The sequence below is a fragment of the Nycticebus coucang genome, chromosome 20 (genome assembly GCF_027406575.1).
Source record: "Nycticebus coucang isolate mNycCou1 chromosome 20, mNycCou1.pri, whole genome shotgun sequence".
NCBI lineage: Eukaryota > Metazoa > Chordata > Mammalia > Primates > Lorisidae > Nycticebus > Nycticebus coucang.
This window is the reverse complement of record NC_069799.1, coordinates 22,196,770-22,268,858: the sequence shown is the minus strand read 5'-3', so window position 1 is coordinate 22,268,858 and position 72,089 is coordinate 22,196,770. Positions and strand designations below refer to the sequence as shown.

The window sequence follows — 72,089 nt, the reverse complement described above, 5'->3', positions numbered from 1 at the left end:
CTCAATTAATGTGAATGGTTTGAACTGTCCTCTAAAGAGGCACAGGTTTGCTGACTGCATACAAACGTTTATAAGAGAAACTCTAACAGACATGAGCAACTAAAAAATGGTTTCTTGTAGTATTCTTTAAGGATTTTTTGAATTTCTGAGGGGTCTGTTGTGATTTCATCTTTACCATTTCTGATTGATGAAATTAGAGATTTTACTCTTATTTTTGTGGTGAAGTTGGCCAATGGTTTATCTATTTTATTGATCTTTTCAAAAAACCAACTTTTGGATTCATTGATGTCTTGTATAAGTCTTTTGTTTTCGATTTCATTTAGTTCTGCTCTGATTTTGGTAATTTTTTTTCTTCTGCTGGTTTTGGGGTTGGAGTGTTCTTCCTTCTCCAGTTGCTTGATATGTCCCATTAAGTTATTAACTTCCTCTCTTTCCGTTTTTTTTTCTTTCTTTTTTTGGTTGCTGTTCAGCCGGGGCCGGTTTTGATCCCGCCACCCTTGGTATATGGGGCCGACGCCTTTCTGACTGAGCCACAGGCGCTGCCCTCTTTCCGTTTTCTTGAAGGCTTGCAGTGCAATAAATTTTCCTCTTAGGACGGCCTTTGCAGTATCCCAGAGGTTCTGATAATTCGTGTCTTGATTGTTGTTTTGTTCCAAAAATTTGGTGATTTCCTTCTTAATATCGTCTATAAATCATCTATCATTCAGCATAAGGTTGTTTAGCTTCCATGTTTTTGTATGGGTATGGAGATACCTGTTGTTATTGAGTTCAAATTTTATTCCATGATTGTCTGAGAGGGTTGAAGGAATAATTTCTATTTTTTCAAATTTGCTGAGGTTACATTTGTGGCCTAGGATCTGGTCGACTTTGGAGTATGTTCCGTGGGCTGTGTATTCAGTTTTGTTGGGATGAAATGTTCTGTAGATGTCTGTTATATCCAGATGTTTGATGGCTGAGTTTAAATATAAAATTTCTTTGCTTAGCTTATTTTTGGAGAATGTATCCAACACTGCTAAAGGGGTGTTAAAATCTACAACGACTATGGAACTGGAGGAAATCAAGTTGCTCCTGTCTGTTAGAGTTTCTCTTATAAATGGAGGTGCATTCTGGTTGGGTGCATAAATATTAATAATAGAGATCTCATCATATTGAGTATTACCTTCAACAAATATGAAGTGTGCATCCTTATCCTTGATTATTTTGGTTGGTTTAAAGCCTATTGAGTCTGAGAACCGGATTGCAATGATTGCTTTTTTTTGCTTTCCATTTGCCTGGAATATAGATGACCATCCCTTCACCTGGAGTCTATATTTGTCTTTTCATGTAAGATGCGTTTCTTGTATTTAGCAAATATCTGGCTTGAGTTTTTGTATGCAGTCAGCAAACCTGTGCCTCTTTAGAGGATAGTTTAAACCATTCACATTAATTGAGAATATTGATAAGCCTTTCGAGAGTCCAGTGGACATTTTTAATCCTTTTGCGACTGTGGAAGTTGGAATTTGATGAAAATTTTCTGGGTTAGTTTAGTTTTATGGTGGAGGATTACGCTGGTCTTTATGTAGGATAGTTCTGAGAATATCCTGGAAAGCTGGTTTATTATGGCATATTTCTTCAACATGTGAATGTTATTGAAGTATTTAATTTCTCCATCATAAATGAAACTCAGTTTAGCTGGGTATAGGATCCTGGGTTTAAAGTTATTTTGTTTTAGGAGATTAAAAGTCGATGACCATCCTCTTCTATGTTAAAGGTTTCAGCAGAGAGATCTGCAGTTATTTGAATACTCTTCCCCTTGTAGGTAACGGTTTTCTTTTGTCTAGCAGCTTTCAGAATTTTCTCCTTCATATTAACTTTAGTGAAATTGATTATGATGTGTCTGGGGATGTCTTATTTGGGTTGAGTCGTGCTGGAGTTCTGAAACTGTCTGCTATCAGAATTTCAGAGTCTCTTGGCTTGTCTGGAAAGTTCTCCTTCTTAATCTCATGGAGAAGAGACTCTGTGCCTTGTGAAGTCACTTCATCACTTTTGGGGATCCCTATAAGACGAATATTGATTTTCTTCAAATTATCCCAGAGCTCTCTGAGAGAGTGATCTGTTTTTGCCCTCCATTTCTCATCCTCTTTGAGAGTTTGGGAGCGTTTGAATACTTTGTCTTCAATGTCAGAAATCCTTTCTTCTGCTTGCTCCATTCTGTTACTGAGGGATTCTACTGTGTTTCTCAGATCTTTGAGGGATGCAACTTCTTGTCTCAATGTGTCAAAATCTTTGGTCATTTGGTCTTTGAATTTGTTGAATTCTTGAGATACTTTTGGGTTACTGCTTGGAGTTCTAATTCAATCTTATTTGCTATTTAGATTCTGAATTCAATTTCTGACATCTCAGTTATTTGTTTGTGCATGGGATCTTATGCTGTGTCTGACCCATTTATCCTTGGGGGAATTGATCTACTCTGATTATTCATATTGCCAGAATAATTTTTTCTGTTGATTTCGCCTCATGATTGTTTTTCACCATTGCCTCTGGCTGTCCTCAATGTTGGGGAGTTGTCTGTCCAAGATTGGACCCCAGCGGGATCACTCTATTGTTGTTTGATCTTTGTAGGGAGTGACCCTGTGTAGTTCATCTGGTGCTGCTCCAGGTAGTTAGTTCTGGTTGTGGAAGAGGATCCGGCATGTGACACACCCGGATCTAGCAACAGGTTGGAAGGTTGTGCGCACAGTTCTGGAGGCCCTGTCACCCATTGACTTTGGCACAGAGAGCTCAAGGCTCCAGCAGTCTCTGGCCTGGAGAACTGCTCTGTGCAGAGGCAGGGAGGGCTCCAGAGGGCACGCGGCTACCCCTGGCCAGATGAGTGGGCCAATGTGGAGTCTGGGAGGACACAGGAGGGAGAATGCAGTGTTGCACGGCTCCTGCAGTTCCTGGTCAGGGCATGCGGATGTCTTGTTGCTGCGGGGTCACAGCACAGATCTTATGGAGGTCTGAGCAACACCAAGCCCAGGAGTTTGAGGTTGCTATGAAGCTCCCAGGGCAACAGCCCGAGCATCTAGTGTGCCAAAACCGTCTCACTCTGCCCCTAAGAGTTAAGGCTGTAAGGAAGCTCTGTCCCCGCCTTTAGGCTGCTCAGTCACTAGGTCCCACCTGATTGTTACTCTGGGACCCTGAGGGTGGAGCTTGCTGGGGCAGCTTCCTGCAGCCCAGCTCAGTGGCTCTGTCTGGGGCCCCAGACAATGTCCAAAGTTCTCTGCACTCCTGCTCAAGCTCTCCCCAAGGCAGTTCAAATGAGTGCCAAGTCCAGAAACACCAAAACAGTTCACAGGTATGGCCTTTCCAGTTTGCAGTCTTACTGCTGGTTGTACTTAAGGTTGCTGGCGTGATTAGGTTGATCGAACACATGCAACCACTTCCTAGCTTCCCAATGCTTTTGTCCTCCTCTTGGGGTCCAGAAGTCCCTAGCTGACTCCTTGTATAATCAAATGGATGATTATAGGCAGATATCACCAGCCATAGATATCTGGAGTCTTATCTCCAGAGACTCACCGTGCCCAGTTGCAGGGAAGCTGTTACTTGGCTGCCATCTTTATTCCCCACCCAAGACTTTCTACCAAATGCTAGGGCTACATATTCAGTGCTTAATACTCCACTCTCCCCTCTGACTAAACAATCCGACTCTGTAGTAGGAGTGCCAGGACAGCTGGAGCACAAATTCTTTTTTAAACCTCTTACAAGTTTGATTGGAGAAAAAGAACTGGCTCATTGGTTCTTTAGATGCCTGATTTCCTCATTCTCTTGCTGGGGAGACACTTGTCTAAATTATATACTCAAATTACCTTTTCTCCAGAAAACAATAGCTTTCCAATGAAGGTACAGGAAGAACGTGACTAGTGGGTGTCACTCCAGCATCTGGAGGGTGACATCAAATGGCCAGAAGAAATCAACATCCAGGTAAACTCTATCTTGGAAGAGCGTACCTCTAGGAAAGCTCAGGACCAATCCAATTGAGGTCCACTTAGAATCAAGTCAACCAACACATGTATACTTTTAAACATGAAGCATTAATAGACATAGTCCCTTTGATTGACAATTTTATGAGATATGGGCCAACAAGGCCCTGCCAATCAATCTTCATATAGCACTCATATTCTTCTCATTGAAAGCCTGGAATAGATTTGTAATGAAGTAGTATTGGCATTCATATGATGGTACCTAATCCTTATATTCTTTTGATTATTGTACCTTTAATGGACAATTAATTTGTGTTGTACTCTGTGTCTCTCTGCCTGTATCCCCAGGGGTACATGTTCCATTTTAAGTCCATTTTCTACTTGATGACTGGAAACTTGGACAAATAAGAGGGTGGTGGAGGAGAAAAGTAGTTGTTGGCTTTCTCTGTCTTATGGTGTCCCAAGTGAAGTGGAGCAGTGGTGAGTTCTGACTAGTTTTCAGTAAGAATGTTACTTACCCTATAAAAATAATCACCTAACGTTTTGCAGCAGTGATTTCTTTGTGTTAAATTTTTCTCTTGGGTTTCAAAAGTTTGTGCTGTGAAATAATGAATGCTACAAATACAGATGAAATTCAATCTGTTTCCCAAATACTAAATGTTAACAACCTTTTTTTTTTTTGAGACCGAGTCTCAGTATGTCATTCTTTGTAGAGCGCTGTGGCATCACAGCTCACAGCAACCTCCAGCTTCTGGGCTTAAGCGATTCTCTTGTCTCAGCCTCCCAAGTAGCTTGGACTGCAGGCACCCACCACAATGCCTGGTAATTTTTTGTTATAGCAGGCCGTGACTGGGTTAGAACCATGACCACCGGTGCATATGTCTGGTGCCCTACCCACTGAGCTATGGGTGCTGAGCCTGATTTGAGGGTTTTTTAATTTATTTAATTATTTTATTTAATTTACTTTTTTGAGACAGAGCCTCAAGCTGTTGCCCTGAGTAGAGTGCTATGGCATCACAGCTCACAGGAACCTCCAACTCCTAGGCTCAAGCGAGCCTCCTGACTCTACTTCCCAAGTATCTGGGACTACAGAGCCTCCCACAATGCCTGGCTATTTTTTTGGTTGCAGCTATCATTGTTGTTTTGTGGGCCTGGGCTGGATTCAAACCCACCAGCTCAGATGTATGTGGCTGGCACCTTAGCTGCTTGAGCCAAAGGCACAGAGCCCTGATCTGAGGTTTTGCATAAAGAAAATGTAAAGTAAATGACAATAATAACATGATTTCACCATTGTTTCTTAAGACAGGAAAAAAATGTAAACATTTCTTTCTAGAAAGTACTATCTAAGGTTAGTGGATAATGGTCCTCCATGCACTGAGACCGGAAGAGTGAATATCTCCATTATTTTTTGAGTTAAAGAACAAGATTGATACCATGTATTCACATTGCTGCTTATAATATACAGAAGTGAATGATAATGAGACCTTCTTTTTTCTTTTTTTCTTTTTTTTTCTTTTTCTGCAGTTTTTGACTAGGGCTGGGTTTGAACCCACCACCTCTGGCATTTGGAGCCAGCGCCCTACTCCTTTGAGCCACAGGCGCTGGCCCATACTTAAACATAATTATAATGTTTTTAATTATAAAGAATGGCATGACAATAAAAAAAGGCCAAAAAACAGCAACTGTGTTACATGAATATAAAATTTTTCAGTCATCCTAGTCCTCAAGGAAACTCAGAGTTCAACTTTCTCATTATATTGTTCAAATCCTTTTATTAAGACCTCCATTACTCCTGTCACTTTTTAAGTGTGTCTCCAAAATTGTGAAGCTGGTCTTCTGGAAAAATGTGAGAAGAAGGTCTTTGACCTTGCAACCAGAGCTGCATCCTCTGCTGAGTAGGGTCTGGGAGCCTCCAACTCAAGTCTCATCTGATCCACTGACAGGCTGTGATCTCCTGTCCAGGGATGGGGTATGCCCATGTCCTTCCTAGGAGGTGCTGTGTGTTTCTCCACATAGGGCTTGTTCCCCAGGATAAGGTAGTGTTGAGGAACAGCACTTAGCAGAGAAGACAAAGGCCACCAGGGTGGCCATGACATAGGTCTGCACTGCTGTGCTCATGGACCCCTGCAGTGAGGAGAGCTCAGAGAGCTGCTCTCACATTAGGAGAAAATGCATATGTTATGATTACAACCAGGCTATATATTGATAAATGGCCTCAGACATAGCATTGAGGGAGGTTACCAGTGTTTTGACAGCACAGCAGGTGATCTTTTGGAAACTGCAATCTAGGGCATTTGGAACTGCAATCTGGACCATATGCCATGCCTAGTGTTTTCCCTTAGTGGACCCTACAACAGGCAGCATATGCCTTCTCCATATCATTTTGTGTACATTATTAGAGACCTTTGGTTTCTTTTCCAAAGTCAAGCTATGCTCATCTTATACACAGTACTCTGTGCAGGAATCATGTGAGTGAGAGATTCACCAGACCTGTTTCCAAGGTTGCTCAGTTGCTCATTCTCGAACCTTCCCATGCACCTTCAGATGAATCTCACTTATCTCTTCTCCCACTGCCTGACCCTGTCATTCTCCGCTAGGCAGATCCAACACCCCTAGGGCTGTCTGAGTGCAGGCTGCTAAAATCCTCTCACCACTGAGAAATATACTTTTTACCAAAGCCCTGTAAAAATCTATCTTTATCTGCTTGGGGGGCAAAGAAGCAAAATTCTACCTGCTGCTTTATCTTGGAAGCTGCTTATGGAAATGAGAGAAACTGAATGCTCCAGGCTTCCTGCTTTCTGTCTTGAACTTTGCACCCGGTAAATGAATTAAGGACATGGAGAAGTCCTGTCCTTTGCATCCATCATTGATGCCACATGGCCATGTGAAATTTAGAAGGACAAGGAAAAGCCAACAGAAAATGATACCTACATTGTGGTTTTAGAACAATTTTTATAACTTAAAACCTTAAAATCATGTTTCATAAAATGGTGGAGTAATTTGCAAAAATGTAATGATTTGGCTGTTTAGATTGTTTGGAAAACTGAATCTTTGTTAAAGAATAAGCTTTTGCCTTCCAATTTATCAATGTAGCCAAGTGAATAATTAACTTTTTAATAAAGTGTGATTCTGTATTGTAAACAGTGGTTTGGGGGAAGTAAGAAAGATTAAACAGAGGAGAGGCGGAGCAAGATGGCAGCCGAGTAACAGCTTCCTTGCATCTGGGCACCGTGAGTCTGGGGAGATAGGACTCCAGGCATCTCTGGCTGGTGGGAACTGCCTATCATCACTCCTATGAGGATACAGGGAGTCAGTGAGAGATTTCTGGACCCCAAGAGGAGGACTAAAACAGTGGAAAACCGGCAAGCCGTCACGTGAGTTCATTCCGTCTAAACCCGCCCACAACTTCCACAGGCACAATAACTTAAAGAGCAAGAGGAAGTGAAAGGAAAATTAGGGCAAGGAAACAGATAAAAGAAATCACCCATGAGGAAGAATCAGCAGAAAACTCCAGACAACATGAAGAACCAGTCCAGAACAACCCCGCCAAGGGACCATGAGGTAGCGGCTGCAGAGGATTCCACCTATACAGAAATGTTAGGAATGACAGAAAGGGAATTTAGAATACACATGTTGAAAACAATGAAAGAAATGATGGAGACAATGAAGGAAACTGCTAATAAAGTGGAAAATAACCAAAAGGAAATCCAAAAACAGAATCAAATCAGAGATGAATGATATGAAGAATATAAAAAGGATATAGCAGAGCTGAAGGAAATGAAAGAATCAATCAGGGAACTTAAAGATGCAATGGAAAGTATCAGCAACAGGTTAGACCATGGAGAAGAAAGAATTTCAGAGGTAGAAGACAAAGTTATTGAGATAACTCAGATAGTAAAAGAGGCAGAAAAGAAGAGAGAGAAAGCAGAATGTTCACTGTCAGAATTATGGGACTTTATGAAGCATTCCAAAATATGAGTTATAGTAATTCCAGAAGGGGAAGAAGAATGCCCCAGAGAAAGGGAAGCCATACTAGAGAATATTATAAAAGAAAATTTCCCAAACATCACCAAAGATTCTGACACACTGCTTTCAGAGGGCTATCGGACCCCAGGTCGCCTCAACTCTAACCGAGCTTCTCCAAGACACATGGTGATGAACCTGTCCAAAGTCAAGACAAAAGAAAAGATTCTGCAAGCTGCCAGGAGTAAGCACCAGTTGACCTACAGGGGCAAATCCATCAGATTGACCGCAGACTTCTCTAATGAAACTTTCCAAGCAAGAAGACAATGGTCATCTACCTTTAATCTACTTAAACAGAACAATTTTCAGCCCAGAATTCTATACCCTGCTAAGCTAAGCTTCAAAATTGATGGAGAAATCAAATCATTTACGGATATACAAACATTGAGGAAATTCGCCACAACAAGACCAGCTCTACAGGAAATACTTCAACCTGTTCTGCACACTGACCACCACAATGGATCAGCAGCAAAGTAAGAACTCAGAAATCAAAGGACAGAACCTAACCTCCACACTGATGCAAAAGATAAAACTAAGCAATGGACTCTCACCAAATAAGACGAATAGAATACTACCACACTTAACAATTATCTCAATAAATGTTAATGGCTTGAATTCCCCACTGAAAAGACATAGATTGGCTGACTGGATTAAAAAACACAAGCCATCAATTTGCTGTCTGCAAGAAACACACCTGGCTTCAAAAGACAAAATAAAGCTCCGAGTCAAGGGTTGGAAGACAATTTTTCAGGCAAATGGAATTCAGAAGAAAAGAGGAGTTGCAATCTTATTTTCAGATACATGTGGATTTAAAGCAACTAAAGTCAAAAAACACAAAGACGGTCACTTTATATTGGTCAAGGGAAAACTACAACAAGAAGACATTTCAATTCTAAATATTTATGCACCCAATTGAAATGCTCCCAGATTCTTGAAGCAGACCTTACTCAGTCTGAGCAATATGATATCTGATAATACCATAATAACAGGGGAATTTAAAACTCCTCTCTCAGAGCTGGAAAGATCCTCTAAACAGAAATTAAACAAGGATATGAGAGATTTAAATGAGACCCTAGAACAAATGTGCTTGATAGACGCATATAGAACACTCCACCCCAAAGATAAAGAATATACATTCTGCTCATCACCCTATGGAACATTCTCCAAAATTGATCATATTCTGGGACAGAAAACAAATATCAACAGAATCGAAAGAATTGAAATTTTCCCTTGTATCTTCTCAGTCCATAAGGCAATAAAGGTGGAACTCAACTCTAACAAAAATGCTCGACCCCACCCAAAAGCATGGAAATTAAACAATCTTCGATTGAATAACACATGGGTGCAGGAAGAAATAAAACAGGAAATCATTAACTTCCTTGAGGATAACAACAATGAAGACACAAGCTACCAAAACCTGTGGGATACTGCAAAAGCAGTTTTGAGAGGAAAATTCATCGCTTTAGATGCCTACGTTCGAAAAACAGACAGAGAGCACTTCAACAATCTCACAAGAGATCTTATGGAATTGGAAAAAGAAGAACAATCTAAGCCTAAACTCAGTAGAAGAAAAGAAATATCCAAAATCAAATCAGAGATCAATGAAATTGAAAACAAAAGAATCATTCATAAAATTAATGAAACAAGGAGTTGGTTTTTTGAAAAAATAAATAAAATAGATAAACCATTGGCCAGACTAACTAGAAATAGAAAAGTAAAATCTCTAGTAACCTCAATCAGAAATGATAAAGGGGAAACAACAACTGATCCCACAGAGATACAAGGGATCATCTCTGAATACTACCAGAAACTCTATGCCCAGAAATTTGACAACGTGAAGGAAATGGATCAATATTTGGAATCACACCCTCTCCCTAGACTTAGCCAGGAAGAAATAGACCTCCTGAACAGACCAATTTCAAGCACTGAGATCAAAGAAACAATAAAAAAGCTTCCAACTAAAAAATGCCCTGGTCCAGATGGCTTCACTCCAGAATTCTATCAAACCTTCAGGGAAGAGCTTATTCCTGTACTGCAGAAATTATTCCAAAAAACTGAGGAAGAAGGAATCTTCCCCAACACATTCTATGAAGCAAACATCACCCTGATACCAAAACCAGGAAAAGACACAAACAAAAAGGAGAATTTCAGACCAATCTCACTCATGAATATAGATGGAAAAATTCTCAACAAAATCCTAGCCAATAGATTACATCTTATCATCAAAAAAGTCATTCATCATGATCAAGTAGGCTTCATCCCAGGGATGCAAGGCTGGTTTAACATACGCAAGTCCATAAACGTTATCCACCATATTAACAGAGGCAAAAATAAAGACCACATGATCCTCTCAATAGATGCAGAAAAAGCATTTGATAAAATCCAGCATCCTTTTCTAATTAGAACACTGAAGAGTATAGGCATAGGTGGCACATTTCTAAAAGTGATTGAAGCTTCTATGACAAACCCACAGCCAACATTTAACTGAATGGAGTAAAACTGAAATCTTTTCCTCTTTGAACTGGAACCAGAGAAGGTTGTCCTCTGTCACCTTTACTATTCAACATAGTGCTGGAAGTTCTAGCCAATACAATTAGGCAAGACAAGGAAATAAAGGGAATCCAAATGGGAGCAGAGGAGGTCAAACTCTCCCTCTTTGCTGACGACATGATCTTATACTTAGAGAACCCCAAAGATTCAACCACAAGACTCCTAGAAGTCATCAACAAATGCAGTAATGCTTCAGGATATAAAATCAATGTCCACAAGTCAGTAGCCTTTGTATACACTAATAACAGTCAAGACGAGAAGCTAATTAAGGACACAACTCCCTTCACCATAGTTTCAAAGAAAATGAAATACCTAGGAATATACCTAACGAAGGAGGTGAAGGACCTCTATAAAGAAAACTATGAAATCCTCAGAAAGGAAATAGCAGAGGATATTAACAAATGGAAGAACATACCATGCTCATGGGTGGGAAGAATCAACATTGTAAAAATGTCTATACTTCCCAAAGCAATCTACCTATTCAATGCCATTCCTATCAAAGTACCTACATCGTACTTTCAAGATTTGGAAAAAATGATTCTGCGTTTTGTATGGAACCGGAAAAAGCCCCGTATAGTTAAGGCAGTTCTTAGTAACAAAAATAAAGCTGGGGGCATCAGCATACCAGATTTTAGTCTGTACTACAAAGCCATAGTGCTCAAGACAGCATGGTACTGGCACAAAAACAAAGACATAGACACTTGGAATCGAATTGAACACCAAGAAATGAAACTAACATCTTACAACCACCTAATCTTCGATAAACCAAACAAGAACTTACCTTGGGGGAATGACTCCCTATTCAATAAATGGTGTTGGGAGAATTGGATGTCTACATGTAAAAGACTGAAACTGGACCCACACCTTTCCCCACTCACAAAAATTGATTCAAGATGGAAAAAGGACTTAAAGTTAAGGCATGAAACAATAAAAATCCTCAAAGAAAGCATAGGAAAAACACTGGAAGATATTGGCCTGGGGAAAGACTTCATGAAGAAGACTGCCATGGCAATTGCAACAACAACAAAAATAAACAAATGGGACTTCATTAAACTGAAAAGCTTCTGTACAGCTAAGGAGACAATAACCAAAGCAAAGAGACAACCCACACAATGGGAAAGGATATTTGCATATTTTCAATCAGACAAAAGCTTGATAACCAGAATCTATAGAGAACTCAAATTAATCCACATGAAAAAAGCCAACAATCCCTTATATCAATGGGCAAGAGACATGAATAAAACTTTCTCTAAAGACAACAGATGAATGGCTAACAAACACATGAAAAAATGTTCATCATCTCTATATATTAGAGAAATGCAAATCAAAACAACCCTGAGATATCATCTAACCCCAGTGAGAATGGCCCACATCTCAAAATCTCAAAACTGCAGATGCTGGCGTGGATGTGGAGAGAAGGGAACACTTTTCCACTGCTGGTGGGACTGCAAACTAATACAACCTTTCTGGAAGGAAGTATGGAGAAACCTCAAAGCACTCAACCTAGACCTCCCATTCGATCCTGCAACCCCGTTACTGGGCATCTACCCAGAAGGAAAAAAATCCTTTTATCATAAGGACACTTGTACTAGACTGTTTCTTGCAGCTCAATTTACAATCGCCAAAATGTGGAAACAGCCTAAATGCCCACCAACCCAGGATTGATTTAACAAGCTGTGGTATATGTATACCATGGAATACTATTCAGCCATTAAAAAAAATATAGACTTTACATCCTTTGTATTAACCTGGATGGAAGTGGAAGTCATTATTCTTAGTAAAGCATGACAAGAATGGAGAAGCATGAATCCTATGTACTCAATCTTGATATGAGGACAATTAATGACAATTAAGGTTATGGGGGGGGAAGCAGAAAGAGGGATGGAGGGAGGGGGGTGGGGCCTTGGTGTGTGTCACACTTTATGGGGGCAAGACATGATTGCAAGAGGGACTTTACCTAACAATTGCAATCAGTGTGACTGGCTTATTGTACCCTCAATGAATCCCCAACAAAAAAAAAAAAAAAGAAAGAAAGGTTAAACAGAAAGGAAAATAGTTTGTGTAAGAAATAATTTTGTGTGGTAAATTTTATCCTGAAACAGAATGACTGCTTATTTTAAAAAAGTAAAAGTTGGGGCAAAAGAGAATGTTTAGCATTTTTGTAAATGGTCTCTACAGATTGTATAGAACTCATAAAAAGAAATTTGTTAAATAATTTGAATGTGATCCAGTTACATATATATTGCTTTTAAAATGTTTTTGCCCATGGTCCTATTTGAAGAAATGTTTTTAAAAAACCTTTGATATTTGATAAACCTTCCAAAATCAAAAGTCTAAATTTGGTCTTTTGAAATACTATGACAAATGAAATTCTTAGAAAGATATATTAGGCTTATTTGGTATGTTAAAACTGTATAGGAAATATTATCAAATTTGAAATGGTGATTAATTTTCTGTGGCTTATGTTTGTATATAGACACATGCTCTTTTTTTTTAGAGACAGAGTCTCACTTTATCCACCTTGTAGAGTGCTGTAGCATCACATCTCACGGCAACCTCCAACTCCTGGGCTTAGGAAATTCTCTTTCCTTAGACTCTCCAATAGCTGGGACTATAGGTGCTCATCAGAATACCCGGCTATTTTTTTGTTTCAGTTTGGCCAGGGCTGGGTTCAAAACCACCTCCTTTGGGGTATGGGTCTGGCGCCCTACCCACAAAGCCACAGGCACCACCCCACATGTTCTAATATTATAAAATATTAGTCTGTCTTAGTAAATGTTATTGGTAATAATTTTTTGATTCATCTCAGAAAATGTTTTTGGTACCTGGCTAAGTCCAAAGTTTATCCTTCAAGGAAAGTAATGGAAAGGTTAGGAAGTTCTGTTGAATACAAATTTCTCATAACCTTAGACATCATATGCCATCACGCTAAAAGCAGACTTCTAGAACTTTAATTAATAAGCTAAGACAGAACAGAAATTAATTACATAGGGCTAAACTAATTTCTTATGACTTTTTCTTTAAAACATTGGTGATTCTTCCTGTGTTTCTGTTTTCTAGTAGTCCAGAAAACACTTTTCTGTCTTTTGAGCTATTTATAGTGTTCAGCAAAATATGTACTTAAAAGCAAAATTTGAAACATTTATTTTTCTCTCTCCTTGATTACTCTGGAATTTTTTATTTTGTTTGTTTTTTTGTGCATTATTTTTTTTTTTTTAGACAGATCTTCACTTTGTCACCCTTAGTAGAGTGTTGTGGCATCATAGGTCACAGCAACCTCAGACTCTTGGGCTGAAGTGATTCTCTTTCCTTAACCTCCCAAGTAGCTGGGATTACAGGTGCCCAACATATGCCCAGCTATTTTTAGAGATGAGGTCTCAGTCTTGCTCAGGCTGGTCTCGAACGCGTGAGCTCAGGCAATCCACCCACCTCAGCCTTCTGGAATTTTAGAATTAGAGGCATGAACTATCATGGCCAACCTTGTTCATGTTATCTTATTACATGCCTTTTAGCTATTGATACTGTGTACAAGCATATACAAAGTACCAATCATAAAAAGAGACAGGATTAAGCATCATTCGATTTGCAATGTGATCATCTCACAAAATTCATCTATTTGAGAATTTGTTTAATCTAAACAGCATTGAAGTTGGATGCCTTTATGTGTAGGAAATGGCTATTCATAGTTTATTTACTGTGAAATAGTTTCATAGATCCTGCTTTTTTTTTTTTTTTTGAGACAGAGTCTCACTTTGTCACCCCTTGGTAGGGTGCTGTGGCATCATAGTTCACAGCAACCTCAAAGTCCTGGGTTTAAGCGATTCGCTTGCCGCAGCCTCCCAAGTAGCTGGAACTACAGACACCTGACGCAACACCCGGTTATTTTTAGAGATGGGGTCTTGCTCTGGCGCAGTCCACCCACTTTGGCCTCCAAAGTTTTGGGATTACAGGTGTGAGCCTCCGTGTCTGGTGCTGCTTTTTTTTTTTTTTTTTGCTTCTGTTTTTTCTATCCATCATCAAGAGTTACTAAAATATTTTATTTGAGTGTCGTGTCCCTTACATCATACTACCTTGCTGATGACTTTCCAAATATTCAAGAATAGATCTGTCCTGGGTCTGATCTCACAAATTACCAAAAACTCTCATGTGACTTGGTTGACTGATGAACTGATGCCCTAATGAGGAAAAGAGGTGAGAAATAGTCTGTGTCTGTTGAGACTCTGTTTCTCCAGCTGTAGTGCCTGTGCAAATGGGTGATCCTAAAATATACTAAAGTATACCCAGACACACCCTGATGAAACTGTAGTGCCCAGGAGTTCCACAAAGATCACACTGCCAAACAAGTCAAATTTACAGCAGAGTCCTTTTGAAGAACCGGCTGGCTTCTTCCTCAGTGCCTGAACATGAGGTTTCTGAGAGCAGCCACAAGTGCTTAAGGGGTCGGGTTTTTAAGGCCTGATCTGCATCCCGGTTTGCACTCAGGCTCTCCAGGTGCATTTGGGTGGGATAGCAAGCAAGCATTGTACAGAAGCAGAATTTTGCACTTAGCCATCATACATTTGTCATACATACATAGCCTCTATGTTGTCCACAGCCACTACAGAAAAATTTACAACAGGGACAGTTGTTACTTCCTGGTTTGTTTCCCAGGGAGCTAGCCAAGCAAGAAACTGGGAATGAACTAGAAGCAAGAAATCAATTAGTACTTTCTCATTTATCTTGGGGGTGAACTAGATTCATTACTTTTTTGAAAGTTTGCAGTCCTGAAACTTGCCAGGAGTTAACTGGTATTTTTCCATTATAGCCTAGGTCTAACAAAAGTACTTCACGTAAGCTGAAATTTAAATTATCCTAATTTTACAGAAAGAATTCTAAATTATGTAATATTAAAAAAACTGAGTTAAATTTTGTAAAGGTCTTGAAATACACATTTTATAGGAATTTATAGGAATTATTTGTCATTGTGTCAGGGACTGAATTTGCAGCAACTCTGTAAAGACCAACTATGGATGTGGGAAGTAGTCTGTTACTTATGAATAACATATCTAATTGGAAAACTTTGCTGTTTTCAAGCAGTGCCTTCTTATGATAGTAGAATTTTTAGACCGAAGGACCATTTCCATGGAAATGGAATAAGGATAATAAGGATTTGCTGATTTTCATTACAAACATATTTGAAAATTGTTTGGTGATTTTATGTGATTGTCAACAAGTTAGTACTACAGATAGAGTATGGAATGGGTGTTTTAATTGATCTTTTTGCTTAAAATGAATTTTTCATAATTTTATTCATCAAATTTTATTTACTCTAGATAACAGCAACCTAATATTTCCCACAAACTCCACAGGTTTATACTTTGTTTGGAGGCCTGCTCAGGGAGCTGGGGCTTCTGGTTTTGGAGGAGCTGAGAGATGTGCAGATGCAGATGAAGGACATCTTGGGATGTATGGGGCACAGTTACAAGTAAGGACTGGTGGTGAGAAGACGGAGACCTCTTAGGAGACCTGGCAAGAATTTCTAAGAAACCAGCCAGGAAGATGGAGCTGGAGGAACCCAGGGCAGCAGATCCCAAGGGTGGGTGGGAATGTTGGACTCAGCTACTTTTTTGTCCCTGCTTCCCATTCCTGATTCTGGTGCCTTCTCTCTATGTCCCTGTTTGCTCCTGCCCACCTGGATGTCTCCCTCAAGATTTGGATGCTTCTGACCTGTGTGGGGTCAGGCTGTGAGAGTCACTTGGGGGACCACTTTTAAGAATGCTCCATCTGGCAGTGGGCAGTGGTGAGTCCTTGATCCTGGGAAGCAGCTCCTGCCACAGTAAGCTGGTTTCCCTCTCTCTGTGTAGATTATGAAATCTAAACAATTCCTGGAATCTAAAAGCAGCTGATGAATTTAAAAAAAAATTCTGTTTCATTGAACCGCCACTCAGTGGACATATCTTATTATAGATCTTAGTTATGTCTCACTCATTCCTGTGTTTCTCTTGGATCTTCTTTTTCTTATAAAATGTTTTTATAGTCAGGTTTTCGTTTGAAGAAAAAGTCCCTGAAAGAGTCCTTTCTTAGATCTGAGAATACATTTTTCTCTGTGTTTACACTCTTTGATAGATGCCCTGTACCATCCTGTAGTTGTTCAGCTATTCTTTTTTTTTTTTTTTTGTAGAGACAGAGTCTCACTTTATGGTCCTCGGTAGAGTGCGGTGGCCTCACACAGCTCACAGCAACCTCCAACTCCCGGGCTTAAGCGATTCTCTTGCCTCAGCCTCCCGAGTAGCTGGGACTACAGGTGCACACCACAACGCCCGGCTATTTTTCGGTTGCAGTTTGGCCAGGGCTGGGTTTGAACCCGTCACCCTCGGTATATGGGGCCGGCGCCTTACCGACTGAGCCACAGGAGCCACCCGTTGTTCAGCTATTCTACCAAATTGTATATTCTATGGTGGTGGGATCCAAATTTTTTACTACTAGTGTGTCTTCATCACTTAGTACAACACTGTCCCTTCATAAGTTTTCCGTAAATATTTTAATGAAAGAATGATCATTGAACATTGAATCACCACTTGAATCCCTGTAATGCTAGGAATAGGTGTGTTGATGTAATACAAGGAAAATATTAATATCAATGAAAATTTAGAACTATGCCCCAATCTCCATCTTTATTAGTTATAATATAAAATGAAATGAAGTCTGTACCAGTGCAACAATTATAGATACCACACGTATGTGGACATGTAAAAATGAGAGCCTCTATGTTGTCCACAGCCACTACAGAAAAATTTACAAAAATGTATTTAAAGAAAGTTAAATCATTAGGAGGAAATAATTATGTAGATTTTTTTTTGTATTTTCAAACTACATTGAGGTTTGGATGCCTTTCTCAGAATAGAACGATTTTGTGTGTGTGTGTGTGTGTTTTTTGTCTTGTACAACACGTTTCTTATAAAATTGTAATACACCATGTCAAGTAGAATTATTTTTTTTTTGGGGCAGTGTCTCCCAAGCGTGGGAATTTTTGTGTTATAATGAGCTAGGGCTTCATAATAATCATTCTTTTAACCTTGTGTGCACCTATAGTCCCAGCTACTTGGGAGGCTGAGGCAAAAATATTGCTTAAGCCCAGGAATTGTAGGTTGCTGTGAGCTGTGATGCCATGGCACTGTACCCAGGGCGACAGAGTGATACTCTGTCTGAACAACAAAAAAACAAACAAAAAAACCTTGTGTGCATGCTCAGGAGGTTTTCAGCACAATCTGCCCTGATGTACCATTCATCTTGTCTTTCTCTGGATAATCAGGTAGAGTAAAGCTCTGCAGTTATCTCAGGGCTGCAAGGAGTTTCTGATGTTCATGTGAAAAAACTCAAAAAATTTGCATCAGTGGATAGAAAGTTACAAAGTTCTGCTCAGCAATGTGTCCTGACAGCTCTCTGTCTCTACTGTACTTTTTAATGAAGCTGTAGTTGCTGGGCTACTGGGGCTGAGATAACACTATTTCAGTCCTGTCAAGTCCAGGCTGCCGCACCCTCGGCACCATGCCGCAGCGAGGTGGCGCTGTCCGCGTTGTAAAACGACGGAAAGGAGGTCTGTGCTCCCCGGAGCGAAGCCCCCAGCACCCCCAGTGTGCACAGCAACAGAAATGTTGCCTAGCATGCTGTTTTTGTCGCAAAAACTCAAAGGGTATGGCTTTTTCGTTAAGAAAGACTTTCATGTTGTGCTGAATGTCTGTTTGTCCTGATAAAGTAATCAATAAGGAACACAATGGTTTACTGATCCAGATATAGCACAGAAAGTATGACTGTGCCAGACCCAATGGCTCCAAGAAAACCTGCACAACAGAACTTTCCTACCGTAAATGTCAGTAGACTGATACAATACAGACTCAGAAAACAAGATGTTTCAACACAACATGCACCATTACCACCTGCAATAAAACTTTACTTAGAAAAACATCTTACTTCACTAATTTTCATATGTAATACAAATCAATAGAGTAGTTTAGTGTTTAACAAACAATTAATTATGAATTAAAGTATAGTTACTAATAGAAGTAAAAATATATATATAGAAAAAAATATATAAAAGTAGTCAAGCATTATACATAAAAGAATATGTCCAACTGTTTTAAACAAGATTATAAGAAACTAAAAAGAGTTGCAGAACTGAGAGGAGTTGTAAGCCTTGACATTCCTAAGATGAAAAGAGTAACCAGGTGCTACTGATAAACCATCCTCCAAAGCAAAAACCTTGAAAACATGTAATGCATGATAAACCGCATATGTAAACACAAAGATAATTAACAAGCATAAGGAGAATAAAAATTACATTGTTTGAACCTTGGAAAGAAAATGTATAAATACCAACCTCTAAACTCAGTAAAATGCAGCTGCATACTTTAACCCGTAGTGTGCCAGACTGTCATTCCTGCGTCGACCTTTCAACCTTCCTCGCTCCTTCTCCCTGCTTTCCCTCGGACTGAAACCCACCGACAGGGCGGTCCGTGGCACCAGGCAACTTAGCTGCCTGCTTCAGTCTTTTTTTTTTGAGACAGTCTCACTTTGTTGTCCATAGTAGAGTGCCATGGTGTCCTAACTCATAGCAATTTCCAACTCTTGGGCTCACGTGATTCTCTTGCCTCAGCTTCCTGAGTAGCTGGGACTACAGACACCCACCACAACACCCAGCTATTTTTAGAGACAAGCTCTGGCTCTTACTCAGGGTAGTCTTGAACATGGGAATTCAGGCAATTCACTGGCCTCAGCCTCCCCAGAGTGCTACAATTACAGCTGTGAGCCACTGCACCTGGCCCATCTGCTTCAGGTGTAATGTCAGCACTGAAAACTCCTTTGGAATATGAGGGAACAAAGACACTTCAGAATCATAACATGTTGGTTATAAAGCCATTTACCCTAAGAAGTACTTCAGAATGTGGCCACTTCTAACAAATACTCCTGTGTCCTCCCTGGTCTGGCCGTCCATATTTCCCACAGTGATAACCACATCAGTCTCCTGGCTGGGTTTCTACTAGTTTGCCTTTCTAAAGTTACTTTGTTTACTACTCATTGATACCATAATCCCAAGTTTGAAGATTGTTTTCAGCCACACATGGTGATTCACACTTGTAAACCTAGTGCTCTGGGAGACCAACTAGAGTGTATTGCTTGAGCTCAGGAGTTTGAGACCAGCCTGAGCAAAAGGGAGACATTATTTCTACTAAATAAGAAAATTAGCCACAGTCCACATGTGATGGGTCACACCTGTAATCCCAGAACTCAGGGAGGCTGAGCCAGGTGTATCACCTCAGGTCAAGAGTTTGAGACCAGCATGAGTGAGAGTGAGATCCCGTCTCTAAAAATAGCCAGGCATTGAGGTGTACATCTGTAGTCCCAGCTACTTGGGAAGCTGAAGTGAGAGAATCGCTTGAGCCCAGTAATATGAAGTTGCTGTGAGTTATGACACCATGGCACTCTACCAGGGGAACAAAGAGACTATCGCAAAAAATAAAAAAAAGAAAAAGAAAATTAGTCAGGCATTGTTTTGGGCCTGGGTAAAGGTAAAATAGTTTCTGGAGGCTGTTCCTGAAAGTAGGTGTATGAAGGAGAAAAAGAGTTAGGCAGAGACAGGGGAGAAAGGGAGTCAGGTGGAGAGGCTGGGATGTAGGAGTTGTGAACGAGCAGGAGAGGAATGCTCAGGAGGTGGAGAGGTGTAAGATGTGGGGACGAGTGATCAACTGTATCTAAGTCCAAGTCAGAGGTGGAAGGTTGAGGTGGCAGCTGCTTGTTGAGAAGGAGGATATAAGAAGGTGGTACAAGTTTGGCAGAGAAGGGCATCCCTGAAAGAGAAAAAAAGCTTGGAGGTAGCGGACGTCAGACCCACTTGCCATTGTGGCTTATAAAATTTTCAAGACCTCTGGGAATGTTTAGATCAAAATTGCCATGTTCAGGCCATTGGTTTCCATTGTATAATTTATATGGGGGGCAGACAGTATAGCAGAGCAATGTTAATCACTCGTTTTTTTGTCTCTCTTTTTTTTTTTTTTTGAAATAGAGTCTGACATTGTTGCCCTTGGTAGAGTGCCGTGGAGTCATATCTCACAGCACCCTCAAACTCTTGGGCTCAAGAGAATCTCTTGCCTTGGCCTTCCAAGGAAGTTCCTGGGACTACAAGCACCTGCCATAATGCCTGGCTATTTTTAGAAATGGGGTCTCGTTCTTGCTCACGATGGTCTCAAAACTGTGAGCTAGGGCAATCCATACTCCTTAGCTTCCAAGAGTGCTGGGGCATATCTGTATTTCAGTCATCAAGGACACTCCCATAATTTTGGACTTTGAAAATATTTGTTTATTTCAGCTTCAATTTTTCATTAACTGTAAAATGCAATATCAATAGAACTTATAGAATAAGAAAATTTTCCTGAAAATGCAAGACAGAACTAGATTTCAGAAAAGGAAATGAAATATGTAGGTTTGTAGCTCTGCAGCTAGGGCACCAGCCATGTACACCAGAGCCGGCAAGTTTGAATCCACCCCGGGTCTGCCAAACTACAATGACAACTACAACAACAATGACAAAAATAGCTGGGCATTGTGGCGGGTGCCTGTAATCCCTGCTACATAGGAGTCTGAGGCAAGAGAATTGATTAAGCCCAAGAGTTTGAGGTTGCTGTGAGCTGTGACGTCACAACACTCTACCTAGTTCGACATAGTGAAACTCTGTCTCAAAAGAAAAAAAGAAAGAAAATAACTAAATAAATATGTAGTGATATATTCCATTTTAATAAAATAATTGTTTTTACCTTTTTTCTTTGAGTGAGGGTAGTAAGGTTTTGAGATGTGTAATTATTTGAGGGTAATTTCAAATGGAAACCCATGGCTTAGCTTTGTAATGATACCATGAGGAAGAAAGAGACAAAGTGTGAATTGCTTATGGATGCATAAAAACGAATACATATCCACATGAAAATGTGGTAGATCAAATGGTGAATTGTAAATATTTACAAAGCATTAGTTCTTCTCTTACACAGAGTGGAGAAACTGTGACAGTACGCAACTATTCTGAGTTTCTAGCATCTAGAAGTTGAAGTTTATTGCTAAAAGCTATGGAAGAGGACATGTAAACTTGCAGAGATAATCTTAGATTATTGTTTACTAAGTGATTTGTTTTCATGAAATTCATAATTAAATGATGTCAGTATTGTTTCACAATATATATCATTTTGCTTTTCATGTTGACATAGGAAATGTAAATTGTCTTACAATTTCCTTCTATCATATGAGCATCAATACTGAGTTTGCAGAATTTTGCTGGATTTCTAATACACTTGATATTTTCTCTTTTCTTTTGTTTTGAGACAGAATCTCAAGCTGTTACCCTGGGTCGAGTGTTGTGGCATCATAGCTCTCACAGTAACCTCCAAGTGTTGGGCTCAAGTGATCCTCTTGCTTCAGTTTTTCTATTTTTAGTAGGGATAGAGGTCTCACTTTTTGCTCAGGCTAGGCTTGAATTCATGAGCTCAAGCTATTCACCTGCCATGGCCCCACAGACTGCTAAAATTACAGGCGTGAGCAACCATGCCTGGTGATATTTTCTCATCTAAAAGCAAATGAATAACCTTGACTGGAAACCAAATGTCTGAGTCTAGTTACTAAGACCAAGTCAACCTCGCTTCTTCAAAAAATGGTCATCTGGGGCGGCGCTCCGGTTCAAGGAGTAGAGTGCCAGCTCCATATACTGGGAGTGGTGGGTTTAAATTGGTCCCAGCCAAAAATTAAAAAAAAAAAATGGTCAGCAGGGCCCAGGATCCCTCCCTACAGGTTTCTAGCCAATTTATATCAGCTATGGAAAATGCTCTTTATGTGGACTGAAGGTGCAAAGTTCTGGAAAGCTGGAAACCCACAAGCTGGGGACCCATGTGGTTGATAGAAGTGGAGTGTGATGACAGGCCCTTCCTGAAGGTGTAATTGGTATTGTTCTGCGGCTGTTTCTGGACATTGTCCATTTAAATAAATTTGAAAGGATACCTTATTGTCCAATAAAATGAATTTCTCATTATTGTAGGAAGTATTGCTTGGGGATAGCATGAAGTACAAGATCTGTAGGCATCACACAGAAGGGCTTTCTTTGATAGAGAGGAGCACACAAGCGTAGAAACCAGACTTGGCGTCTGTGGCTCAGTGGTTAGGGAGTCAACCACATACCCTGGGGCTATGAACCTGGTCCAGGCCTGCCAAACAAGTGTAGAAACTAGGTGGGAGATAAGGACCGAATGGAGGGTGGAGAAATAATCTGCCAGGTCAGGCTATGTTTCATCCTATACTCAGACAGTTCTAAGGAAGGGCATAAAAAGGGGTTAGACGTTGAAATTACAGTTAGAATTTGCCAGAGGTCAGGGGCCTGGGGAAAGAAGAATAACTTCAGCAAAATGTGATGAAGAAGTATTGTGTTCTGACTGCTGAAGAAATAACTGTAATCGGAACTACTTCCCAGGATGAATGATGGTCCTGAACATATCCCACCACTATCTCCTTGCCTTACATGTGTCTTCTGTCTTTTTCTTTTATTCTTTTTTTTTTTTTTGAGACAGAGTCTCACTCTGTCACCCTGTGTTTTACTATTTTAAATTGCATAAAAACTTTATTGATATCCTGTATACACGAAGGTGCTGTCAAGTCTTCTTACTGAGGACTAATTATGGTGACTTAATTCATCTTTGCCATTTTTTAAGTTGTCTGAGATGAACATCCCATTCTGGTTAAATTGTCTAATTTGACACTTCTCTTTCTGTATACCATCGTGGTGGGTTATTCTGGATTTGGAAATGACTCTGTTTTTAGTTATAAAGTATTTTTACACATTTTGAACATAGATGATGCCCACCAAGTGTAACTGCAGAGGGCAATTTCTATCTCCACTTCACAGTCACAACACCCAGTTGTACAGCAAAGTGCATTCTGTCCCAAGTAAGGAAGCTACGATGATCTCTCTGCCAGTTCTCAATCTTCCTTCTTGAGTAGTTACAGTACATAGTGTCCCAAAAGTTGCCCCTACAGTCATCAAACATAGGCAAAGAGGGAAATTGCAGCTATGTGTACTTTTATTTACATCAAAATTTTATAAAACATTTAAAAACTATTCTCTATGTGTTGCTACCTCGTAAAAATTTGTAATGAGTATTTCGTAAAGTTATATTTTAGCTACAATTTTCAATTTTCTGTATGTATGTTGATTTCAGGATAACCTGTAGATTTTTACAAACTACCTTTATAGGGCAGCAGTCAGCCATTCTGTCTCTGTCTTTCAATTATCTTGATCACTTTAGATCTAAAACTGATACAGAGACTAGGAGGCCAGAAACTCAGCCTGGATCACAGATGTGCATTGAGTACACCTGAGAATGTCCCCATTCGCATTTTTCTGTTTCTCTAATTCTCATGAATGTACACTGGGCACTAGCTGCATCCCCACGTCTGCCAGTCAGAAATCTGCAGGTTCAAATTCTAAGTCCTGATATTTCCTTAGACACTACTGTTTTCTTCAGAATCTGGAAACTTTAAAGTGCCAGCAAACTATGTCATGTTTCATGATTGTGATCGTTGCTCTTCCTTGAACCAAAGGTATTTATTTGTGTTTTTTGCGAAGTGTTGGACTGAGGGAATTCTGTGCTGTGTTTGCTTTCTCTAACTGGGTGCTGCTATAGTCTAGAACGGTGGTTCTCAACCTTCCTAAAGCCATGATCTTCTAATAAAGTTAAAAGAGGTCGTGACCCACAGGTTGAGAACTGCTGGTCTAGAAGGAGTAACAGCAGCAATAGGGGGAATTGTTAAAGAGCCACTCCCTAGACTCACTCAACACCTGTAAAATTTTAAACAAACCCAAGATTGACTGTTCCCTCCTGAAAAGTGAAAGTCACAATGCAAGAGTTGATGGAAGAGCAAGCAATGAATTCAAGAACATCATGAGGAGATTGCTGACTAATGTTGCAAAGACCACCTCATGTTTTTAGGGTGACCAGATGGCGTTGAAAGGGGACAGGAGCTTGGGAAACTGTGTGGAAGCTTTCTGTGTGTAGGTCTCCATGTCTCATTGAAATGGTTTCTTGCCTTCTGGCTGTCTGGCTGATACCAGCTAGACCAAAACAGAAATGGGGGTTAACAGTTCACTATTTTACTTCACAGGAAGTTCTATAATCTTGGTTCTATAGTTAATGGCTCAAAACACTTCATGAAATTCTTTTTTTTTTTTAATGAGACATAGTCTCACTTTGTCACCCTCATTGGACCCATGGCATCACAGCTAACAGCAACCTTAAACTCCTGGGCTGAAGCCATCCTCTTGCCTCAGCCTCCCGAGTAGCTGGGACTACAGGCACCCACCACAACACCCTGCTATTTTTACAGAGGGTGTCTTGCTCTAGCTCAGGCTAGTCTGGAACTCCTGAGCTCAGAAAAGCCACCTGCCTTGGGCCTCCAAGAGTGCTGGGCCTACAGGCTTGAACCATCGGGCTGGCTTTCTTTCTGAAATTCTTAAGGAAGGACATAGGCATTGTAAGAAAACTGATTATTTGCTTGAAGATAGAGTAACTGCTGCTGTTGCAGAATCAGATGCTTAGAGTGGGCATACTGTGAAATGCCTTGTATGTATATTAAACCCTGAGAGATTATGTTTAGCTAAGTGTTTCTCAGCCCAGGCTTGTAGTTAGGATTCTATGGCTAGGTTGAAGAGATACCATCATCTGTGATTCTGCCTGCCCACAGATTGAATTAATGTGGGTTGTGTCATCCATGTGTTTTTAATTAAGTGCTCCCCATGATGCTAAGGGAATGCCAATGTCTAGCAGTAGGGTTTATGGATACATTTAAGACACTCAAGTTTTTTTTTCTTTTTCTCACAGAAATTTATTGTACACTCATAAATTCTTTTTTTTTTTTATTGTTAGGGATTCATTGAGGGTACAATAAGACAGGTTACACTGATTGCAATTGTTAGGTAAAGTCCCTCTTGCAATTATGTCTTGCCCTGAGAAGATGTGGCACACACCAAGGCATCACCCCCCTCCCTCCTTCTCTCTCTGCTTTTTCTTCCAGCCATAACCTTAATTGCTGTTACTTGTCCTCATATCAAAATTGAGTACATAGGATTTATGCTTCTGCATTCTTGTGATGCTTTACTAAGAATAATGTCTTCCACTTCCATGCAGGTTAATACGAAGGATGTAAAGTCTCCATTTTTTTTTTTAATAGATGAATAGTATTCCATGGTATACATATGCCACAGTTTGTTAATCCATTCCTGGGTTGGTGGGCATTTAGGCTGTTTCCACATTTTGGCAATTGTAAATTGAGCTGCAATAAACAGTCTAGTACAAGTGTCCTTATGATAAAAGGATTTTTTTCCTTCTGGGTAGATGCCCAGTAATGGGATTGCAGGATCAAATGGGAGGTCTAGCTTGAGTGCTTTGAGGTTTCTCCATACTTCCTTCCAGAAAGGTTGTACTAGTTTGCAGTCCCACCAGCAGTGTAAAAGTGTTCCCTTCTCTCCACATCCACGCCAGCATCTGCAGTTTTGAGATTTTGTGATGTGGGCCATTCTCACTGGGGTTAGATGGTATCTCAGGGTTGTTTTGATTTGCATTTCTCTAATACATAGGGATGATGAGCATTTTTTCATGTTTGTTAGCCATTTGTATGTCTTCCTTAGAGAATGTTCTATTGATGTCTCTTGCCCACTGATATATGGGATTGTTGGCTTTTTTCATGCGCACTAATTTGAATTCTCTATAGATCCTAGTTATCGAGCTTTTGTCTGATTGAAAATATACAAATATCCTTTCCCATTGTGTACGTTGTCTCTTTGCTTTGGTTGTCTCCTAAGCTGTACAGAAGCTTTTCAGTTTAATGAAGTCCCATTTGTTTATTTTTGTTGTTGTTGCAATTGCCATGGCAGTCTTCTTCATGAAGTCTTTCCCAAGGCCAATATCTTCCAGTGTTATTCCCATGCTTTCTTTGAGAATTTTTATTATTTCATGTCTTAAATTTAAGTCCTTTATCCATCTTGAATCAATTTTTGTGAGTGGGGAAAAGTGTGGGTCCAGTTTCAGTCTTTTACATGTGGATACCCAGTTCTCCCAACACCATTTATTGAATAGGGAGTCTTTCCCTGAAGGTATGTTCTTGTTTGGTTTATCAAGGATTAGGTGGTTGTAAGATGTTAGTTTCATTCCTTGGTTTTCTTTTCGATTCCAAGTGTCTATGTCTCTATTTTTGTGCCAGTACCATGCTGTCTTGAGCACTATGGCTTTGTAGTACAGACTAAAATCTGGTATGCTGATGCCCCCAGCTTTATTTTTATTACTAAGAACTGCCTTAGGTATATGGTTTTTTTTCTTGTTCCATAGAAAATGCAGAATCATTTTTTCAAACCTTGAAAGTACGATGTTGGTATTTTGATAGAAATGGCATTGAATAGGTAGATTGCTTTGGGAAGTATAGACATTTTTTAACAATGTTGATTTTTCCCATCCATGAGTATGGTGTGTTCTTCCATTTGTTAAAATCCTCTGCTACTTCTTTTCTGAGGATTTCTTTCTTTTTTTTGTAGAGACAGAGTTTCACTTTATCACCCTCAGTAGAGTGCCGTGTCATTACACAGCTCACAGCAACCTCCAACTCCTGGGCTTAGGCAGTTCTCCTGCCTCAGCCTCCCGAGTAGCTGGGACTACAGGCAGCTGCCACAATGCCCGGCTATTTTATTTTTGTTTTTGATGTTTGGCGGGGGCCCAGTTTTAACCCGCCACCCTCGGTATATGGGGCCTGCGCCCTGCTCACTGAGCCACATATGCCGCCTTTTCTGAGGATTTCATAATTTTCTTTATAGAGATCCTTCACCTTCTTCATTAGGTATATTCCTAGGTATTTCATTTTCTTTGAAACTATGGTAAAGGGAGTTTAATTAGCTTCTCATCTTGACTGTTATTGGTGCATACAAAGGCTACTGACTTGTGGACATTGATTTTATATCCTGAAACATTACTGTATTTTTGATGACTTCTAGGATTCTTGTGGTTGAGTCTTTGGGATTCTCTAAGTGTAAGATCATTTCATCAGCAAAGAGGGAGAGTTTGACCTCCTCTGCTCTTGTTTGGATTCCCTTTATTTACTTGTCTTGCCTAATTGTATTGGCTTGAACTTCCAGAACTATGTTGAATAGTAAAGGTGACAGAGGACAACGTTGTCTGGTTCCAGTACTAAGAGGAAAAGATTTCGGTTTTACTCCATTCAGTAAAATATTGGCTGTGGGTTTGTCATAGATAGCTTCAATCAGTTTTAGAAATGTGCCACCTATGCCTATACTCTTCAGTGTTCTAATTAGAAAACGATGCTGGATTTTATTGAATTCTTTTTCTGCATCTATTGAGAGGATCGTATAATCTTTATTTTTGCCTCTGTTAATATGGTGGATAACATTTATGGACTTGCGTATGTTCAACCAGCCTTGCATTCCTTGGATGAAACCTACTTGATCATGATGTATGACGTTTTTGATGACAAGCTGTAATCTGTTGGCTCGGATTTTTTGAGAATTTTTTCATCTATATTCATGAGTGAGATTGTTCTGAAATTCTCCTTTTTGTTTGGTTCTTTTCCTTGTTTTGGTATTAGGATGATGTTTGCTTCATAGAATGTATTGGGGAAGATTCCTTCTTTCTCAGTATTTTGGAATAATTGCTGCAGTACAGTAATAAGCTCTTTCTTGAAGGTTTGATAGAATTCTGGTGTGATGCCATCTGGACCAGGGCATTTTTGGGTTGGAAGGTTTTTTGTTTCTTTCATCTCAGTACTTGAAATTGGTCTGTTCAGGAGCTTTATTTCTTCCTGGCTAAGTCTAGGGAGAGGGTGAGATTCCAAATATTGATCCATTTCCTTCACCTTGTAAAGTTTCTGGGGACAGAGTTTCTGGTAGTATTCAGAGATGATTTCTTGTATCTCTGTGGGATCAGTTGTTATTTCCCCTTTATCATTTCTGATTGAGGTTACTAGAGATTTTACTTTTGTATTTCTTGTTAGTCTGGCCAATGGTTTAACTATTTTATTCATTTTTTTTTTAAAAAAAACTCCTTGTTTCATTAATTTTCTGAATAATTATTTTATTTTCAATTTCATTCATCTCTGATTTTATTTTGGATATTTCTTTTCTTCTACTGAAATTAGGCTTAGATTTTTCTTCTTTTTCCAACACCGTAAGATGGCTTGTAAGTTTTTTGATGTTCTCTCTTTCTGTTTTTTGACAGTAGGTATCTAAAGTAATAAGTTTTCCTCTCAAAACTGCTTTTGAAGTATCCCAAAGGTTTTGGTAGCTTGTGTCTTCATTGTTGTTATGCTCAAGGAAGTTAATGATTTATTTTTTCATTTCTTCCTTCACCCATCTGCTATTCAACAGAAGCTTGTTTAATTTCCATGTCTTTGTGTGGGGTCGAATGTTTTTGTTAGAGTTGAGTTCCAACCTTAGTGCCTTATGGTATGAGAAGATACAAGGTAAAATTTCAATTCTTTTGATTCTTTTGATATTTGTTTTGGGTCCCAGGATATGGTCAATTTTGGAGAATGTTCCATGGGGTGATGAGAAGAATGTGTATTCTTTACCTTTGGGATGGAGTGTTCTATATGCGTCTATCAAGCACAGTTGTTCTAGGGTCTCATTTAAATCTCTTCTATCTTTGTTTAATTTCTGTTTAGAGGATCTGTCCAGCTCTGTAAGAGGAGTGTTAAAGTCCCCTGTTATTATGGAAATATTGCTCAGACTGAGTAAGGTATGTTTCAAGAATCTGGGAGCATTTCAATTGGGTGCATAAATATTTAGAATTGAAATGTCTTCTTGTTGTATTTTTCCCTGGACCAATATGAAGTGACCATCTTCGTCTTTTTTGAGTTTAGATGCTTTAAATCCACATTTATCTGAAAATAAGATTGCAACTCCTCTTTTCTACTGAATTCCATTTGCCTGAAAAATTGTCTTCCAATCCTTGACTCGGAGTTTTAATTTGTCTTTTTAAGCCAGGTGTTTCTTGCAACAGCAAATTGATGGCTTGTGTTTTTTAATCCAGTTATCCAATCTATGACTGTTCAGTGGGGAATTCTAGCCATTAACATTTATTGAGATAATTGATATGTGTGGTAGTGCTCTATTCATCTTATTTTGTGAGAGTCCATTGCTTAGTTTTATCTTTTGAATCAGTGTGGAGGTTAGGTTCTGCCTTTAATTTCTGAATTTTTACTTTGCTCATATGGTCAGTGTGTGGAACAGGTTGAAGTATTTCCTGTAGAGCTGGTCTTGTGGTGAATTTCCTCAATGTTTGTATATCCGTAAATGATTTGATTTTTCCGTCGATTTTGAAGCTTAGCATAGCATAGTGTACAGAATTCTGGGCTGGAAATGGTTCTGTTTAAGTAGATTAGAGGTAGATGACCATTGTCTTCATGCTTGGAAAGTTTCATTAGAGAAGTGTGCAATCACTCTGATGGATTTGCCCCTGTAGGGGCTTACTCCTGGCAGCTAGCAGAATCTTTTCTTTTGTCTTGACTTTGGACAGGTTCGTCACAATGTGTCTTGGAGTAGCTCATTAAGAGTTGAAGTGAGTTGGGGTCTGATATCTCTCTGAAAGCAGTGTGTCAGAATCTTTGGTGTTATTTGGGAAATTTTTATTTATAATATGTCTAGTATGGCTTCTATTCCTCTGGGGTATTCTTCTTCCCCTTCTGAGATTTTTATAACTCGTATATTGGAACGCTTCATAGGGTCCCATAATTCTGACAGTGAATGTTCTGATTTCTCTCTCTTCTTTTCTGCCTCTTTTACTATCTGAGTTATCTCAAGAACTTTGTCTTCTACCTCTGAAATTCTCTCTTCTGCATGGTCTAACCTGTTGCTGATACTTTCCATTGCATCTTTAAGTCCCTAATTGACTGCTTCAGTTCCTTCAGATCTGAGATATCCTTTCTATATTCTTCATATCATTCATCTCTTATTTGATTCAGTTTTTGGATTTCCTTTTGGTTATTTTCCACTTTATGAGCATTTTCCATCATTGTTTCCATCATTTCCTTCATTTTTTTTCTCATGTGTATTCTAAATTCCCTTTCTGTCCTTCCTAACATTTCTTTATTGGTGGAATCCTCTGCAGTAGCTACCTCATGGTCCTTGGAGGGGTTTTTCTGGACTGGTTCTTCATGTTGCCTGGAGTTTTCTGCTGGTTTTTCCTCATGAGTGATTTCTTTTATCTGTTTCCTTGTCCTAATTTTCCTTTTACTTCCTCTTGCTCTTTAAGTTCCTGTGCCACAAAGCTGCTTCTCTCGCTCGTCACTGCATGACTGTCTCGGCGTGAGCCTCAGGCTCAGCAAGGAGGCCCCAAGAATGGCATGGGTCACAGCGCTGCTGAAGAGGACTGGTAGCTACCTTTCCACTAACAAAGTGGTCACAGACCCCCTTGCCCAGACTGGGATGGAGGGAGGGAGGGAAATTCCAAGGGGGGGGACAGTCAAGTTTATTTATATTTTTCTATAAAGCTGTCTCAGGCTCTATTTTCCATTTCCACAGCAGAAATTGCTGGCAGGGGAGGGCACTGGATGCTATGATATTAGAAACTCACACTAAGCCATAACCCAGTTACATCCCATATCTTCTGAATGAAAATGTACATTTTATCAAGATCTCCTGTTCTTTGTTGTTGTTGTTGTTTGTTTGTTTGAGGGAGAGTTTTAAGCTGTCGTCCTGGGTAGAGTGCTATGCCGTCATAACTCACAGCACCCTCCTACAAGGGCTGAAGTGATCCTCTTGCCTAATTTTTCTATTTTTGGTAGAGATGGGGTCTCGCTATTGCTCTGGCTTTTTTTGAACTGGTGAGCTCAAGCAATCCACCTCCTTTTCTTCCCAGAGTGCTAGGATTATAGAAGTGAGCCACCGCTGTGCCTGGTCTATCTCCTGTTCTTTCTTGTACATGTTAAAATTTAAGAGGTACTATTTACCTCACCGTGACATTGTCATAAAAAAAAATACACACAGCTTACATTAAATGATATAGATAAATACAGAAATATACATGCCTGTATTTGTGGCCTGTTATTTTTACTGTGCAAACCAAAAAACTATAGTATCTACACTGGTTCTGTGGACAGTATGCCATCCCCTTCAGTGTTAGAGAACACATGAGGGAATTTATCTCTTCTGTACTGATTAGATAATTCCAGTCACTCATATACGTTAGCAACAGTTCTCTTCTCTCATTTAACTAAAAGTGAAATTTAATCTCCTCTTATTTCTTGGCAAACATGTTTGTTTTTCAGGGAGTGTTGACATTCAAGGACGTGTCTATAGAATTCTCTATGAATGAGTGGGCCTGCCTGGACCCTGCTAAGCAGCATTTTTGTTGGGATGTCATGTTAGAAAACTATAGCAAACTGGTCTTCCTCGGTGAGGATAACTTAAATACACAGTTCTGGATCTACACTAAGCATTTTATATTCTTTTTTTGTAGAATGTTTTTTATTCAGTCTCTTCTTTGCATGAATGTCAGGTTCTTGTTTCTAAGGAAAACTTAAGGATATCTTGGTATAGTTGAGGAAATTTTGGAGATATTTTATTTTGTCATTAATCTTACCATTTTTTTGAGCCAATTTATATCCTTCATTAGATTAATGGTAATTTCATAATTTAGTGGCATAAATTGTTACCCATACTTTTAAGTCTGATTTCTAGCACCATTTTATTTCAATAGTTTTGGGGAGTGGAATCAAGAGTTCTCGAACTTTAAATATCTTTTTTCTTTTTTTTAATTCTTGAGGATTCATTGAGGGTACAAGAAACTGGGTTTCACGGATTGCATTTGTTAGGTATAGGCCCTCTTACAATTGTGCCTTGCCCCCAAAAGTTGTATAACAGAAGACCCCACCCACCTCCCTCCTGCCCTCTCTATGCTCTTTCTTTCCCCATCCCCTCCTCCTTTTCTTTCCTCTTCCCCCACCCTCACCATGTCATTAGTTGTCATTAATTGTCCTCATATCAAAATTGAATACATAGGATTCATCTTCTCCATTCTTGTGATGCTTTCCTAAGAATGTGTTCCATTTCTATCCAGATTAATACAAAGACTGTAAAGTCTCCATTTTTTAAATGGCTGAATAGTATTCCATGGTATACATATACCACAGCTTGTTAATCCATTCCTGGGTTGGGGGGCATTTAGGCTGTTTTCCCATTTGGGTGATTGTAAATTGAGGTGTGATAAACAGTCTAGTGCAAGTGTTGTTATGACAAAAGGGGATTGTATTAGTTTGCAGTCCCACCAACAGTATAAAAGTGTTCCTTTCTCTCCACTTCTATGCCAGCATCTGCAGTTTTGAGATTTTGTGATGTGGGCCATTCTTACTGGGGTTAAATGATATCTCAGGGTAGTTTTGATTTGCATTTTTCTAATAATTAGTGCCATTCGTCTGTCTCCTTTAGAGAAGGTTCTATTCATGTCTCTTCCCCATTGATTATGGAATTCTTGGCTTTCTTCATGTGGATTAATTTGAGTTCTCTATAGATCCTACTTATCAAGATTTTGTCTGATTCAAAATATGCAAATATCCTTTCCCGTTGTGTAGATTGTCTATTTGCTTTGGTTGTTGTCTCCTCAGGTGTTCAGAAGCTTTTCAGTTTAATGAAGTCCCATTTGTTTATTTTTGTTGTTGTTGCAATTGCCATGGCAGTCTTCTTTATAAAGTGTTTCCCCAGGCTGATATCTTCCAGTGTTTTTTCTCTGCTTTCTTTGAGGATTTATATTGTTTTGTGCCTGAAATTTAAGTCCTTTATCCATCTTGAATCAATTTTCGTAAGTGGAGAAAGGTGTGGGTCCAGTTTTTGTCTTTTACATGTGGATATCCAGTTCTACCAGCACCATATATTGAATAGGGATTCTTTCCCCCAGTGCATGTTCTTGTTTGGTATATTGAAGATTAGATGTCAGTTTCATTTCCTGGTTTTCTATTCTATTTCTAATGTCTATGTCTCTATTTTTGTGTCAGTAACATGCTGTCTTGACCACTATGTCCTTGTAGTACAGCCTAAAATCTGGCATGCTGATGCCCCTGGCTTTGTTTTTATTATTATTATTTTTTTTTCTTTTGGCCGGGGCTGGGTTTGAACTCACCACCTCCGGCATATGGTACCGGCACCCTACTCCTTGAGCCACAGGTGCCGCCCTTTGTTTTTATTATTAAGAACTGCCTTGAGAACTCAAATTAATCCACATGAAAAAAGCCAACAATCCCATATATCAATGGGCAAGAGACATGAATAGAACTTTCTCTAAAGACGACAGACAAATGGCTAACAAACACATGAAAAAGTGTTCATCATCTCTATATATTAGAGAAATGCAAATCAAAACAACTCTGAGATACCATCTAACCCCAGTGAGAATGGCCCACATCACAAAATCTCTAAACTGCAGATGCTGGCGTGCATGTGGAGAGAAGGGAACACTTTTACACTGCTGGTGGGACTGCAAACTAGTACAACCTTTCTGGAGGGAAGTATGGAGAAACCTGAAAGCACTCAACCTGGACCTCCCATTTGATCCTGCAATCCCATTACTGGCCATCTACCCAGAAGGAAAAAAATCTTTTTATCATAAGGACACTTGTACTAGACTGTTTATTGAAGCTCAATTTACAATCGCCAAAATGTGGAAACAGCCTAAATGCCCACCAACCCAGGAATGGATTAACAAACTGTGGCATATGTATACCATGGAATACTATTCATCTATTAAAAAAAAAATGGAGACTTTACGTCCTTCGTATTAACCTGGATGGAAGTGGAAGACATTATTCTTAGTAAAGCATCACAAGAATGCAGAAGCATAAATCCTATGTACTCAATTTTGATATGAGGACAATTAACAACAATTAAAGTTATGGCTGGGAGGAAAAGCAGAGAGAGAAGGAGGGAGGGGGGTGATGCCTTGGTGTGTGTCACACTTTATGGCGTCAAGACATGATTGCAAGAGAGACTTTACCTAACAATTGCAATCAGTGTAACCTGGCTTATTGTACCCTCAATGAATCCCCAACAATAGAAAGAATAAAAAGGCATAACCCATATGCCTTAGCTATATGGGTTTTTTCCTTGTTCCATACAGAACACAGAATCATCTTTTCTAAGTCTTGAAAGTATGATGGTCAGTATTTTAATATTGATGGCATTGAATCAGTAGATTGCTTTGGGAAGTATAGACATTTTAACAAATGTTGATTCTTCCCAGCCATGAGCATGGTATGTTCTTCCATTTGTTAATATCCTCTGCTATTTCTTTTCTTAGGGTCTCATACTTTTCTTTATAGAGGTCCTTCACTTCTTTTGTTAGGTATATTCCTAGGTGTTTCATTTTCATTGAAGCTATGGTGAATGGAGTTGTGTCCTTAAATAGCTGCTCATCTTTACTGTTACTGGTGTATACAAAGGCTGGTGACTTGTGAAGATTGATTTTATATCCTGAGACATTACTGTATTTCTTTTTATTAAATCATAGCTGTGTACATTAATGGAAGTATGGGGTACAATGTGCTGGTTTTATATACAATTTGAAATACTTACATCAAACTGGTTAACATAGCCTTCACTGCATTTTCTTAGTTATTGTGTTAAAACATTTATATTCTACACTTAGTATATTTAATGTGTACTGCATTTTTTGATGACTTCCAAGAGTCTTGTGATTGAGTATTTGGAGTTTTCTAAGTATAAGATCATATCGTCAGCAAAGAGGGAGCGTTTGACTTCCTCTGCTCCCATTTGGATGTCCTTTATTTTTTTGTCTTGCCTAATTGTATTGGCTAGAACTTCCAGTTTTATGTTAAATAGTAATGGTGACAGAGGACCAATTTGGCTGGTTCCAGTTCTAAGTGGAAAAGCTTTCAGTTTTGCTAAATTCAGTAAAATATTAGCTATGGGTTTGTCATTGATAGCTTCGATCAGTTTAAGTAATGTGCCACCTATGGCTATACTCTTCAGTGTTCTAATTAGAAAAAGATGCTGGATTTTATCAAATAGTTTTTGTGCATTTATTGAGAGAATCTTATGGTTTTTGTTTTTGCTTCTGTTGACATGGTGAATAATGTTCATGGACTTGCATATATTAAACTATCCTTGCATCCCTGGGATGAAACCTAATTGATCATGATGTATGCCTTTTTTTGATGATATCCTGTAATTTGTTGGCTAGGATTTTTTTAAGATGTTTTGCATCTATATTCATTAGTTAAATTTGTCTGAAGTTCTCCTTTTTAGTTGTTTCTTTTTCTGGTTCTGGTATCAGGGCGATGTTTACTTTGTAGAACGTGTTTGGGAAGATTCCTTACTCCTTAATTTTTTGGAATAATTTCTGCAGTATGGGAATAAGCTCTTCTTTGAATGTTTGATAGAATTCTGGTGTGAAGCCATCCTGACCAGGGCATTTTTTTGTTGGGAGACTTTTTATTGTATTTTTGATCTCTGTGCTTGAAATTCATCTGTTCAGGAGATTTATTTCTTCTTGGGTATGTCTAGGGAGAGGGTGTGATTCCAAATATTGATCCATTTCCTTCACATTGTCAAATTTATGGGCATAGAGTTTCTTGGAGTAGTCGGTAATAATACAAGAGTATCTCTGTGGCATCAGTTATTATTTCCCCTTTATCAATTTTCTTTTTTTTTTTTTTTTGGAGATAGAGTGTTACTATATCACCATGGGTAGAATGCTGTGGCATCTCAGCAAACTCAAAGTCTTGGGCTTAAGTCATTCTTTTGCCTGAGCTGCCCAAGTAGGTGGGACTTCAGGCACTGCCACAACACCCAGATATGTTTTGTTGTTGTTGTTGCAGTTGTAATTTGTGTGTAGCGGGCCCTGGCGGGTTCTAACCCCCCACCCTCCATGTATGTGGCTGACACTGTAACCACTGTTTATGGGTGCAGAGCCTCCCCTTTATCATTTTTGATTGTGGTTACTAGAGATTTTACTTTTCTGTTTCTAATTAGTCTGGCCAAAGTTTTATCTATTTTACTTGTTTTTTTAAAAAACAATTTTTTGTTTCATTAATTTTCTGAATGATTGTTTTGTTTCTGATTTCATTAATCTCTGATTTCATTTTGTATATTTCTTTTCTTCTGGTATGTTTAGGCTTAGATTGTTCTTCTTCTTCCAATTCCATAAAATGGTTTGTGAGTTTGTTGATGGCCTCTCTGTTTTTGATTGTAGGCATCTAAAGTGATCAGTTTTCCTCTTAGGACTGCTTTTGCTGTATCCCACATGTTTTGGTAGCTTGTGTCTTCATTGTTGTTATGTTCAAGGCAGTTAATGATTTTCTTTTTTATTTCTTCATGCAACCAATTGTCATTCAGCATAAGGTTGTTAAATTGCTCTGCCTTTGTTTGGGGTTGGATGTTTTTGTTGGAGTTGAGTTCCACCTTTAGTGCCTTGTGGTCTGAGAAAATACAAGGTAATATTTCAATTCTTTTTATTCTGTTGAGATTTGTTTTTGTCCTAGGATATGGTAAATTTTGGAGAATGTTCCATGGGGTGATGAGAAGAATGTATATTCTTTATCTTTGGGATGGAGTGTTCTATATACGTTTATCAGGCACAGTTGTTCTAGGGTCTCATTTAAGACCCTTATATCTTTGTTTAATTTATATTTAGAGGATCTCCCCACCTCTGTGAGAGGAGTTTTAAAGACCCCTGTTATTTTGGTGTTATGGATATCATATTCCTCAGATTAAGTAAGGTCTGTTTCAAGAATCTGGGAGCATTTAAGTTGGGTGCATAAATATTTAGAATTGAAATGGCTTCTTGTTGTATTCTTCCCTTGACCAATATGAAGTGACCATCTTTGACTTTTTTTACTTTAGTTGCTTTAAATCTATATGTAGCTGAAAATTGCAATCCCTCTTTTCTTCTGGATTCCTTTTTCCTGAAAAATTGTCTTCCAATCTTTAACTCTGAATTTTACTTTGTCTTTGAGTTTAGGTGTGTTTCCTGCAAAAGGCAAAGGATAGCTTGTGTTTTTTAATTTAGTCAGCCAATCTGTGCCTCTTCAGTGGGGAATTCAAGCCATTAACATTTATTGAGATAATTGATAAGTATGGTAGTGTTCTATTCATCTTATTTTGTGAAAGTCCATTTAGTTTTGTCTTTTGGTTCATTGTGGAAGCTAGGTTCTGTTCTTAAATTTCTGGGTGTTTACTTTGCTGGTGGTCCATTGTGATGGTCAGTGTGTAGAACAAGTTGAAGTATTTCCTGTAGAGCTGGTCTTCTTGTGGCAAATTTCCTCAATGTTTACATCACAGTAAAAGATTTGATTTGTCTATCAATTTTAAAGCTTACCTTAGTGGGATATAGCATTCTAGGGTGGTAATTGTTCTGTTTAATTAGATTAAAGGTAGACAATCATTGTCTTCTGGCTTGAAATGTTTCATTAGAGAAGTCTATGGTCACCCTGATGGATTTGCTCCTGTAGGTCAATTGGCACTTAGTCCCGGAAGCTTGCTATATCTTTTCTTTTCTCTTGACTTTGGACAACTTCATTCACAATGTGTTTTGGAGGAGCTCTATTAGAGTTGAGGCAACCTGGTATCTGATATCCCTCTGAAAAGAGTGTGTCAGAATCTTTGGTGATATTTTGGAAATTTTTGTTGATAATATTCTCTAGTATGGCTTCCATTCCTCTGGGTCATTCTTCTTTCCCTTCTGGGATACCAATAACGCGTATGTTTGAACTCCTAGTCCCATAATTCTGTCAGTGAATGATCTGCTTCCTTCTCTTTTCTGCCTCATTAACTATCTGAGTTATCTCAAGAGCTTTGTCCTCTACCTCTGAGATTTTTTTCTTCTGCACGATCTAATATGTTGGTGATACTTTTATTGCATCTTCAAGTTCCCTAATTGACTGCTTCAATTCCTTTAGCTCTGCTGTACACTCTCTATATTCTTTATATCATTCATGTCTTATTTGATTCCGTTTTTTGATTTCCTTTTGGTCATTTTCCACTTTATGAGCAGTTTCCTTCATTGTTTCCTTCATTTCCTTCATTGTTTTTATCATCTGTATTCTAAATTCCCTTTATGTCATTTCTAACATTTCTTTATAGGTTGAATCCTCTGCAGTTGCTATCTCATAGTTTCTTGGGGAGGTTCCTCTAAAATTTTTTTATGTTGCCAGGATTTTTCTTCTGATTCTTCCTCATGAATGTTTCTTTTACCTGTTTCCTTGCCCTAATTTTCCTTTCACTTCCTCTTGCTCTTTATGTTACTGTGCCTCTGGCCTATGGTTTTGATGAGTCCTTTTGTTACAGGAGAAGAAGGGTGAGAAGATTGAAGAGCAAGAAAGGAAAAACGATTAAAAATATATATAGAAAGAGAAATAAAAAAGAGAAAGGAGAGGGGGTAAGTAAAAGGGAATATTTCAAAAAAAAAAAAAAAAAGACAAGCACAGAAAGATGGAGACAGGATTAATAAAGGTGTACAGTGGGTACTTTGACTCAACCTTAAAAATCCCCAACCTCTTGGGTTGCTAGGTTTGGTGATTCCCTTGAGGTCAGTTGGTCTTTTTCAGCCTGTTGAGACACAGCATTCCACCTGCAGTAAGTAGACAGGAAAGGAAAATATACTATAAATGAAACTCAAACAGACAAAAAAAAATGTATGGGATAAAATTGTGGAAAAAATCCAAATAATAGGGGCAGATGCTCTAGCAAAAATGAAGTTCTAATTGTTAATTAAGGCTACAATAGAAAATTATATTTAAACTAGAAAAATGAAGAAAGAAAGAAAGAAAAAGAAATAAAAATATCTAGAGGGAAAATGTTATAATAAAAAAATAAAAATATATATAAAATAAAAACCAAAAACAAACACAAAGCAGTATACATATATATCATGCTGAATATTGTCCAGGCAGCGGTGAACTTCTGGGGTATGAGATGTTAATCACAATGCTGATACAGCTGTATGAGATGGAGACTCGTGGCCTCTGCTGATTTCTCATACCTGGAGGAGTTGAGAGCCTAAATCTCTCCTGAGCCCACTTAATAGACACTTTAAACTCTTAACCTTGGCTAAGCAGAAGCCTTCCCAGGAAAGCACATGTTGCTGCAGTCTCTCCTGAAGTGGCTTCCCGATTATCCAGTGCTCCAAAACTGGTCTCACACAATTCCCCTGAGGGCCAAGGCTATAAGGCAGCACTGTTAGTGCCAAATAAAAATCTCCACTTTTCCCTATCGTCTCAGTCGCCGCCTTTGTGCTGCTTAGTCACTAGAATACTTGACCAAGGTTTCCCAGCCCCATCCTCCCTCTTCAACCCTGAGGGCAGAGCCTGCAGGGGCAGTTCTCCTATAATGGTTGCACAGGCTCTATCTCCCTGAGGGAGAAGCCTGCAAAGGTAGTTCTTTCACAATGTCTGTGCCAGCGGCCCACAGCTGAACAATATTAGCTCCTTTCAGGCTCAGCGGCTCTGTTCAGTGCTCTAGAGAATGCTTAAAGTCATCTACACTCTCACCCAAGTTCTCCCAAGGTAATTCAACCAAGTGCCCAAGTCCAAACAATAAAACAGCACACAGGTAAGGCCTTTCCTGTTTGCAGTCTCTCTGCTGCTATAGTTGCACTACTTGCCAGTTGTCCACTGCTTTTGTCCTCCTCATGGAGTCCAGACATCTCTCGCTGTCTCCCTGTGACCCCAAAGGGATGTTTCTGGGCAGATCCCACCAGCCAGAGATGCCTAGATTCTTCTCTTCCCCATTTCACTGTGTACGGTTGCAAAGAAGCTGTTACTCAGCCACCATCTTGCTCCTCCCTTAACTTTAAATATTTTTTTTTAGAGACCGAGTCTCACTTTATGGCCCTCGGTAGAGTGCCGTGGCCTCACACAGCTCACAGCAATCTCCAACTCCTGGGCTTAAGTGATTCTCTTGCCTCAGCCTCCCGAGTAGCTGGGACTACAGGCTCCCGCCACAACGCCCGGCTATTTTTTGGTTGCAGTTTGGCCGGGGCCGGGTTTGAACCCGTCACCCTCGGTATATGGGGCCGGCGCCTTATCGACTGAGCCACAGGCGCCGCCCAACTTTAAATATTTTTTAAAGATTCTGAAGTTTCTATAAGGGTCCTCTATGTGGGGATTATTATTTCAGTATCTGCTGTATGACTGAAGGAAAGGCTCTTCCAAGGTGCATATGCAAATCCAATTTAATAATTGATTGGTTGCAGTTATGCACTGAAATTTGTTTGACTTTTCAGTTGAAATTTTCCTGGTTTTGTAATCAGAAGATAATTAGTAGTTTGTGATTGGTAAAGTCTATATTTGTTTTCCTTCTAAGTTGATGCTAGGGTGCAGAAAATGATTCTTAAAATACTGTAGCTCAGGTATGCTGAGTGCTTTTTAAAATTGGAAAGCTTTTCAGAAATAATCCTGAATGTCAAGTCCTTAAAATTTAGCCTTGCTTCACTCACCACCAGGGTAGAGATAGACTTTCTAACACGTCCTTATGTAACAAAGTTTCTAACCAAAATAAAAACAGTTGCCTTTATTGCTTTCCTGTTACCTCCTTATTTAGTGCAGATAGAAAATACAAACACTCCTGGAAGGTTTTTTCCCTCAACATGATTTCTGCCTCTCTGGTGCATCCAGATTCCTAAAAAAGGCGCCTGTGGCTCAGTGAGTAGGGTGTCGTCCCCATATACTGAGGGTGGCAGGTTCAAACCCAGCCCCTGCCGAACTGCAACAAAAAAATAGCCCGCGTTGTGGCAGGCACCTGTAGTCCCAGCTGCTCAGGAGGCTGAGGCAGGAGAATCGCGGAAGCCCAAGAGCTGGAGGTTGCTCTGAGTCCTGTGACGTCATGGCACTCTACTGAGGGTGGTAAAGTAAGACTCTTTCTCTACAAAAAAAAAAAAAGCATTAACAAGTTAGTTTCTTTCTTCCCAGTCAGTTCATCCTCTCTAATAACTTTTTGCCTCTCAAAAAAATTCCCATCTCTTTCTTCTTTTATGAAAAAGGGAATTTAACCTTCTGTTCCCCAGTGGGACATTGAGGTAAATCTCTCCATGATTTCCTCACATATGTAGTACATGAGTAAATTCATATGCCTTTTATTACTCTTCCATTTGTGAGTTGGTATTTGGGGAAACTTCGAAGAATTAATGGGAAGGTTTTCCCTTGGCTCCTGTATTAGCACATAATAAGAAATAAATTGGAGCTGGATTTTGGTTTCCTTAGGTAGAAATGCAGAGAAGTAGAGTCTTTTTGGCCATATTGCCTCATATATATTTTAACACTCTACAGGGGGACTTGTTTTCCCCAGCATTTTCCAAAAGTTTGGGAACCTTAGTCTAAATTTACCACTCTCATTTCTTTGGCCTAATTCTTCTAGGTCTTGGAGTAAAATACTCAATTTTCAGTTTCTTTTTCATTTTTTCAAACGCCGACTTCCCATCCAATCCACATTATCACTTTTTTTTTATTGCCCATTTCAAACACTTGCAGTATGTTTGTGTTTATTACTTGTTTACATAAGGATGGGTGATTTATTTTAACTTTTTTTACATTTCACATAAGAAAAAAAAGCAGACAATAGTCATGTGATACTCAGTGGTAAAAACTTTGTGACTTACTCTTGTTATCTTTCCTAGGAATACACGGCTTACCAGAATGTCTTGGAATTAATATTCCCTATTGGTAACTGTACAGGATGACAGATCCTCATTCACACCCCTGTCTTTTCCTGGTCCTGAGCTTCATACTTATCTGAGGATGACCCAAGATGCCCATAGCATTCATATTTTCTTTAGTATTCCATAAATATCAGTCCCTGGGACATTTCGTTCTAGAAGACAGCCTGAAGAATGCGAGTAGAACCTCTCAGAGGAGCAAATGAGTGTCCTTGAGGTTGAGAGAAGTCTTCTGGTATACTCTTCACGTAAAAAACTAACCCATTGGGACTTTAAGTTTTTTGGTACTAGCAGTTTTCATTTCTTAGAGAGACATTCCCAGTCAGCCCATCAGATGCGGGTATTCAGGGGAAAATGCACAAATTATTTCTCAAATATTTCAAGGGAGAAAATACAAAAGGATAAGAGTAACCCACCCCCAGCAAAGTCTTTTAAAAATCTGCAACACAATACACACTGCATTGAAAGCTAGGGTGCAGTTACTCTGGGGAGGGTGGCCACTGAGCAATTCTGTGATCAGAATAAGGGTGGGAGGTATAGGATAGGGATCCAAGGTATAGGGTGACCTTACTTGACATTTGAGTGGGGTATGTCTGTATTCCAGTCACCAGTTTCATTCCCTGAATTTTGTGTCTTCAAAGGCTTTGCTCATTTATTTTAACTTCAGTTTTCCATTAAGTATAAAATGTAATTCACCCATAGCACTTGAAGAATATGAAAATATTCCTAAAGGCAAGACAGAAGTGAACATTAAATATGGAGTCATATATTTCATTTCAATAAAAGAATGGTTTTACCTTGTTTCCACAGAGTAAATGTTGTAAGGTTCTGTGATTTATAATTTTTTAGGGTGATTTCAAATGGGAACCCTGAGCTTAGCTTTGGAAAGATACCATGAAAATAAAAGACCAGTGGGAGGCTAAGGGTGGGAGGATCACTTGAGTCCAAGAGTTTGAGACCTCTCCAGGCACTGTGGCTCACACCTCTAATCCTAGCAGTAGGGAGGCTGAGATGGGTGGGTTGCCTGAGCTCACAAGTTCAAGACCAGCCTAAGCATGAGAGAGGCCCTGTCTCTAAAAAATTGTCATGCAGTGTGGCCAGCACCTGTAATTCCAGCTACTTGGGGAGCTGAGACAAGAGGATTATTTGAACCCAAGAGTTTGAGTTTGCTGTGACCTAAGATGTCACGGCACTCTACAGAGGGTAACAAAGTGAAACTCTGTCTCAAAAAAAAAAAAAAAGAATTTTAGACCAATATAAACAACATAGCAAGAACCCATCTGTATAAAAAATTATAAAAATTAGGGGGCATGGTGGTACGTGCCTGTAGTCCCAGCTAATAAGGAGTCTGATGTTTCCTGCCCACAGTCTGTCACAACACAAATTGTGCAGTGATTCCATATCACCTCCTGTTGTCACAGGGGACAAGGTTTTTGAGAGGAGGAGTTCTGAGGTTAGATTCCTTCTCCCTGTTGTGACACCCACCATTTTATGGACATGCACACTAGACAGGGATGTGGTCATATCCCTCCCAGACAAGGCTCCACGCTCTCGAATCAAACTCATAGGTCCTTCGCCCCTAGAATGTCCCATCAAAACCCCAAACCAGTGTGAAGAGACTTCTGGCTTGTTCCAACCCTTGGATCTTGAATTTGTAGCAGCAACCTGGCTCTTCAGCCACGCTGCTGTCCCAGGCAAAGGTAATCTCATCTCCCTGCATGGAACAGAAAGAAGCCTGAGCATATCCCGCTTTCGGCTATCATTCCTAGCACTGGCACACCAAAAGAAGTTACTGAGGCAAAGATATAAATCAGTGGAAGATTAAGACAATGTTTATAGACATTGCTGGAGAAAAAGGCAAATTACAGATGTATCTTTTATTTTTCAGAAGGAGCATTTGGGAACTTCAATATTTAAAACATGACAAGGCATATAGAAGAACTAGGGCAATGGATACTAAGGTAAAATATTTACATTTTTGTAAAGCTTAGGAAATGTAAATTTTACACAGGACAACCTGAATTCAAACTTTAACAGAAAAAGAGTGAAGGAAAAATCAGTTTTCTGGCTCTGTGCTTATGGCTCAGTGGTTAGGGCACTGGTCATGTACACTGGAGCTGATGGGTTCCAACCCAGCCCAGGCCTGCTAAACAACAGTGACAACTACCAAAAAAAAAAAAAATAGCTGGGCATTGTAGTGGGCACCTGTAGTCCAGCTACTTGAGAGGCTGAGGCAAGATAATCACTTAAGCCCAAGATTTTGAGGTTGCTGTTAGCTATGATGGCACAGTGCTCTACTGAGGGCGACATCATGAGACTGTGTCTTAAAAAAATTTTTTTCTTTTTGTAAATGTCCCTGGGTTGATCTTGTCTCTGTCCTACACCTGCGAAGATAAACTTGTAGAAAACATTATTAGTATTCAATCAAACAGAGTTTAGTTTTAGGAGGTAGATTTGGGCTGCAGACCAAAAGTTACTTTACACGTTTTTGCTTTTGAGTTCCCAGCAAGAAATTCCTTTATGAATTACCTGTAAGGGCTGTCCTTATAAAAGGAATGTCTATTTTCAATCTCCCTTTTAGAGCAGTTTCAGTACAGAGTGCCCCCTCCCCCCAATTTTTTTTTTTTTTGAGACATAGTCTCACTTTATCACCCTGTGTAGAGTACTGTGGCATCACAGCTCACAGCAATCTCCAACTCCTGGGCTTAGGAGATTCTCTTGCCTCAGCCTCCCTAGTAGCTGGGACTACAACACCTGCCACAACATCTGGCTAATGTTGTTGTTGTTGTTGTTGTTGTTCTAGTTTGGCTGGGGCCTGGTTTTAACCCGCCACCCTCGGCATCTGGTGCCTGTGCTCTACCCACTGAACCACAGGCACTGCCCCCATCAAAAATTACCTCTGAAGTCACCATAGATAGGGAAATGGGAAATTGTAGCTACATGTACCTTTACTTAGAAAATATTTATTATGAAATTATACAAAACATTTACAAAATGTTCTCTGTGTGTTGGGTACCTCTTTGTAAAACTTTGTAATGAATATTGTGTAAAGATTTTCCATACGTATAGAGACATTGGGGTGACTTTGAGGACAATCCGTAGATTTCTTCAAAAATACATTTATAGGGCAACAATACATTTCTCTGTTATATAATGATCCTGATATCTTTAGAACTACAACTGATACAGAGATTATGGGGTCCAGAAACAAATCCTGAATTATAGATGTGCATTAATGTACCTGAGGATTTCCATTTTTCTATTTTCCTTCTTTCTGAATTCCACTGGATGTATACAGGGCACTAGCTGGCTCCCCATTTCTCCAAGACCCAAATCTGTAGTTTCAAATTCTAAATCTAGTTCCCTAGTCAGACACTGCTACCTTCCCTAGCCCCTGGAAACTTTGAAGGTCCAGGAGACGATGCCGTGTTTCAAGATTATGATTGGTGTTCTTAACTTGGACCAAAACTATTTGTGTTGTTAAAAAATTGTTGAGTAGAAGGGACTCTGCTGTGTTCTCTAGCTGAGTGATGCTCTAGTCTAGGACAAGTAACACCAATAATATGGGGAATTGTTGAAGGAGCCATTTCATAGACTCACTCAAAAAGTACAAAATTTTATTCAAATTCACTTCCAAAAAGACAAAATAAGCATACCGGTGTTGGTAGGAAAAAAATCAGCTTATTCAAGAGCAACATGATGGCTCCGTGCCTGTCAGTCAGTTGTTACTGCTCTAGCCACATGGTCTGGGGCTGGTGGGTTCGAACTGTCCCGGGCCTGCTAAACAAAACAAAATACCAGGGCATTATGGTGGGCACCTGTTTTCCTAGCTACTATGGAGGCTGAGGCAAGAGAATTGCTTGAGTTCAAGAGTTTGAGGTTGCTGTGAGTTGTGACGCCACAGGACTCTACAGAGGGCGACATAATGAGACTCTATCTCAGAAAAATAAAAAAAGAGCAACATGAGGAGATGGCAGACTAATGTTGCAAAAACTACTTCATGCTCCTCAGCTGACCAAAAGGTTGTGTAAGGGAAAGGAGCCTGGGAAGCTATGTGCAGGAGCTTTCTACGTGTAGGTCCCCCTGGCTTGTTGCAAAGGTTACTTGCCATTTGGCAGTCTGCTGGACCAGGACAGAAATGGAGTTAACTGCTCAGCATTTTTCTTCACCGGGAGTTCTGCAATATTGGTTCTTTGGTTAATTGCTAAACACTCATTCCTGAAATTCTTAAACAAGGACATAAATAGCCAGTGTAAAAAAAAAGTGAGTACTTGCTTCAAGATAGAGTAATTGCTGCTCTTGCAGGATCACATACTTAGAGGGGCCCAGGATACTGAATACCTTGTGTGCGTATTAAAGCATGGGAGGCCATGCTTACCTGAGTGGTTCTCAGCCCAGGCTTCCAGGTAGGATTCCATGTCTAGTTTGAAGAAATGCCATCATCTGTGATTCCACCTTCTCACAGTTTCTGTTAGTCTGTGTTGTTTCATCCAGATGGTTTTAATTATTACCCCCATGTGATGTTAAGGTTAGGCCAGTGTCAAGCATGAGAGTTTTAAAATGTGTTGAGGCTCTTTTCCCAAGGGAGGTCACAGGGTCTGACCTGCTTGTGCTTCATGGGGACAGGACAGCACCACCAACATTTTTTGCCATAGCCGAAATTGCTGGCAGAGGAGGGCACTTGAGGGCAAGAAATATAAAAGTCACACTTTGTTCTTTATGTGAAAGCTCCTTGTTCCAGACTGTCTCCTGTAATAAAGAACAGAAAAGGGTATATGTTTATATATACACTTTTTTTTGCTTCAAGGTGACTCGGCCTGTGGATGTGGTGGGAGCAGGTGAAGGGGCTGTGCTGATGCCTTTAAAGCCATATTACCAGGATGCAGGTGGAACATATATCCGGGTAATCTCACCTGAGAAGGAAATCAAGGGCAGACAGGGAAAGATAAAGAACTGGTTGTTTCTCCGCTAAGTGTTTCTTAATACAGGGTTGTGACTGTCTTTTCTTCTGCAATATCTCCCGTTTTGAAGTTGGAAATCTTTTCTTCTCTACTTGTGATATTCCTGCCTAATGAGCTTGTTTCAAATAGTGTTTTGCCCTTTTCTCATAATAATGAAGAGGCTCTGAGAAATCCTCCTCCCCTCCGTATACAGCAGTGTCCTCTCTCCATTCTCTCCATTCAAATTGCCATATGCCCTGGAGAATTTTCATCACAAATTTATGTTTATAAAAAATTATGTTCTGTAATTCTGCAAATGTTCCCTTTGTGCCTATTTTAAATGAAAATGAATCGATCACCATATTACCCGGTGCGGATGATGTTGGGTCATTGGATATTATCAAAGCAGGGGACTAAATACTGTCCAGTTTTGGTCCAGAAGCCCCCTCAGTGCTGTGTAAAATAAGGTGATACACATGCAGTTTTACAGCAGATGGCATGAATGGCGTAAAGTAACTCAAGGTTCTCAAAATCAGAATTATTAAAAAAGCCTTGCTTTCCAGGATGCTAAGGAGAGATTTTAAAGATAGCATTAGGGATTAGAAAATGGGGCAGATATCTGTACATTCAGCGTTTTCTTGTTGTTGGTTTTTTGTTTGTTTGTTTTTGAGACAGAGTCTCAAGTTGTCGCTCTGGGTAGAGTGCCTTGGTATCACAGCTCAGAGCAAACTCCAACTCTTGGGCTTAAGTGATTCTCTTGCCTCAGCCTCCCAAGTAGCTGGGACTGCAGGCACTTGCCACAGTGCCCGGTTATTTTTTGGTTGTAGTTGTCATTGTTATTTAGCAGGCTCAGGCAGGATTTGAACCCACCAGCTTTGGTGTTTGTGGCTGGTGCCCTCGCTGCTGAGCTACAGGCACCAAGCCTGTTCTTTCAACTTTGAAAAACATTTTTTTCACAGGTTTTTATCAGAATATGATTCAGTACTTTGGGGAGAGTATCAACTCACATGCACCTTCTGAGATTCTCTTTTTATACCTTGTTTAAAAAATAAAGGCTCTAATGGTTGTTTACTGGGTCAACATTCAACTGGGATAAATCCAGTCTCACGTGTGATAAAATATTATCATGGGACAGAAATATTGGTATCCCTGTAGAGCTTGTTGGAAATTAAAAAATGAAGCTTTCACCCAATATCTTCTGAGTAAAAAACTGCATTTGAGGCTGGGCGCTTATATTACAGTGGTTACTCGCTAGCCACATGCACCAAGGCTGGCTTGTTCCAGCCCGGTCCAGGCTAGCTGAGCAACAGTGACAACTGCAAGAAGAAAATAGCCGGGCATTGTGGTGGGTGCCTGGAGTCCCAGATACTTGAGAAACTGAGGCAAGAGAATCACTGAAGCCCAAGGGGTGTGAGCTGTGACACCGTTGCACTTTACCGAGGGTGATACAGTGAAACTATGTCTCAAAAAAATCCACAAAAACTTCATTTGACAAGATCTCCAGTTCATGCTTGCACACGTTAAAATCTTAGGGCTTCCATTTACCTCACAATGATATTTTCACGTAAGAAATATGTACAGATTATAGGGTACGATGTAAGTAGGCACAAGAATCCACATGCCTGAATTGGTGGCCTGATTTTTGCATTGTAAAGCCAAAAAGCACATTATCTACACTGGGGTTGTGGATGTTATCCCATCCTCTTTCCTCAGGGTTAGAGAGCACATGAGGGAGTATCTCTCTGCTATACTTACTACATAATACCATTCAGTCATGTAAGTCAAAAGCAGTTCTCACCCGCTCATTTATGTAAAAATGAAATTAAATCATCCTATGACATCATGATAAACATGGTTTTTGTTAGTTTTTTTCTTCTTTTTCAGGAACTGTTGACATTCAGAGATGTGTCTATAGAATTCTCTATGGATGAGTGGGACTTCCTGGACCCTGCTCAGCAGAATTTGTATCGGGATGTCATGTTAGAGACCTACAGTCACCTGGTCTTCCTAGGTGAGGATAACTTACATACACATTTCTTACTATACACTTCGCATTTCATATTGTTTCTCTGTAGGTGGGTTTTGCGGAGATTTCTTTCTTGATTGCATTAGTTTCAGATTGTTATTTCTAAGGAAAACATAAGTTCTTAGTGTATAAAAAAAAATTTCATATGTTATCTTGGCATTATATCCTTCCGTACATTGATGGTAATTTCAGAAATGTAGAGGCTTAGAATTGTTGCCCATACCTTTAAGTCTAGTTTCTAGCACCAAATTTTATTTCCATAGTACTGGGTAGTGGAGCATTTTAAATCCTTTAAAAATACTGTAAATTTTCTGTCAGAAACCTTTATTTATTTTTAGATTATTCTTTTAGAATCTCTAAAATGTTGAGTTCTCTACTCTAAGAAGATTCTAGATTGTTAACTGATGAAGCCTGACAAGCGTCATGTTATCTTTTTTTTCTAATGAAACAGGGCTTGTTGTCTCTAAGCCAGAGCTCGTCACCTGTCTGGAGCAATGGAAAGAACCCTGGAAGGTGAAGACTCACCAGACAGTGTTCAAGCACCCAGGTAGGTTGGAGTGAATGAAGCAGAGAACACTGGTCAGAGGTCCAAAGTTGAAGGAGGAAACCAAACAACACAATGTTATTAGGGAAGCTCAGCTTAATTGGAAATGATTTCTGGGAAGCCTGGGTTTCTTTCTCTTGTTACATAAAGGTACCTCTGTTCTTGTTGTCATTTCTTATGTTTATTTTCTCATTGAGACAAAGGCTAACTTTGTTGTCATCAGACTAGTGTGCCATGGCATCAGCGTAACCTGGCCTTTTCTTTTTAATTTTTAGAAGGAGTTTAGTTTTTAGTGATGTTCTTTCTCATTTATACTGAAAAGAAAGAACTTTCTATGGCTTATCCAGGACTGCAAAATCAAACTGCTATTTGATTGATTTTCAGAACATAAAAATATTTGTGTATTTTTGAGGATCTCTGAAACGTTTTTTAAAAATTTTCTTTGGGCTTGATGCCTATAGCTCAAGTGGCTAAGGAGCCAGCCATATACACCAGAGCTGGTGGGTTCGAATCCAGCCTGGGCCTGCCAAACTGCAATGGCAACTACAACCAAAAACTAGCGCTGTGTTTTGTCTGGCACCTGTAGTCCCAACTACTGGGGAGGCTGAGTCAAGAGAATCACTTAAGCACAGGAGTTGGAGGTTGCTATGAGCTGTGATGCCATAACACTACCCAGGATGACAGCTTGAGGTTCTGTCTCAAACAAAACAAAACATTTTTTTCTTTAAGCAGGCATGGTGGCTGACTTCTAGAGTCCTAGCACTCTTGGAGGATGAGGTGGGATAATCATTTGAGTTCAGGAGTCTAAGACAAGCCTGAACAAGAGTGAGATCCTTTCACTACTAAAAATAAAAAAACAAAAGCTAGGCAGTGTGGTGGTTGCCTGTAGTCCCAGCTACTTGGAGGGCCGAGGCAGAAGGATTACTTCAACCTAGGAGTTTGAGGTTGTTGTGAGTTAGGCTTATGCTATGTCACTTTAACCTGGGCAACAGAATGAAACTGTGCCTCAAAACAATTTGTTTTTTCTTTAGCACAGTGGTTCTCAACCTTCCTAACGCCGCGATGTATTTTCATTGGTACAATGGGGTCTCGACCCACAGGTTGAGAACTGCTGCCTTAGCATTCTGTTCAAAATGTGAGAGTGAGCAGTTAACACTAGTATTTGGGTCAGGCATCTTAGAACATTTTAAATAGCTGGCATATGTCTTCTGCTTTATAGTTTTTGATTCAATGAAGGTTTCAAATAAGATTATGCAGAAACTATTGTCAGTAAATTTCATCAGAGCACTTAAGAATCTCCCCCAAATATAAAAAAAAGCTCATGTAATTTAACTTCAACATTTTCTTTTACATGAAGTGTGATAAATAGTTTAAGTTGCGTATGCTCTAATTTCTCAACTTTATTTCATTTTATTTTATTATATTGAGACAGTCTGAAGCTGTTGCCCTCAGTAGAGTGCGGTGGCATCATTGCTCACAGCAACCTCAATCTCTTGGTCTTAAGTGTTTTTCCTGCCTTAGTCTCCCAAGTAGCTGGGACCACAGGTGCCCACCATATCACTGGGCTGTTTTTTGTTTGTGTTTGTCATTGATGTTTGGCAGGCCGGGGCTAGATTCTAACCCGCCAGCTCTGGTGTATGTGGCTAGTGCCGTAGCTGCTGAGCTACAGGTGCTGAGCCCAATTTATCAACTTCTTCTTCTTTTTTTTTTTTTTTTGAATGAGAACCTCAAGCTGTATCCCTGGGTGGAGTGCTGTGGCATCACAGTTCACAGCAACCTCCAACTCTGGGCTTAAGTGATTCTCTTGTCTCAGCCTCCCAAGTAGCTAGGACTAAATGAGCCTGCCTCAATGCCAGGCTATTTTTTGGTTGTAGTTGTCATTGTTGTTTGGCAGGCCTGGGCTGGATTTGAACGTGCCACCTCTGGTATATGTGGCCTTAGCCACTTGAGCTACAGGCACCAAACCCCAATTTCTCAACTTTAACATACTTAAAGCTATCTACTCCATACATTTCTTATGTATACTACGTCACTGGGGAGTTACAGTATTCCCAAGCATATATTAAATTCTCTCTTGTTACAAAATCACTCTTATACACTTTTCCTGGACAGTTTCTTTCTCTGTCACCCTGGGGTTGAGTTCAGAGGCATTGTAGATCACAGCAACTTCACACTTTTGGGTACAAGTGATCCTCTCTTTTCAGCCTCCCTGGTAGGTGGGACTAGAGGCATTTGCCAGAGTGCCTGGGTAGTTTTTCTATTTTTAGTAGAGAAGAGGTCTTGATTTTTCTCAGGCTGGTCTCTAACGCCTGAGCTCAGGTGATCCACCTGCCTTGGCCTCCTAAAATGATTAAGATTACACATACGGGCCACCATACCGGTCATAAATATACCTTAATAAGTATCTCTTGCTTAGGTTTTGCTTATCAGGACTGTATTATACACACACACAGAAACACAGTAGACCTTTGTAAGTTGACCACCCAAAGGATTGTAAAAATCTTGTCAACACACATAGGTCATTAGCATAAGAAACTTGGCCTAGTGTTCTGATAAGTGCTTGTGGTGCATGCCCAGTCTCTGTACATTAGGTGAACTTGGAGAGTGTTCAATGTAGGGAGGTGGTCAATTGGGGGTTCTAGTGTCTGTCTATATGTACATATACACATAAATAGAAATATAAAAATATATATACATACACCAAAAAAGTGCCAAGGTCTTTAGGCCTGTCTCCCTTGTCATGAGTAAGTATATCCCTTCAGGTCTCTGGATAGGTGGAAGCAGCCCCAGATCATGGCTGGGAGAAGTTGGAGATGCCCACATAATCACTTCAGAATTCTCAGTGGGGCTTGGCGCCCACATCCCACTGGTTTTGGCACTCACGACACACACCAAGGCTGGCCAGTTTGAACCCAGAACAGGCCTGCTAAAACAACTACAACTGCAACAAAAAAATAGCCAGGCATTGTGGTGGGTGCCAATGGTCCCAGCTACTTAGGAAGCTGAGACAAGAGAATCACTGAAGCCCAAGAGTTGGAGGTTGCTGGGAGCTGTGATGCCATAGTACTGTACCTAGTGCAACATAGTGAGGCTCTGTCCCTGCCCCCCAAAAGAAACAAAATTCTCCGTGGGAGAATTTTATTTTAGTGTTCATTCTGAGTATAATGTATATTTCATTGTTATTTTGCTTTGCATTTCTTCAGCAGTTACTAATTTTGAGCACCCTTTCTAATGCTTTTTGGCTATTTATATATCTTGTTTGAAAAAAGTCAGTTCAATCCTATGTCACTTTTTCATTTTTTTTTTTAAGAGATAGAGTCTCACTTTGTCACTGTTGGTAGAGTGCTATGGTGTCACAGCTCACAGCAAACTCCAGCTCTTGGGCTTAGGTGATTTTCTTGCCTCAGCTTCCCAAGTAGCTGGGACTATAGGTGCCCACCACAAAGCCTGGCTATTTTTGTTGTTGTTGTTGTTGTTGCTGCTGCAGTTTAGCCCAGACTGGGTTTGAACCTGCCATCCTCAGTATATGGGGCCGGGCCAGCGCCCTACTCACTGAGACACAGGCGCCAACCTTTCATTTTTTTTTTTTTTTTTTTTGAGATAGAGTGTCACTGTTGCTCTTGGTAGAGTGCTGTGTCATCATAGTTCACAGCAACCTCAAACTCCTGGGATAAAGCGAGTATGTTGCCTCAGCCTCCCAAGTACCTGGGAGTACGGGCACCCGCCACAATGCCCAGCTATATTTTAGAGAGGAGGTCTCACTCTTGCTAAGGCTCTTCACAACCTCTCCTGGCATCAAACAATCCTCCAGCCTCATACTTCAAGAGTGCTAGGATTACAGCCCTGAGACACCATGGCCAGCCTTATTTTGCTACTTTTGACTAGAGAGATCTGTCATGTTTGTTAGGTCTAAGTAATACACCATGTTCAAGTTGTCTTTTATCTTATTAACCTTTTTTCTAATCTTTCAATTGATTATTAAAAATGGTGTTTTATGTAAAGGTATATGGCACACCTTTTTGGTGAGCGACCTAACTATAAGCAGGACTTTACCTAACAAATGCCAACATTGTAACCTAATTTTTCAATTTTTTTTTTTTTTTTGAGACAAAGTCTCAAGTTGTTGACTTGGGTAGAGTGCTGTGGTATCTTAGCTCACAGCAACCTCCAACTCGGGCTCAAGTGATTCTTTTACCCCAGTTATTCTAGTTTATTTTTTGTTTGTTTGTTTGTTTGTTTGAGATAGCCTCAAGCTGTTGCCCTGGGTAGAGGGCTATTGCATCACAGCTCACAGCAACCTCCAACTCCTGGGCTGAAGTGTTTCTCCTGACTCCGCCTCAAAAGTAGGTGGGACTACAGGTGGCTACTACAACACCCGGCTATTTTTTGGTTGCAGCCGTGATTGTTGTTTGGCGGGCCCAGGCTAGACTCGAACCCACCAGCTCAGGTTATGTGGCTGGTGCGTTAGCTGCTTGAGCGACAGGCGCTGAGCCTGGTTATTCTATTTTTAGTAGATAGAGATGGGGGTCTCACTCAGCTCAGGCTGGTCTGGAACACATGAGCTCAAGCTTCCACCCTCCCAAAGTAGTATGGCTCACAGTGGCACAGCATGAGCCACCGTGCCCGGCGCATGATCTAATTGTTTGTACCCTCATATTAATCTGAAATTTTAAAAAAGAAAAAAACAAACAAACAAAAACTAGGGTCTAAAATTAAAACGACCACATGGCTGTTTCTTTCTTTACTTTTGCCATGATTTATTTCTTATGTTTGGAATCAATGATGTTATACATGTTTATATTATACAAGATATGTAATATACCTAAATGACATTTGTGAATATATATAATAGATAGTGAGGATTCTTTGTAAAGGGGCCTATTCTATTACAACTACATTTTTCTCTTGGCTGTGTAGGCCACAAGTATGTACTGTCTGATATAATTATAGCTAATTCACCCACTTTGAGTTACAATTTGCTTGGCATACAGATTTTTTTGTCTTTTTACTTTTAGCCTATTTGAGCGCATAAAGCTACAAGGAGTTTTCTCTAGACCTGATATTATAGAAACTCATTTATTGTAAGTCTATTCAGCCATATCATCTTTTTAGATTATTGAATTAATTACATTAAATATAAATGAGTTAAAGTTACTATTACTTTATTTCTTTTAGATATTTTCTCCTCATGTCTTCTCTTGCTACCTTTATTTCTGTTTTATCGATTTTTGTCAATAGTCTGATTGCTTTCTTACTATACTTCAGATGAATTCTATAGATTTTTTCTTTCTGAACCCCTTCAAGAAGAAAAATTATAAAAAGTTCTTAAAGATATAACAATATTATTAATATTATTCAGACTCATATCAAGCTAACTTCAATTGAATGCAAAAATTATAACTGTTTATATTTCCTTTTTTTTTTTTATTGTTGGAGATTCATTGAGGGTACAATAAGCCAGGTTACACTGATTGCAATTGTTAGGTAAAGTCCCTCTTGCAATCATGTCCTGCCCCCATAAAGTGTGACACACACCAAGGCCCCACCCACCTCCCTCATTCCCTCTTTCTGTTTCCACCCCATAACCATAATTGTCATTAATTGTCCTCATATCAAAATTGAGTACATAGGATTCATGCTTCTCCATTCTTGCGATACTTTACTAAGAATAATGTCTTCCACGTCCATCCAGGTTAATACGAAGGATGTAAAGTCTCCATTTTGTTTAATGGCTGAATAGTATTCCATGGTATACATATACCACAGCTTGTTAATCCATTCCTGGGTTGGTGGGCATTTAGGCTGTTTCCACATTTTGGTGATTGTAAATTGAGCTGCAATAAACAGTCTAGTACAAGTGTCCTTATGATAAAAGGATTTCTTTCCTTCTGGGTAGATGCCCAGTAATGGGATTGCAGGATCAAATGGGAGGTCTAGCTTGAGTGCTTTGAGGTTTCTCCATACTTCCTCCCAGAAAGGTTATACTAGTTTGCAGTCCCACCAGCACTGTAAAAGTGTTCCCTTCTCTCCACATCAACGCCAGCATCTGCAGTTTTGAGATTTTCTGATGTCGGCCATTCTCACTGGGTTAGATGATATCTCAGGGTTGTTTTGATTGGAATTTCTCTAATATATAGAGATGATGAACATTTTTTCATGTGTTTGTTAGCCATTCGTCTGTCGTCTTTAGAGAAAGTTCTATTCATGTCTCTTGCCCATTGATATAAGGGATTGTTGGCTTTTTTCATTTGGATTATTTTGAGTTCTCTATAGATCCTAGTTATCAAGCTTTTGTCTGATTGAAAATATGCAAATATACTTTCCCATTGTGTAGGATGTGTCTTTGCTTTGGTTATTGTGTCCTTAGCTGTACAGAAGCTTTTCAGTTTAATGAAGTCCCATTTGTTTATTTTTGTTGCTGTTGCAATTCCCATGGCAGTCTTCTTCATGAAGTCTTTCCCCAGGCCAATATCTTCCAGTGTTTTTCCTATGCTTTCTTGGAGGATTTTTATTGTTTCATGCCTTAAATTTAAGTCCTTTATCCATCTTGAATCAATTTTTGTGAGTGGGGAAAGGTGTGGGTCCAGTTTCAGTCTTTTACATGTAGACATCCAGTTCTCCCAACACCATTTGTTCAATAGGGAGTCTTTCCCCCAAGGTATCTTCTTGTTTGGTTTATCAAAGATTAGGTGGTTGTAAAATGTTAGTTTTATTTCTTGGTTTTCAATTCAATTCCAAGTGTCTATGTCTCTGTTTTTGTGCCAGTACCATGCTGAATTGAGCACTATGGCTTTGTAGTACAGACTAAAATCTGGTATGCTGATGCCCCCAGCTTTATTTTTATTACAGAGAACTGCCTTAGCTATACGGGATTTTTTCCGGTTCCATACAAAACGCAGAATCATTTTTTCCAAATCTTGAAAGTACGATGTTGGTATTTTGATAGGAATGGCATTGAATAGGTAGATTGCTTTGGGAAGTATAGACATTTTAACAGTGTTGATTCTTCCAAGCCAGTAGCATGGTATGTTCTTCCATTTGTTAATATCCTCTGCTATTTCCTTTCTGAGGATTTCATTGTTTTCTTTATAGAGGTCCTTCAACTCCTTCGTTAGGTATATTCCTAGGTATTTCATTTTCTTTGAGACTATGGTGAAGGGAGTTGTCTCCTTAATTAGCTTCTCATCTTGACTGTTATTGGTGTACACAAAGGCTACTGACTTGTGGACATTGATTTTACATCCGGAAACATTACTGTATTTTTTGATCACTTCTAGGAGTCTTGTGGTTGAGTCTTTGGGGTTCTCTAAGTATAAGATCATGTCGTCAGCAAAGAGGGAGAGTTTGACCTCCTCTGCTCCCATTTGGATTCCCTTTATTTCCTTGTCTTGCCTAATTGTATTATCTAGAACTTCCAGCACTATGTTGAATAGTAAAGGTGACAGAGGACAACCTTGTCTGGTTCCAGTTCTAAGAGGAAAAGCTTTGAGTTTTACTCCATTCAGTAAAATATTGGCTGTGGGTTTGTCATAGATAGCTTCAATCAGTTTTAGAAATGTGCCACCTATACCTACACTCTTCAGTGTTCTAATTAGAAAAGGATGCTGTATTTTATCAAATGCTTTTTCTGCATCTATTGAGAGGATCATGTGATCTTTATTTTTGCCTCTGTTAATATGGTGAATAACGTTTATAGACTTGCGTATTTTAAACCAGCCTTGCATGCCTGGGATGAAGCCTACTTGATCATGATGAATGACTTTTTTGATGATAAGCTGTAATCTATTGGCTAGGATTTTGTTGAGAATTTTTGCATCTATCTTCATGAGTGAGATTGGTCTGAAATTCTCCTTTTTGTTTGGGTTTTTTCCTGGTTTTGGTATCAGGGTGATGTTTGCTTCATAGAATGTGCTGGGGAAGATTTCTTCTTCCTCAGTTTTTTGGAATAATTTCTGCGTACATTAATAAGCACTTCCTTGAAGGTTTGATAGAATTCTGGAGTGAAGCCATCTGGACCAGGGCATTTTTTGGTTGGAAGTTTTTTATTGTTTCTTTGATCTCAGTGCTTGAAATTGGTCTGTTCAGGAGCTCTATTTCTTCCTGGCTGAGTCTAGGGAGAGGGTGTGATTCCAAATATTGATCCATTTCTTTCACATTGTCAAATTTCTGGGCATAGAGTTTCTGGTAGTATTCAGAGATGATGTCTTGTATCTCTGTGGGATCAGTTGTTATTTCCCCTTTATCATTTTCTGATTGAGGTTACTAGAGATTTTACTTTTCTATTCCTCGTTAGTCTGGCCAATGGTTTATCTATTTTATTTATTTTTTCAAAAAACCAGGTCCCTGTTTCATTAATATTCTGAATGATTCTTTTGTTTTCAATTTCATTGATCTCTGATTTGATTTTGGAGATTTCTTTTCTTCTACTGAGTTTAGGCTTAGATTGTTCTTCTTTTTCCAATTCCATAAGATCTCTTGTGAGATTGTTGATGTGCTCTCTTTCTGTTTTTCGAATGTAGGCATCTAAAGCGATGAATTTTCCTCTCAAAACTGCTTTTGCAGTATCCCACAGGTTTTGGTAGCTTGTGTCTTCATTGTTGTTATGCTCAAGGAATTTAATGATTTCCTGCTTTATTTCTTCCTTCACCCATCTGTTATTCAACAGAAGATTGTTTAATTTCCATGACTTGGGGTGGGGTCGAGCATTTTTGTTAGAGTTGAGTTCCACCTTTAGTGCCTTATGGTCTGAGAAGATACAAGATAAAATTTCAATTCCTTTGATTCTGTTGATATTTGTTTTGTGTCCCAGGATATGATCAATTTTGGAGAATGTTCCACGGGGTGATGAGAAGAATGTATCTTCTTTATCTTGGGATTTAGTGTTCTATATGCGTCTGTCAAGCACAGTTGTTCTAGGGTCTCATTTAAGTCTCTTATATCCTTGTTTAATTTCAGTTTAGAGGATCTGTCCAGCTCTGTAAGAGGAGTGTTAAGGTCCCCTGTTATGATGGTATTATCAGATATCATATTGCTCAGACTGAGTAAGGTCTGTTTCAAGAATCTGGGAGCATTTAAATTGGGTGCATAGATATTTAGAATTGAAATGTCTTCTTGTTGTAGTTTTCCCTTGACCAATATAAAGTGACCATCTTTGTCTTTTTTGACTTTAGTTGCTTTAAATCCACATGTATCTAAAAAGAAGATTTCAACTCCTCTTTTCTTCTGAATTCCATTTGCCTGAACAATTGTCTTCCAACCCTTGACTCGAAGCTTTAATTTGTCTTTTGAAGCCAGGTGAGTTTCTTGCAGACAGCAAATGGATGGCTTGTGTTTTTCAATCCAGTCAACCAATCTATGTCTCTTCAGTGGGGAATTCAAGCCATTAACATTTATTGAGATAATTGATAAGTGTGGTAGTATTCTATTCATCTTATTTTGTGAGAGTCTATTGCTTAGTTTTATCTTTTGCATCAGTGTGGAGGTTTGGTTCTGTCCTTTAATTTCTGAGTTCTTACTTTACTGCTGATCCATTGTGGTGGTCAGTGTGCAGAACAGGTTGAAGTATGTCCTGTAGAGCTGGTCTTGTTGTGGCAAATTTCCTCAATGTTTGTATATCCGTAAATGATTTGATTTCTCCGTCAATTTTGAAGCTTAGCTTAGCAGGGTACAGAATTCTGGGCTGGAAATTGTTCTGTTTGCGTAGATTAAAGGTTGATGACCATTGTCTTCTTGCTTGGAAAGTTTCATTAGAGAAGTCTGCAGTCACTCTGATGCATTTGCCCCTGTAGGTCAACTGGCGCTTACTCCTGGCAGCTTGCAGAATCTTTTCTTTTGTCTTGACTTTGGACAGGTTCATCACAATGTGTCTTGGAGAAGCTCCATTAGAGTTGAGGCGACCTGGGGTCCGATAGCCCTCTGAAAGCAGTGTGTCAGAATGTTTGGTGATATTTGGGAAATTTTCTTTTATAATATTGTCTAGTATGGCTACTCCTGGCAGCTTGCAGAATCTTTTCTTTTGTCTTGACTTTGGACAGGTTCATCACAATGTGTCTTGGAGAAGCTCCGTTAGAGTTGAGGCGACCTGGGGTCCGATAGCCCTCTGAAAGCAGTGTGTCAGAATGTTTGGTGATATTTGGGAAATTTTCTTTTATAATATTGTCTAGTATGGCTACTCCTGGCAGCTTGCAGAATCTTTTCTTTTGTCTTGACTTTGGACAGGTTCATCACAATGTGTCTTGGAGAAGCTCCGTTAGAGTTGAGGCGACCTGGGCTCCGATAGCCCTCTGAAAGCAGTGTGTCAGAATCTTTGGTGATATTTGGGAAATTTTCTTTTATAATATTGTCTAGTATGGCTTCCATTCCTCTGGGGCATTCTTCTTCCCTTTCTGGAATTCCTATAACTCGTATGTTGGAGCGCTTCATAAAGTCCCATAATTCTGACAGTGAACGTTCTGCTTTCTCTCTCTTCTTTTCTGCCTCTTTTACGATCTGAGTTATCTGAAATTCTTATACCTCTGAAATTCTTTCTTCTGCATGGTCTAACCTGTTCTTGATACTTTCCATTGCATCTTTAAGTTCCCTGATTGACTGTTTCATTTCCTTCAGCTCTGCTATATCCTTTTTATATTCTTCATATCGTTCATCTCTGATTTGATTCTGTTTTTGGATTTCCTTTTGGTTATTTTCCACTTTATTAGCAGTTTCCTTCATTGTTTCCATCATTTCTTTCATTGTTTTCAACATGTGTATTCTAAATTCCCTTTCTGTCACTCCTAACATTTCTGTATAGGTGGAATCCTCCACAGTAGCTACCTCATGGTCCCTTGGCAGTGTTGTTCTGGAGTGGTTCTTCATGTTGCCTGGAGTTTTCTGCTGATTCTTCCTCATGGGTGATTTCTTTTATCTGTTTCCTTACCCTAATTTTCCTTTTACTTCCTCTTGCTCTTTAAGTTCTCGTGCCTGTGGACTAAGGGTTGCAGGACCAGAAGGGTGAGAAGGTTGAAGAGCAAAAAAGGGATGAAAGAAAGGAGGACCGAGTGATAAGGAAAAAAAAAGAAAAATAGAGAAAGGAGAGGGGGTGGGTAAAAGGAATATTGACAAAAAGAAGAGAGGCACAGAAAGAGGGAGACAGAGCAATCTAGGTGTACAGTAGGGTACTTTGATACAACCTTAAAAAAATAAAAAACACCTTCTGGGGGTGCCCAGTTCGGTGGTTCCCTTGAGGTCAGCAGCTCTTTGCTAACCTGATCAGACACAGTACCCCACCTCCACCAAGTAGATAGGAAAGACAAAAATGCTATAAATCAAACCAAAACAAGCAAACAGAAAAGTTTATGGGATATCATTGACTGGGAAAACTAAATAATAGCGGTAGAAACACTAAGAAAAATGAAGTTCTAATTATTGACATAGGCAGCAATGGGAAATTATAATTAAAGTAGAAAAATTGAGAAAGTAAAAGGATCTGTATGGAAAAGGTTGAACTTAAAAAATAAAACAACAATCCACAACATCAAAATAAACAAAAAAAAACAACCAAACCAAAAAAAAAAAAAAAAACACAACCAAAAACAAAGCCGTATGTATATGTTATTGAATATTGTCTGGGCAACACGTGGTCTTCTGGGGTATGAGATGTTAATCACAGTTCTGATATGACTGGAGGCTGCTAGTTTCTCAAACCCCAGCAGGTAGACACCCTAAATATCTCTTCAGCCCACTTAAAAGGCACTTTGAACTTGTTCACTTACTGAGCTGAAGCTTTCTCAGGGAAGTGCTTGTGGCTGGAATCACTGCTGAAGTGGCTATCCACTTACCCTGTGTGTCTAAACTGGTCTCCCTCTGCCCCCGATAGTTAGGGCTGCAAGGCGGCTCAGACCCCGCCCTTAGGCTACTTGGTCGCTGGGTTACCAGCTCCCACCCAATTCCAGCTCTGCAACCCTGAGGGTGGAGCTTGCCAGGGCAGATCGCTCGCAATGTCTGCCTGTGACCCAGAGCCAAACACTATTAGCTCCGTCTGGCTCAGCGGCTCAGACTAGGGCCCTAGACAAAGGCCAAAGTTCTCCACACTCCCGCTCAGGCTCTCCCCAAGGCAGTTCAGCTGAGTGCCAGGTCCAAAGACACCAAAACAGTTCACAGGTAAGGCCTGTCTGGTTTGCAGTCTCGCTGATACGGAACTTACAGTTGCGGGCCGGTTTAGGCGGATTGAACACACGCGACCACTTGCCGGTTTTCCACTGTTTTAGTCCTTCTCTTGGGGTCCAGAAGTCTCTCGCTGACTCCCTGTTTCCTCTCAGGGTTCATTATAGGCAGATCCCACCAGCCAGAGATGCCTGGAGTCCTATATCCCCAGACTCACGGTGCCCAGATGCAAGGAGGCTGTTACTCGGCTGCCATCTTGCCCCTCCTCAACTGTTTATATTTCTTTTTTTTTGTTCTATAGTTTTTGTTTTGTTTTGTTTTTTTGTCAGAGTCTCACTCTTTGCCCCTGAGTAGAGTGCTGTGGCATCGGCATAGCTCACAGCGACCTCAAACTCTTAAATGAAAGACATTGTCTTGCTTTAGTCTCTCCAATAGCTGGAAGTACAGGCATGTGCCACAATGCTTGGCTAGATTTTTGTTATGTTTTTTGAGACAGAGTCTCACTTTTGTCACCCTCATTAGAGTGCAGTGGTGTCATAGCTCTCAGCAATCTACAACTCTTGTGCTGAAGCGATTCTCTTGCCTCAGACTCCCTAGTAGCTGGGACTACAGGTGCTTGCCACAGTGCCCAGCTATTTTTAGAGATGACGTCTCTCTCTGGCTCGGGCTGGTGTCAGGAGCTCAGGTGACACCTCAGCAAATTCACCTGCCTTGACATCCCAAGTGCTAGGATCATAGGCATGAGCCACCTCGCCCTGTGTTTCTTTAAACTTACTGATGTCACCAATTTCATCTTGTTACATTGAACACTTATACCATTAACAAAAATTTTATGTTAAGATTATGTTTTTGTCTTTGAATTTTAAAGCATGATTTAAAAAGCTTTCTGGGCTCGACCCTTGTAGCTCAGTTGCTAGGCATCAGCTACATACACCGGAGCTGGCAAGTTTGAATCCAGCCCTGACCTGCCAAACAACAATAAGAACTACAACCAAAACATACCCTGGTGTTGTGGCAGGCACCTGTTGTCCCAGCTACTTTGGAATCTGAGGCAGGAAACTTGCTTAAGCCCAAGAGTTTGAGGTTGCTCTTAGATGTGATGCCATGGCACTCTACCTGGAGTGACAGCTTAAGACTCTGTCTGAAAAAAGAAAAATTAGGGAAGCACATGTGCCTCAGTGGGTAGTGCACTGGCCCCATATACCAAGGGTGGTGGGTTCAAACCTGGCCCCGGCCAAACTGCAACAAAAACAACAAAAATGCTGGGTGTTGTTGCAGGCGCCTGTAGTCCCAGCTACTCTGGAGGCTGAAGCAAAGAAAGTCGCCTAAACCCAGATGTTGGAAGTTGCTGTGAACTGTGTGACACCACGGCACTCTACCTAGAGCAATAAAGTGACACTGTGTCTCAAAAAACAAACAAGAAAACAAGGAACTAAAAATAAAAGTGCTTTCTACCCTGTCATTTTAATACTACAACATTTTACTTAAATGTACTTAGTTTGTTTTTTTTTTTTCAGATTTACTTATTGTTACCTAATTTAGCATTGTTCCCAAGCATAATTTCATAATTTCAATGAAAGGGGCTTCTTTTGACATATCTTCTTTGGCAGTTTTCAGCATTCATTTATTTTGATAAATGTTTATTTTTTTCTTTATTTTGACAGGATGTTTTGCTGGATACAGTGTATGTGTTTTGAAATTTTTGTTCTTTCAGCACTTTGACTATATCATCTAACTCTTTTTTGATAGGGAATGTATGTTTTGAAAAATACACTTGTAATCTCAGAAGAGCATGCTTAGAGATGACACATCTGTTTCCTTTCATGGCTTTCAGGATACTCTTGTGTGGCTTTCAAATCTTTGCTCTTCATGTGTCTTTTTATGGGTCTTTTTGTGTTCTCCTAGCTGAAGTGTGTGCTATACTTCTTTTCTTTTAAAATTTCTCAGTCTTTTCTCTGTGTTCTTCAACTTAGCAGTTTCTTTTTTTTTAAAGCTTTTCTTTTTTGTTAATATCTCCATTTTTATGACTTTAGTTAGTTGTTTGTATCATTCCCATTTCATCCATTTACCATCATGAAGATAAAACTCTTAGGTAATTTAAACATCTCTTTTTTTTTATGGTTGATTGTACATTATTTTTTTTTTCTTCTGGTTATGTCACCCTATTATTTTTTACATGTTCTAATCTTTCATTGACTTTTGAGGATCACAAAAGGCACCTTTCTTTTTTTCTTTGAGACAGAGTCTCACTTTGTTACCCTCAGTAGAGTGCTGTGGTGTCACAGCTCACAGCAGCATTAAACTCTTGGGCTTAAGGGATTCTCTTGCCTCAACGTCTCAGGTAGTTGGGACAACAGGCACCCACCACAGTGCACGGATATTTTTTTTGTTTGTTTGTAGTTGTCATTGTTGTTAACCTGGCCCAGGCTGGGTTTGAACCCGCCAGCCTTTGTGTCTGTGGCTGGCACCATAACCACTGTACTATGGGTGCCTAGCCACATAAGGCACCTTTCACAAAATCCATGATGTGGCTTTACCTAACAGGATTCTGACACAAATTAGTAGACTTGAGGCAGTTCAGTATACATTCTGAAAGTGTTTTGCCTGTGGAATTGTGTGGCTATTTTCTAGCTGAAGCATTATCCCCACATTTCCTCCTAAGAGCTTATAATCACTTGCTAGACCTGAATCTGGCTGTTGTCTTGGAGTCTCTCTGATGCTTTAACAATATTTTACCTTTAGTTTCAGCTCCTCCATCAGTTTTATAAAAACTGTACCATTCTCAGGCAGCTCCTGTGGCTCAAAGGAGTAGGGTGCCAGCTCCATATGCCAGAGGTGGCGGGTTCAAACCCAGCCCTGGCCAAAAACTGCAAAAAAAAAAAAAAAAAGTGCACCATTCTCTTCAGCACTCTCCCTCATGGGACACATAACCTATCTTTAGAAAATCACTGAAAAGCCACTAGAGTTAATGCAGGTCTCTATTTTTCTTTTGAGGAAAAAGTTTACTTTCATATGGACAGTGCTGTTTTCAGATGGGGAAATGTCTGTGGTCTGAATTGCTGGGGCTACAGGTGTCTTCCACTCACCCCACTAATTTTTTCTATTTTTGGTATAAACAGTATTTCACTCTGGCTCAGGCTGCACTCCAATGCCAGTGTTAAAGCAATACACCCACAGTGTGCTAGGTTTACAACATGAACCACTGCATCTGGCCTGTACATGCCTCTTCACATTGTGGTCACCTGTTGGGCTGAAAATTCTCACTTTGTTTTTATAATCCCTAAAATGTAGTATATATTTCTTTCTTTTTTTTTTTTTTTGCAGTTTTTGGCCGGGGCTGGGTTTGGACCCGCCATCTCCGGCATACGGGGTCGGTGCCCTACCACTTTGAGCCACAGATGCCGCCCTATATTTCTTACTTATAGGTATTTCAAAAATTATTAGGGCATTAGTGGTCTCCTGTGCCATCTTGCTACTGTGCTAAGCATAATTTTACAGACAAAATTTGTCAAGTATATTTATTCAATTGTGATGAAACTCAATGGCATAATTTTGTATTTTTAAATTTCTTTCAGTTATATCTAATCATTCCACCCAGAGCAATTCACAAGTGCTGGGCATGAATATTTTATTACTGGAGATAATCCTGAGAAGATATGAAAATGATGGCCCTGAGAATTTAAACTCAATAAAAGACTGGGATAGAGTGTATAAGTATAAGCAGCAGAACGTATGTTACAATGGACTAGACGAAAGTTTAACAGCTATACCTGGTAAAATCTACCAATGCAGTAAACGTTTTAAAGTTGTCAGAAAATTATCAAATTTAAATAGACATAAGATGATATATACTGGGGAAATAAAATTGGAGTGTAAACAATATGTGAAAGCCTTAAATCTATGCTCAAAGTGCGGTAAACATAAGACAACACATTCTGTGGAAAAGCAGTACAAATGTAAAGAATGTTGCAAAGTCTTTAAATCACGCTCAAGACTGTCTAAGCACAGGGGACTTCATACTGCAGAGAACAATTGCGATTATGAGAATGATGACGAGTGTCTTAGCCACAACTCAAAATATTCTAACTATGAGACAATTTATAATGTAGACAATCCATACAAATGTGAAAAATGTGACAAATCCTTTAACCATTACTCATCACTTTCTGTACATAAAAGAATTCATTCTGGAGAGAAACACTACAAATGTCAAGAATGTGGGAAAGCCTTCAATAATTCCGCACATCTCTCTGTACATAAAAGAATTCATTCTGAAGAGAAACCCTACAAATGTCAAGAATGTGGAAAAGCTTTTAACTGGTACTCACATCTTTCTGTACATAAAATAATTCATTCTGGAGAGAAACCCTACAAATGTGAGGTATGTGGCAACACCTTTAACCGGTTCTCACATCTTTCTGAACATGAAAGAATTCATTCTGGAGTGAAACCCTACAAATGTGAAGAATGTGGAAAAGCCTTTAACTGGTACTCACACCCTTCTGTACATAAAAAAATTCATTCTGGAGAGAAACCCTACAAATGTGAAGAATGTGGAAAAGCCTTTACACGGCCCTCAACCCTTTGTGTACATAAAAGAATTCATTCTGGAGAGAAACCCTACAAATGTGAAGAATGTGGAAAAGCCTTTAACAAATCTTCAAACCTTTCTGTACATAAAAGAATTCATTCTGGAGAGAAACCCTATAAATGTCAAGAATGTGGCAAAGCCTTTAATGTATCCTCAACCCTTTCTGTACATAAAAGAATTCATTCTGGAGAGAAACCCTACAAATGTGAGGTATGTGGCAACACCTTTAACCGGTTCTCACATCTTTCTGAACATGAAAGAATTCATTCTGGAGAGAAACCCTACAAATGTGAAGAATGTGGAAAAGCCTTTAACAGTTCCTCAACTGTTTCTAAACATAAAAGAATTCATTCTGGGGAGAAACCCTACAAATGTGAAGAATGTGGCAAAGACTTTAGCCAGTACTCACACCTTTCTGTACATAAAAGAATTCATTCTGGAGAGAAATGCTACAATTGTCAAGAATGTGGAAAAGCCTTTAACAGATCCTCAACCCTTTCTGTACATAAAAGAATTCATTCTGGGGAGAAACTCTACAAATGTCAAGAATGTGGAAAAGCCTTTAACAGTTCCTCAAACCTTTCTGTACATAAAAGAATTCATTCTGGAGTGAAACCCTACAAATGTGAAGAATGTGGAAAAGCCTTTAACTGGTACTCACATCTTTCTGTACATAAAAAAATTCATTCTGGAGAGAAACCCTACAAATGTGAAGAATGTGGAAAAGCCTTTAACAAATCTTCAAACCTTTCTGTACATAAAAGAATTCATTCTGGAGAGAAACCCTACAAATGTGAAGAATGTGGAAAAGCCTTTAACAAATCTTCAAACCTTTCTGTACATAAAAGAATTCATTCTGGAGAGAAACCCTATAAATGTCAAGAATGTGGCAAAGCCTTTAATGTATCCTCAACCCTTTCTGTACATAAAAGAATTCATTCTGGAGAGAAACCCTACAAATGTGAGGTATGTGGCAACACCTTTAACCGGTTCTCACATCTTTCTGAACATGAAAGAATTCATTCTGGAGAGAAACCCTGCAAATGTGAAGAATGTGGAAAAGCCTTTACACGGCCCTCAACCCTTTCTGTACATAAAAGAATTCATTCTGGAGAGAAAACCTACAAATGTGAAGAATGTGGCAAAGCCTTTAACCGGTACTCACAAATTTTTATACATAAAAGAATTCATTCTGGAGAGAAACCCTACAAATGTGAAGTATGTGGCAACGCCTTTAAACGGTACTCACATCATTCTGAACATGAAAGAATTCATTCTGGAGAGAAACCCTACAAATATGAAGAATGTGGAAAAGCCTTTACACGGCCCTCAACCCTTTCTGTACATAAAAGAATTCATTGTGGAGAGAAAACCTACAAATGTGAAGAATGTGGAAAAGCCTTTAACTGGTACTCACACCTTTCTGTACATAAAAGAATTCATTCTGGAGAGAAACCCTACAAATGTCAAGAATGTGGAAAAGCCTTTAACAGGTCCTCAACCCTTACTGCACATAAAAGAATTCATTCTGGAGAGAAACCCTACAAATGTGAAGAATGTGGAAAAGCCTTTACCAAATCTTCAAACCTTTCTGTACATAAAAGAATTCATTCTGGAGAGAAGCCGTACAAATGTTAAGGATGTGGAAAAGCCTTTAACGATTCCTCAAACCTTTCTGTGCATAAAAGAATTCATTCTGAGGAGAAACCCTACAAATGTGAAGAATGTGGAAAAGCCTTTAATGATTCCTGTACTCTTTCTGAACATAAAAGAATTCATTCTGGAGAGAAACTCTGCAAATGTGAAGAATGTGACAAAGACTTTAACTGGTATTCACATCTTTCTGTACATAAAAGAATTCATTCTGGGGAAAAACCCTACAAATGTGAATAATGCGGAAAAGCTTTTAACGATTCTTCAAACCTTTCTGTGCATAGAAGGATTCATTCTGGATAGAAACCCTACAAATGTGAAGAATGTGGAAAAGCCTTTAAGGATTCCTCAACCCTTTCTGTACATAAAATAATTCACTCTGGAGAGAAACATTACAAATATGAATAGTGTGGCAAACCCTTTAACTCGGGGTCAAACCAGCCTGTACATTAAAAAAAAAAAATGAGATAACGTGGAAACCCTAGAAATATGAAGAATCTGGCAGTACCTTACTTGGTTTTTATAACTTAGGAAGCTTATAAGAATTTACACTGGAGAGAAATCCTACAACTGTGAATGGTATGGTGATGCACTTAACCAGAGCTGAAACTTTACTACACATAAGATAAGAAAATTCATATTGGAGAGAGATCTTACAAATGAGAATAATATGGCAAACGTTTTAACTGATCCTTGGCCCTTAGTAAACATAAGAGAAATCATGTCAGAGAAAAATCACAACATGAAGGTGTGTGGAAGCTTTATGCCAGTAATCATAGTTTTTTGTACACAGTAGAATTCATGTTAAACAGAAAGGCTATAAATGTGGAGAAGGTGACAAGTGTTTAACTTCTGCTCAAACGTTTCTCTATGAAATTTATGACAATGAAAACGCCTACAACTTTAAAGACAGTGTTGAATCTTACAACCAGGATTCACACATTTCAGTACAGAATTCATAGATATTCTACATATATTAATAATATGACAATGTCTTTCAATATTTCTCACACTTTTCTAATCATAATTCATATGGAAGAAATACCCTACAAATGTGTCATTGATGTCTTAATGTTGTGTTTGTCCTGTTTGGTAGGACTAGGCAACGACAGGGGCAGATGATTCTAGGGCATTCCTTGTCCATAACAAGAAGGAACAAAATTACCAGAGTAGGCTACCAAGAAAGAAAAGCATTTCAGAAAGGCTTTCAAAAACTAAACTGATGTTTGCTTTACAAAAATGACTTGCAGAGGTAGAGAAGCCCCAGTGTGGAGATATGGCCAAGGCCACAAAAACAGGTCTTTGCAGAATGCATACAAGAAAGGTGACAGTAGCCTCAAGTGACCCATTTTCATAAACACAGTAAAATTTTCACCACTTTTATCACACTTTACACATACTATGACAACTTCTAGAAATTGCTTTACAGGGATAGAAATAGGAGGACAGTCCATTCGGGAATTTGACCCCCTTTCCAGGAAAAATAGTAAATATATTACCACCACCACCACCGCACCACTTAACATAGATTGGAAAATTATCATGAAGCGGAAAAATCTCACTAACCCAGAGTGTTCTCCACTTGATATGGTAGATGTCTTCCTTCTCTGGAGTGCACTGTGCTTTAATAAACTTTGACCTTTGCTCACTTGTACCTACTTGTTCTGCTAATTTGTTCCACTGTCTTGTTACCAGTAACTATGCTTTGTCACCTGGAACCAAAAACCAGGGAAAACACACTTGACATCTGTTCCCCATATGTGACATTGTAGTGCCAAAATCTGGGAGGAAAATGTACATTTTCAGCAAATGGAACATTAGACATTCTGAATTCACGCTGCCTGATGCACATTACTTATTACACTTACAGCTCTCACTCTCTTTGCTTTCCTGGTAATGTAGCTCCTTACCTACCCCTGCTCCGTTTCCTTCCTATATTTATTTATTTATTTATTTTTATCTCCACAATGCACATCATCCCCCAGTTGGGCCTAATATTCAAAAGCATACAAAAGGACCTCTGGCTCCACAAGCAGAACATTAAAGCAGATTTTTAAAGTCTTGATAAGGATAATTGGGATGAAGAGACAGCAAGAGAGACCAGGCCAGCATCAGTCCCAAAGGAAGCTTTTGAAATGGTTGCTACCCCTAGGGAAGAAGGTTGTCAGGAACAGATTTACCCTAGGGTCAGGGAAGAAGCCACCACGCCAGAGCCCTTCCTGCACCATGACAATGGGTTCCTGGGATCAGGAATGCCTCAGGAAGCAGCCTCTGCTGAGATCATCCCCTCGGTACTAGAGAGATGCCCTGGAAGTGACATTTCCCTCTCCTGGAGATGGGGGATCAAACTTGCCTTCCAGACATTGTGAAATCACTGAACCAGCTCTGACTCTCAGAAACTCTGGTAGTTTGGTGGACACAATCGAGCTTCAGCACAAGGTCCACTTTCAGATGCTGGGAAGGCTGGTTGTTGGGTAGCTGTCTCTCTGTGTCACAGTAAACAAACTGATGTTCATGAGAGCCACCCCTCTGCTCTCCGTGAATATTCTGAGATTCTCTCTCCCTCTCATATCTTTCTTTAAAATGGAAGGTAAAATATAAACCTACAGGGTACTCTAAAGTCCCTCTGCTCCCTGGTTGATGATGCCTTCTTTATTTTTTTTTAATTGCTTTCCAGCTGGCCTACCCCATTGTTTGATGAAGTCTGAACTTTAAGCTAGAGTCTGAAATCCTGTAAAACCACCTTCCCAGGCCTTTAAATAGAAAATACTTAATGGGGATCGCATTTTCATTCAAAACAGGAAAAAAACTTAAAGCAAAAAGAAACTAGTATGTAGTAGCGAGATGTGAAGAAACTCATGAATATTAAGAAACATGAGTGGCAAGTAACACTAAAAGGAAAGAGAATGATTTTGTGTACGATAAAACCTAATAACAATATTTCTACTAAAATAAGTGATGGTTTAAGAAATATATATATATATATATTTTTTTTTTCTTTTTTTGAGACAGTCTCAAGCCGTTGCCCTGGGTAGAGTGCTGTGGCATCACTGCTCACAGCAACCTCAGATTCTTGGACTTAAGTGATTTTCTTGCCTCAACCTCACAAAGTAGCTAGAACTAAGGCGCCCACCACAACACCCAGCTATTTCTTTGGTTATAGTTGTCATTGTTTAGCAGGCCCGGGTTGCATTTGAAGCCGCCAGCTCTGGTGTATATGGCTGGCACCTTAGCTACCTGAGCTACAGGCGCCAATCCAAGAAGAAAATTTTGTGACAGCCATAGGGCTTCACCATGTCAAAAATGGTCTATGTAAGGGATAACATTTGCAAAGGTAAATTTGTGGAAAATGGTGTAGGTGAACAGGTTGTCCTAACTGAAAAGAATCTCGAGGTAAGTGTTAGTTTTGTTTTGAGAATTTGTTTAAAACCTCATCAGATTGCTATGTATTTCCTGAAAGTGACAAACATAAATTATTGAGCATCAGTCTGCCACAATTGTGTTAAATCTGATGCTCTGTATTTTATTTATGGGTTTTGAGGTCACTACTCAAAGTTATGAGTTATTCCTTTGAAAATGCAGCAAAGAAAAATAAGAGTTACCTTTATCCTTTAAAATACTAGCCTCTTTTTCTTACTGCCTGACATATTCACTCCTTCCTCTGTGTCTTTAATTCACTCTGCACACCTCTTAACTTTTTGTTGCTTAGATAAGATGACAGACTATGTATGTGTGACTGGTGCCACCCTTGAACAACGTATTTTTTCTTTGACAAGAAATGGCCAAACCGGACCATTTCTGGCTGTGGTACAAACTGGGGACTACCTGCTCTCCTTGCTGCCCTTTTTGAGTTGTGACTTTCTCAGTCAAGTTAGGTGTTTCAAATGGATTTTTACCCTGCTGCATCAGTGGTGTCTCTTTTATAAACCTGTGGCCTTGATCTTCTCTTGGCTTAAAGCTCT

The 72,089-nt window shown here is 39.5% G+C and overlaps 2 protein-coding genes across 2 annotated transcripts; both read left to right on the top strand.

The window, feature by feature from the left end:
- Nucleotides 1-44,143: 44,143 nt before the first annotated feature.
- On the top strand, nt 44,144-66,158 carry LOC128572510 (putative zinc finger protein 730). The gene is made up of 6 exons (XM_053572549.1): nt 44,144-44,193; nt 47,040-47,135; nt 49,057-49,183; nt 49,650-49,745; nt 65,459-66,051; nt 66,147-66,158. Exons 1-6 carry the CDS (start codon nt 44,182-44,184, stop codon nt 66,156-66,158), a joined length of 936 nt encoding a protein of 311 aa, XP_053428524.1. The 5' UTR covers nt 44,144-44,181.
- Nucleotides 66,159-66,168: 10 nt separating this feature from the next.
- LOC128572509 (zinc finger protein 91-like) lies at nt 66,169-68,112 on the top strand (the record flags this gene model as incomplete). The annotated part of the gene is given in 2 exon segments (XM_053572548.1): nt 66,169-67,435; nt 67,841-68,112. Coding segments are annotated over 2 exon segments (1,539 nt in total), but the record flags the coding sequence as incomplete, so codon positions are not given.
- Between the last annotated feature and the right edge of the window lie 3,977 nt (nt 68,113-72,089).

What these genes read in the sequence shown, in the direction of transcription:
- LOC128572510 (XM_053572549.1), top strand. An exon ending in CAGTCACCTGGTCTTCCTAG is followed by an intron (nt 49,184 to 49,649) that starts GTGAGGATAACT and finishes CTAATGAAACAG; the next exon opens with GGCTTGTTGTCTCTAAGCCA. An exon ending in GACAGTGTTCAAGCACCCAG is followed by an intron (nt 49,746 to 65,458) that starts GTAGGTTGGAGT and finishes AATTTCTTTCAG; the next exon opens with TTATATCTAATCATTCCACC.